Here is a 72089-nt window from a genome sequence, read left to right as displayed (position 1 = left end):
GTCTTCCCTCTAACGCACAGCGTTAAGATGACCTGCAATGACAAGCTCAGTCCAATGATGCTCTGACACACCTCCAGACCATGACGGACCCTTCACCTCCAAATCAATCCCGCTCCAGAGTACAGGCCTCGGTGTAACGCTCATTCTTTTGACGATAAACGCAAGTCAGACCATCACCCCTGGTGTGACAAAACCGCAACTCGTCAGTGAAGAGCACTTTTTGCCAATCCTGTCTGGTCCAGCGACAGTGGGTTTGTGCCCATAGGCGACGTTGTTGCCGGTGATGTCTGGTGAGGACCTGCCTTACAAAAGCCTCTCTCAGCCTATTGTGGACAGTCTGAGCACTGATGGAGGGATTGTGCGTTCCTGGTGTAACTCGGGCAGTTGTTGTTGCCGTCCTGTACCTGTCCCACAGGTGTGATGTTTGGATGTACCGATCCTGTGCAGGTGTTGTTACACGTGGTCTGCCACTGCGAGGATGATCAGCTGTCCGTCCTATCTCGCTGAAGTGCTGTCTTAGGCGTCTCACAGTACGGACAGCAATTTATTGCCCTGGCCACATCTGCAGTCCTCATGCCTCCTTGTAGCATGCCTAAGGCATGTTGACGCAGATTAGCAGAGACCCTGGGCATCTTTCAGAGTTTAGATGTTTTTTTGTTGGTGTTTTTCAGAGTCAGTAGAAAGGCCTCTTTAGTGTCCTAAGTTTTCATAACTGTGACCTTAATTGCCTACCATCTATAAGCTGTTAGTGTCTTAACGACCGATCCACAGGTGCATGTTCATTAAATGTTTATGGTTCATTGAACAAGCATGGGAAACAGTGTTTAAACCCTTTACAATGAAGATCTGTGAAGTTATTTGAATTTTTATGAATTACCTTTGAAAGACAGGATCCTGAAAAAGGTAAGTTTCTTTTTTTGTTTAGTTGACATATCTATCTAGGAAAAGCCAGTTAGGACTGGTCCCCCCACACACACACACACCACGTTTTCTTATTTTGTATAGTCTACACGTTTTCATCTTTCATTGAAGATGTTTATAAATAACCACTCTGCATTTTGGTCCTCCTCTCCTTCCCAGGAAGAAAACCGTTACACTAATCAAATTATGAACGCCAAGCATTGTCATTTTGAATTCTATCAACAATGACAAGACACCGGGGTCTGACAAATTGGATGTAAAATTACTGAGGATAATAGCGGACGATATTGCCTATTTGTATTTGGTTCAACACAGTCCCACAACTTCTAGGCCCATGGGTCGCCTTGTAGGATTCAAATTTTGCAAGGGCACTAGCATGTAGTTTGCTATTCTCTTGTTTGCAGCAAGCATTTCTTGTGAGTTTCCAGTTTTTAAATCCATCTCTTACAAATCTGAATTGGACATTTGCCCCAGGAAAGTATCTACAAAACGAACAATAAATTAGATCTTTTACTTTACTATATTCAATCCACACGAATAGGTCATGCCACCAGGAAGAAAAGCAGCGTGAGATGCCATTTATCATACTTGAAGGGAACTTTGCTAGCTTTGGTTAACAGGCTGGTTCATCAACGGCAGACAAATCTGTCGGTGGACCTACTGCAGGTTCATCCCCGCCCGCAGCATCAAGAACGAGGGGAGACGGTGGGGTAGGCAAGCATGCCTGGCTCAACGTGGCATTGGCGGTTGTGATGTGATTGCAGTTGTTTCTATCCTGGCGCCACCTGTTAATGTCTCATTCTGGAAGCTATCGGTAGATTGAGGGGCGGCAGGGTAGCCTAGTGGTTAGAGAGTTGGACTAGTAACCGGAAGGTTGCAAGTTCAAATCCCCGAGCTGACAAGGTACAAATCTGCCGTTCTGCCCCTGAACAGACAGTTAACCCACTGTTCCTAGGCATTGAAAATAAGAATTTGTTCTTAACTGACTTGCCTAGTTAAGGTAAAATAAAATTGATCCAAATTCTTTTCTGGCGCACAGTCTTTTTCCTCCAGACGTCTTTTTTTGAAAAACCTAGTCATCAACAGTTGGTTTTCCATTGCTAGAACTACTAAATTACCTTAGCTGGTGAGTCAATTCGAGTAAGCTAACAAATACAAATACAAATTACAGGAAAAATCCACTTGTTCAAGATATAGGACTTTCAAGACGGTAAGTGTCACTTGCCACATAATCACAATGATGCAAAATGCATTGCATTATCATAAGGATGTGGCAAGTGAAACTTTGCTTCTTGAAAGTCCAATATCTTCTGACATGCAAAACATTTTGGGACTGTATTAACAGTGGACTAATGGAAAAAGTACCAAAATATTGTTTTTACGTGGATTTTTCCTTTAAGTGCCAGGGAGAGAAGAAATTAAGCAGAGCGTGTAGGCCTGCAGGCCTGGAGCGTTACAACGGTTTGAGAGGCAGCCTGACACACAGTTAACTGTTATTATACATGACTGTCAGAGTTAAATATTCAACAGAGTGTGGTCAGAGGGATAAATTATAGATGGACTACAGTGAGGAATTTGATCAAGAGTGGGATTTGATGTCAAAGGGAATGATAGTAACGAAGAAAATTTGTAGAAAGGAGGGATGGTGAGGAGGGAATGGAGTTGAATGGAGAGATGGGAATGAAGATGTGTATTGTCAGTTTCCAGGCAGATGAGCTACTGGGAGACAAGCTGGTGGTCACTCTCTCTCACTCACTCACTCACTCACTCACTCACTCACTCACTCACTCACTCACTCACTCACTCACTCACTCACACACTCACACACTCACACACACACACACACACACACACACACACACACACACACACACACACACACACACACACACACACACACACACACACACACAGGTCATCCAGGGTGCTGAAAGCTCATCTCTCATTGGTGAATCACTCATTGATGTTTTACGACTGCCGTGATTGAAATGCTATGAAGCTTCTGGGATCATGTGAGTGCGTGTTAGATCTGACCCATTTAACTTTACAGGCCTCACACGGCGCACCACTGGAGCAGGGGTCAAGAGCGATATTCCACCATACAGTATGTCACCCAAACACTCACACGCACACATACACAATTTCTTTCACCAGCCTGTCCATATCACAGGGAAAAGCTCAGCTTGCAACATCTCCCTGTCTCTTTCCAAAGTTTAGATGTTGCAATACGGGAAACTTTACTACCCATCTGTTGCGAGGGAGGAGGAAAGGAGAAGTAGAGGAGGAGGACCATTTCATCACCATCTCTCCATTCGACTCACTTTCTTCGTTACCATCCGCCCCTCTTGACATCAAATCCCACTCTGGAACAAAACCCTGACTGTAGTCCATCTATAATTCATTCATATGACCATGCACTCTGTTGAATAATGTCCACTGATATTTATGTATCTGATAGTTCTCTCCCTGCCAAGCACCTACTCTAATAACCCCAGTACTTATATGAAAGGTTCAGCCCATTTCCCCCATCCTCCTGACCTCTAGTCTCACTCTGACTTAGGTCCCAACTAAAGTAGTTGCAGATAAAGGAAAACTGCACTGTGGGTTCCCCTCAGAATACTTAATCTGTATTGGAAAGATGTAATTTTGTCTGAGCCAGAACGGCCCATAGGGCAGGAGCCTATCTCCTGTTTCTGTAGTGTAAGGTAGCTTGAGGTACAATTACAAACCCTGGACAGGATGTTATTTTATCTCAGGGCCTTACCCCCAATTCATTTGAGTGTAGAGTACTAAACAGAGAGGCATCGGCCCTGTTTTCTGTCATAGGATGACTTGACCAGGGAATGGAAACCCCAACCCTCCAATCTCAGGGTGAACACTGTAACCTCAAGGACACAGGCCGACAGTGCGCTTTCCCTTAATCTGTGAATTTCCTGTTTTGGGACCTCAGTCAGTGGTCTCCCATGCTGGTCCTGGGAACTCAGGGTGTGTTGACTCCTGTTTGGGCTTTTTATGGTTATGGACTGGGGCTGGGGCTGAGACTGGAGGGTCATTGAACTGGTGGTTAGTAATAAGGGTCTGTGTGGGTTAAAGAGCAGTTCAGGTCACACGCACTGCTGACAGGCCATCTGTAAACAACGAGATAAAACTGTTTTCTGTTGTTTTTTCTTATCTTGTCTTGTGACCCACCCAATAACATCAACACAGTCTCTGTCTGGTCCTTAGCTAATACCAAACAATAATACGCCTGATCAACCTAAATCTGCATTAATCCCAGTCTTTAGTTTGGAACTTGATTAGGTGTTTTAGTGCTGGGCAAGAACAAAAACCTGCAAATTGTTTTGGATCATTGTCTTGTTGGAAGACAAATCTCCGTCCCAGTCTCAAGTCTTTTGCAGACTCCATCAGGTTTTCTTCCAGAATGGTCCTGTATTTGGCTCATCCATCTTCCCATCAATTTTAACCCTCTTCCCTATCCCTGCTGAAGAAAAGCAGGCCCAAACCATGATGCTGCCACCACCATGTTTGACAGTGGAGATGGTGTGTTCAGGGTGATGAGCTGTGTTGCTTTTACGCCAAACATAACGTTTTGCATTGTTGCCAAAAAGTTCAATTTTGGTTTCATCTGACCAGAGCACCTTCTTCCACATGTTTGGTGTGTCTCCCAGGTGGCTTGTGGCAAACTTTAAACAACACTTTTTATGGATATCTTTAAGAAATGGCTTTCTTCTTGCCACTCTTCCATAAAGTGCAATATACGACTGATTGTTGTCCTATGGACAGAGTGTCCCACCTCAGCTGTAGATCTCTGCAGTTCATCCAGAGTGATCATGGGCCTCTTGGCTGCATCTCTGATCAGTCTTCTACTTGTATGAGCTGAAAGTTTAGAGGGACGGCCAGGTCTTGGGAGATTTGCAGTGGTCTGATACTCCTTCCATTTCAATATTATCGTTTGCACAGTGCTCCTTGGGATGTTTAAAGCTTGGGAAATATTTTTGTATCCAAATCCGGCTTTAAACTTCTTCACAACAGTATCTCGGACCTGCCTGGTGTGTTCCTTGTTCTTCATGATGCTCTCTGCGCTTTTAACGGACCTCTGAGACTATCACAGTGCAGGTGCATTTATACGGAGACTTGATTACACACAGGTGGATTGTATTTATCATCATTAGTCATTTAGGTCAACATTGGATCATTTAGAGATCCTCACTTAACTTCTGGAGAGAGTTTGCTGCACTGAAAGTAAAGGGGCTGAATAATTTTGCACGCCCAATTTTTCAGTTTTTGATTTGTTAAAAAAGTTTGAAATATCCAATAAATGTCGTTCCACTTCATGATTGTGTCCCACTTGTTGTTGATTCTTCACAAAAAAATACAGTTTTATATCTTTATGTTTGAAGCCTGAAATGTGGCAAAAGGTCGCAAAGTTCAAGGGGGCCGAATACTTTCGCAAGGCACTGTATACACACACACACACACACGCACACACGCACACACGCACACACACACACACACACACACACACACACACACACACACACACACATGCACACACTGATCAAAAGTATAAACGCAACATGTAAAGTGTTGGTCCCACGTTTCATGTGGTGAAATAAAAGATCACAGCTGATGAAACTGAGGAGCATTTCTGTCTGTAATAAAGCTCTTTGTGTGGAAAAACTAATGCTGATTGGCTGGGCCTGTGTCACGTTCTGACCTTTATTTTCTGTGTTTTGTGTTTAGTTAGTATGGTCAGGGCGTGAGTTGGGTGGGCAGTCTATGTTTGTTTGTCTAGGTTTTGGGAATTTCTATGTTTCGGCATAGTATGGTTCTCAATCAGAGGCAGGTGTCATTAGTTGTCTCTGATTGAGAATCATACTTAGGTGGCCTGGGTTTCACTGTGTGTTTGTGGGTGATTGTTTCCTGTCTCTGTGTATGCACCAGATAGGACTGTAATTTGAGTTTTCACGTTTTCTTGTTTTGTTAGTTTGTTCATGTGTACCTTAAAGCATTAAAGAAGTACCATGGAAAATTACCACGCCGCGTATTGGTCCTCTGATCCGTTTCGCCTCTCCTCTTCGGAAGAAGAGGAGGAAACTCGTTACAGAATCACCCACCACAATCGGACCAAGCGGCGTGGTAAAGGACAGCGACGACAGCAGCAGCAGCAGCAACAACAGCGGCCAGCATCACAGGAGGAATGGACATGGGAGGATGTATTGGACGGCAAGGGTTGCTACACCTGGGAGGAGATCCTGGCGGGAAAGGATCGCCTTCCATGGGAACAGGTGGAGGCAGCTAGGAAAGCAGAGGCAGCCGGAGAGAGGAGCTGGCAATGTGAGGAGCCAGCACGGCAGTGCGACAGGTACGAGAGGCAGCCCCACATTTTTTTTGGGGGGCACACGAGGGGTGGTACTAAGCCAGGTAGCAGACCTGAGCTCACTCCTCGTGCTTATTATGAGCAGCGCATTACTGGTCAGGCACCGTGTTATGCGGTTGAGCGCACGGTGTCGCCAGTGCGTGTCCATAGCCCGGTGCGCTATAGGGCAGCCCCCGAGAGTGCCATGCGAGTGTGGGCATTGAGCCAGGGCGTATGGTGCCTGCTCAGCGGGTCTGGTCGCCGGTACGCAGTCTTGGTCCAGTTTATCCTGCGCCGGCTCTGCGTGCTGTGTCTCCGGGCGCTGGGAGGGTGCAGTGCGTTCTCTGCCTGCGCTCCGCTCGTACCGGGCAACTGTGGGAGTGGAGCCTAGGGGAGAGGTGCGTGTAGTAAGCACTAGATCTCCCGTGCTTACCCACAGCCCGGTTCAACCTGTGCCTGCACTCTTGAGGGTCCGGGCTCGAGTAGTTGTCCAGCCTGGGGAAGTGGTGCCAAGGTTGCGCACCAGAGCTCCAGTGCTCCCCACAGCCCGGTCTTTCAGGCTCCTCCTAACACCAAGCCTCCTGAAAGTCTCCCCAGCCTGGTAGTTCCTGTGACAGCCCCACGCACCAGGCTGTCTCTCAGTCTCCTCCCTGCAGGTGCTCCCGCCTGTCCGGCGCTGCTGCCGGAGCCTCCCGCCTGTCCGGCGCTGCTGCCGGAGCGTCCCGCCTGTCCGGGAGCCTCCCGCCTGTCCGGCGCCGCTGCCTCCTGTAGCAGCTCCACGCACCAGGCTGTCTCTCTGTCTCCTCTCTGCAGGTGCTCCCGCCTGTCCGGCGCCGTTGCCGGAGCGTCCCGCCTGTCCGGAGCCTCCCGCCTGTCCGGCGCCGCTGCCGGAGCCTCCCGCCTGTCCGGCGCCGCTGCCGGAGCCTCCCGCCTGTCCGGCGCCGCTGCCGGAGCGTCCCGCCTGTCCGGCGCCGCTGCCGGAGCCTCCCGCCTGTCCGGCGCCGCTGCCGGAGCCTCCCGCCTGTCCGGCGCCGCTGCCGGAGCCTCCCGCCTGTCCGGAGCCTCCCGCCTGTCCGGCGCCGCTGCCAGAGCGTCCCGCCTGTCCGGCGCCGCTGCCGGAGCCCCTCAGCCCAGAGGCGCCAGAGCCCCTCAGCCCAGAGGCGCCAGAGCCCCTCAGCCCAGAGGCGCCAGAGCCCCTCAGCCCAGAGGCGCCAGAGCCCCTCAGCCCAGAAGCGCCAGAGCCCCTGTCCCTCTGTCCAGAGCCCCTGTCCCTCTGTCCAGAGCTTCTGCCCCTCTGTCCCGAGCTGCCCCTCTGTCCAGTGGGGTCATTGAGAGGGGTTGCCATGGTGAGAAAGCCACGGAGGCGGACAAAGACAATGGTGAAGTGGGGTCCGCGTCCCGCGCCAGAACCGCCACCGCGGACAGATGCCCACCCAGACCCTCCCCTATAGGTCAAGGTTTTGCGGCCGGAGTCCGCACCTTTGGGGGGGGGTACTGTCACGTTCTGACCTTTATTTTCTGTGTTTTGTGTTTAGTTAGTATGGTCAGGGCGTGAGTTGGGTGGGCAGTCTATGTTTGTTTGTCTAGGTTTTGGGAATTTCTATGTTTTCGGCATAGTATGGTTCTCAATCAGAGGCAGGTGTCATTAGTTGTCTCTGATTGAGAATCATACTTAGGTGGCCTGGGTTTCACTGTGTGTTTGTGGGTGATTGTTTCCTGTCTCTGTGTATGCACCAGATAGGACTGTAATTTGAGTTTTCACGTTTTCTTGTTTTGTTAGTTTGTTCATGTGTACCTTAAAGCATTAAAGAAGTACCATGGAAAATTACCACGCCGCGTATTGGTCCTCTGATCCGTTTCGCCTCCTCTTCGGAAGAAGAGGAGGAAACTCGTTACAGCCTGGCTCCCCAGTGGGTGGGCCTGTGCCCCTGCCTAGTCCTGAAATCCATAGATTAGTGTCACGTTCTGACCTTTATTTTCTGTGTTTTGTATTTAGTTAGTATGGTCAGGGCGTGAGTTGGGTGGGCAGTCTATGTTTGTTTGTCTAGGTTTTGGGAATTTCTATGTTTCGGCCTAGTATGGTTCTCAATCAGAGGCAGGTGTCATTAGTTGTCTCTGATTGAGAATCATACTTAGGTGGCCTGGGTTTCACTGTGTGTTTGTGGGTGATTGTTCCTGTCTCTGTGTGTGCACCAGATAGGACTGTTTTTGAGTTTTCACATTTCTTGTTTTTGTTAGTTTGTTCATGTGTACCTTAATGTATTAAAAAGTACCATGGACAATTACCACGCCGCGTATTGGTCCTCTGATCCGTTTCGCCTCTCCTCTTCGGAAGAAGAGGAGGAAATTCATTACAGAATCACCCACCAAAGTCGGACCAAGCGGCGTGGTAAAGGACAGCGACGACAGCAGCAGCAGCAGCAACAACAGCGGCCAGCATCAGAGCAGAATCTGGACTACACAACTTGGGAGGAGATAGATAGGTGGGCGGTCGACCCAGGGAGAGTGCCGGAGCCCGCCTGGGATTCGATGGAGCAATGCAAGGAAGGTTACAGGAGAATGAGGTTGGCGAAGCCAGCACGGCAGTGCGACAGGTACGAGAGGCAGCCCCAAAAAATTTTTTGGGGGGGGGGCACACGAGGTGTGGTACTAAGCCAAGTAGCAGACCTGAGCTCACTCCTCGTGCTTATGATAAGCAGCGCATTACTGGTCAGGCACCGTGTTATGCGGTTGAGCGCACGGTGTCGCCAGTGCGTGTCCATAGCCCGGTGCGCTATAGGGCAGCCCCCCGAAAGTGCCATGCGAGTGTGGGCATTGAGCCAGGGCGTATGGTGCCTGCTCAGCGGGTCTGGTCGCCGGTACGCAGTCTTGGTCCAGGTTATCCTGCGCCGGCTCTGCGTGCTGTGTCTCCGGGCGCTGGGAGGGTGCAGTGCGTCCTCTGCCTGCGCTCCGCTCATACTGGGCAACTGTGGGAGTGGAGCCTAGGGGAGAGGTGCGTGTAGTAAGCACTAGATCTCCCGTGCTTACCCACAGCCCGGTTCAACCTGTGCCTGCACTCTGGAGGGTCCGGGCTCGAGTAGTTGTCCAGCCTGGGGAAGTGGTGCCAAGGTTGCGCACCAGAGCTCCAGTGCTCCCCACAGCCCGGTCTTTCAGGCTCCTCCTAACACCAAGCCTCCTGAAAGTCTCCCCAGCCTGGTGGTTCCTGTGGCAGCCCCACGCACCAGGCTGTCTCTCAGTCTCCTCCCTGCAGGTGCTCCCGCCTGTCCGGCGCCGCTGCCGGAGCGTCCCGCCTGTCCGGCGCCGCTGCCGGAGCGTCCCGCCTGTCCTGCGCCGCTGCCGGAGCGTCCCGCTTGCCCGGCGCCACTGCCGGAGCCTCCCGCCTGTCCGGCGCCGCTGCCGGAGCCTCCCGCCTGTCCGGCGCCGCTGCTGGAGCGTCCCGCCTGTCCGGCGCCGCTGCCTCCTGTGGCAGCTCCACGCACCAGGCTGTCTCTCTGTCTCCTCCCTGCAGGTGCTCCCGCCTGTCCGGCGCCGCTGCCGGAGCGTCCCCGCCTGTCCGGCGCCGCTGCCGGAGCGTCCCGCCTGTCCTGCGCCGTTGCCGGAGCGTCCCGCCTGCCCGGCGCCGCTGCCGGAGCCTCCCGCCTGTCCGGCGCCGCTGCCGGGAGCGTCCCGCCTGTCCGGCGCCGCTGCCGGAGCGTCCCGCCTGTCCGGCGCCACTGCCGGAGCCTCCCGCCTGTCCGGCGCCGCTGCCGGAGCGTCCCGCCTGTCCGGCGCCGCTGCCGGAGCCCCTCAGCCCAGAGGCGCCAGAGCCCCTCAGCCCAGAGGCGCCAGAGCCCCTCAGCCCAGAGGCGCCAGAGCCCCTGCCCCTCTGTCCAGAGCTTCTGCCCCTCTGTCCCGAGCTGCCCCTCTGTCCAGTGGGGTCATTGAGAGGGGTTGCCATGGTGAGAAAGCAACGGAGGCGGACAATAAAGCGGACTAAGACAATGGTGAAGTGGGGTCCGCGTCCCGCGCCAGAAACGCCACCGCGGACAGACGCCCACCCAGACCCTCCCCTATAGGTCAAGGTTTTGCGGCCGGAGTCCGCACCTTTGGGGGTACTGTCACGTTCTGACCTTTATTTTCTGTGTTTTGTATTTAGTTAGTATGGTCAGGGCGTGAGTTGGGTGGGCAGTCTATGTTTGTTTGTCTAGGTTTTGGGAATTTCTATGTTTCGGCCTAGTATGGTTCTCAATCAGAGGCAGGTGTCATTAGTTGTCTCTGATTGAGAATCATACTTAGGTGGCCTGGGTTTCACTGTGTGTTTGTGGGTGATTGTTCCTGTCTCTGTGTGTGCACCAGATAGGACTGTTTTTAAGTTTTCACATTTCTTGTTTTTGTTAGTTTGTTCATGTGTACCTTAATGTATTAAAAAGTACCATGGACAATTACCACGCCGCGTATTGGTCCTCTGATCCGTTTCGCCTCTCCTCTTCGGAAGAAGAGGAGGAAATTCATTACAATTAGGGCCTAATTTATTTATTTCAATTGACTGATATCCTTATATGAGCTGTAACTTAATAAAAATCTTTGAAATTGTTGCTTGTTGCATTGTATGTTAATTTATATACCAGACTACGACATTCATTCTGATATTTCTAAATTTCTTTCTGTACATTTTTGGGATTTGTGTGTATTGGTTTGTATTATTAAGTACTGTATACTGTACTGTTGAAGCTAGAAACAAGCATTTCAATGCACCTGTGATAACCTCTGCAAAATATGTGTACGCAACCATGAACATTTGATTTGAGTGCGAGTGCGTGTGCTGGTTGATCAGTCTCTGTGTGTGGGAACGACATTAACGACCCTCACATACACTGCATGAAGCACACAAAGACAGACACACATAGACACACTGCTACCCACCCACCCACAGTAAACCACAGAGAGCAATCACATGTCAGCAGTACTGTGGTTCACCTTTAACCCAAACACAGCAATTATGGAGCTTTCAGAGGTGGAATTGAGGAATGATATTAAACCTTGTCATATATAAGTCATATATAATAATAGTCTGTGTGCGTGTATATGGAGAAAGAGAGAGAGAGAAATAGCTAGAGAGAGAGAGAGAGAGAGAGAGAGACTAGGTCTTACATTAGCCTGTAATTTGTGGGTTTGCTTCTGGAACCCATATCACACCCACTCACAAGCAGTCATTATCTCATTATCTCAAGACGGGAAGGGAAGATACAGGCGCACGCACGCACGCACACAGGCATGCACGCACGCACACACACACACACACGCACACACAGATAATGGGGTACAGCGTCAGCCTAGTTACTGGCCTTCTGATTGGTCTGTCCCCTTAAGTTTCTGTTACCTGGTAACTAACAATATGTATTCACTTCCTCCCATAATAACAAGGTTCTTCAATTTTGGGTATTGGAATTTGCAGGTTTTTGTTCTTGCCCAGCACTAAAACACCTAATCAAGTTCCAAACTAAAGACTGGGATTAATGCAGATTTAGGTTGATCAGGCGTATTATTGTTTGGTATTAGCTAAGGACCAGACAGAGACTGTGTTGATGTTATTGGGTGGGTCACAAGACAAGATAAGAAAAACAACAGAAAACAGTTTTATCTCGTTGTTTACAGATGGCCTGTCAGCAGTGCGTGTGACCTGAACTGCTCTTTAACCCACACAGACCCTTATTACTAACCACCAGTTCAATGACCCTCCAGTCTCAGCCCCAGCCCCAGTCCATAACCATAAAAAGCCCAAACAGGAGTCAACACACCCTGAGTTCCCAGGACCAGCATGGGAGACCACTGACTGAGGTCCCAAAACAGGAAATTCACAGATTAAGGGAAAGCGCACTGTCGGCCTGTGTCCTTGAGGTTACAGTGTTCACCCTGAGATTGGAGGGTTGGGGTTTCCATTCCCTGGTCAAGTCATCCTATGACTGAAAACAGGGCCGATGCCTCTCTGTTTAGTACTCTACACTCAAATGAATTGGGGGTAAGGCCCTGAGATAAACTAACATCCTGTCCAGGGTTTGTAATTGTACCTCAAGCTACCTTACACTACAGAAACAGGAGATAGGCTCCTGCCCTATGGGCCGTTCTGGCTCAGACAAAATTACATCTTTCCAATACAGATTAAGTATTCTGAGGGGAACCCACAGTGCAGTTTTCCTTTATCTGCAACTACTTTAGTTGGGACCTAAGTCAGAGTGAGACTAGAGGTCAGGAGGATGGGGGAAATGGGCTGAACCTTTCATATAAGTACTGGGGTTATTAGAGTAGGTGCTTGGCAGGGAGAGAACTATCAGATACATAAATATCAGTGGACATTATTCAACAGAGTGCATGGTCATATGAATGAATTATAGATGGACTACAGTCAGGGTTTTGTTCCAGAGTGGGATTTGATGTCAAGAGGGGCGGATGGTAACGAAGAAAGTGAGTCGAATGGAGAGATGGTGATGAAATGGTCCTCCTCCTCTACTTCTCCTTTCCTCCTCCCTCGCAACAGATGGGTAGTAAAGTTTCCCGTATTGCAACATCTAAACTTTGGAAAGAGACAGGGAGATGTTGCAAGCTGAGCTTTTCCCTGTGAAATGGACAGGCTCGTGAAAGAAATTGTGTATGTGTGCGTGTGAGTGTTTGGGTGACATACTGTATGGTGGAATATCGCTCTTGACCTAAGCACACAGTCAAGACAATGCAGGAGTGGCTTCGGGACAAGTCTCTGAATGTCATTGAGTCGCCCAGCCAGAACCCGGACTTGAACCCGATCGAACATCACTGGAGAGACCTGAAAATAGCTGTGCAGCTACGATCCCTATCCAACCTGACAGGGCTTGAGAGGATCTGCAGAGAAGAATGGGAGAAACTCCCCAAATACAGGTGTGCCAAGCTTGTAGCGTCATACAGAAGAAGACGTGAGGCTGTAATCGCTGCTAAAGTGCTTCAACAAAGTACTGAGTAAAGGTCTGAATACTTATGTAAATGTGAAATTTTTATATAAAAATATAGAAAACCCCTGGAATGAGTAGGGGTGTCCAATGTTTTGACTGGTACACACACATATACTGTATATATATATATACTTACATACACATATATATATATATACAGTGCCTTGCGAAAGTATTCGGCCCCCTTGAACTTTGCAACCTTTTGCCACATTTCAGGCTTCAAACATAAAGATATAAAACTGTATTTTTTTGTGAAGAATCAACAACAAGTGGGACACAATCATGAAGTGGAACGACATTTATTGGATATTTCAAACTTTTTTAACAAATCAAAAACTGAAAAATTGGGCGTTTCATCAAGGATCTCTCTATACTTTGCTCCATTCATCTTTCCCTCGATCCTGACTAGTCTCCCAGTCTCTGGCACTGAAGAACATCCCCACAGCATGATGCCGTCACCACCATGCTTCACCGTAGGGATCGTGCTAGATTTACTCCAGACGTGACGCTTGGCATTCAAGCCAAAGAGTTTAACCTTGGTTTCGTCAGACCAGAAAATCTTGATTCTCTTGGTCTAAGAGTCTTTAGGTGTTTTTTGACACACTCCAAGTGGGCTGTCATGTTCCTTTTGCTGAAGAGTGGCTTCCACCTGGCCAATCCAAATCATGATCAATCAATTGAGTTAACCGCCGGTGGACTCCAAGTTGTAGAAACATCTCAAGGATGATCAATGGAAACAGGAGGTCAAATTAGATTTTCATAGCAAAGGGTCTGAATACTTAAGTAAAGAAGTTATGTCTGTGTTTTTATTTTGAATACATTTCACTTTGTCATTATGTGGTATCGTGTGAAGATTGATGAGGATTACATCAAATCAAATGTATTTATATAGCCCTTCTTACATCAGCTGATATCTCAAAGTGCTGTACAGAAACCCAGCCTAAAACCCCAAACAGCAAGCAATGCAGGTGTAGAAGCAATGCAGGTGTAGAAGCACTAGAGAGGAACCAGGCCATGAGGGGTGGCCAGACCTCTTCTGGCTGTGCCGGGTGGAGATTATAACAGAACATGGCCAAGATGTTCAAACGTTCATAAATGACCAGCATGGTCAAATAATAATAATCACAGTAGTTGTCAAGGGTGCAACAGGTCAGCACCTCAGGAGTAAATGTCAGTTGGCTATTCATAGCCGATCACTGAGAGTATCTCTGCCACTCCTGCTGTCTCTAGAGAGTTGAAAACAGCAGGTCTGGGACAGGTAGCATGTCCGGTGACGGTGAACAGGTCAGGGTTCCAAAGCCGCAAGCAGAACAGTTGAAACTGGAGCAGCAGTGGCGCATCCCTCGTAGGTACGGCATGGAAGAGCACCAGTAAGCCAGTGACTCAGCCCCTGTAATAGGGTTGCCAATCACATCAATATTATGATCAGTGATTAGTTCATTGACTATAACTGCCTTGGAAGTGATAGATCTAACATTAAGTAGCCCTATTTTGAGATGTGAGGTATCACAATCTCTTTCAATAATGGCATGAATGGAGGTGGTCTTAATTCCAGTGAGATTGCTAAAGCGAACACCGCCATGCTTAGTTTTGCCCAACCTCGGTCGAGGTACAGACATGCTCTCAATGGGGATAGTTGAGCTGACTACACTGACTGTGCTAGTGGCAGGCCAACAGCCTGCTGCCTGGCCTGCATCCTATTGTGGAGCTAGGGGCGTAAAATCTCTGTCTATGTTCGTTGATTAGATGAGAGCACCCCTCCAGCTAGAATGGAGTCCGTCACTCCTCAACAGGCCAGGCTTGGTCATGTTTGTGAGTGAGTCCCAGAAAGAGTGCCAATTATCTACAAATTCTATCTTTTGAATTTAATCTATTTTAGAATAAGACTGTAATGTAACAAAATGTGCAAAAGGTCAAGGGTTATGAATACTTTCCGAATGCACTCTCTCTCTCTCTCTCTCTCTCTCTCTCTCTCTCTATATATATATATATATATATATATATATATACACACAGTACATCCACTGAGTTTACAAACAGAAAGACAAAGCCTGATCAGGTGAAAGCTATGATCATTTATTGATGTCGCCTGTTAAATCTACTTTAATCAGTGTAGATGATTAAAGAAGCATTTTTAAGCCTTGAGACAATTGAGACATGGATTGTGTGTTTGTGCTATTCAGAGTGTGACTGGGCAAGATGAAAGATTTAAGCAAACTTGAAACAACTATGGGAAGCATTGGAGTTAAAATGGGCCAGCATCACAATGGATTTCTTTCAACACCTTGTCGAGTCCATGCCCTGACGAATTGAGGCTGTTCGGTGAGAAAAAGGTGTTCCTAATGTTTTGTACACTCAGTGTATGTGTATATATAATGGTGTGCATAGACATTATGTGAATAGGAAAGGTGTGTACAGCAGTAGTTGTATAAGATGAGCGAGGGGGTGGGGTGACTGTAAACTAAGCCCAGTCTAAAGCTTGGGTTCACTAATTATTCTCTGCTCTGATCCACCTCAAGCATTTAGATTGCTCTTGCTGTGATGAAACCAGTATTTAAAGAAACATTTGAGCTCAAGGTCACCAACTGCTGTATTTGGGAAACACTGTTCATGGTGATGTGACACAGTTCTTCTGGTATTTCACATTCTGTGATTTTTGGATTTACAAGCTTATTGTTGCACACAATGGAATGTTGTCACATCTTTGAACAAAAGCTATCTGAGGTAAGGTAGTATTACAACAAACCAAAGTGCATCAGCTGTTGTGTTATTGTCCTGAACTGTGAAAGGACCTGTGCTCGTATGCCATTTAGTAAACTCTTGTTGCAAAGTACATACTGTTTTGAATGTGTATTTAATGTTAATATTTCCGCATGATAGAGCACAGACATGATAGAGCACAGACTATTCCACTATTATGTAAACTTCTTACTTCCCAGAAACCACTGGCCTCTCCTCAGAGACACTACAGAGTGAGTGCCATGGGCTGTCATGCACACACACACACACACACACACACACACACACACACACACACACACACACACACACACACACACTCACACACACACACACACACACACACACACACACACACACACACACACACACACACACACACACACACACACACACACACACACACACACACACACACACACACACACACAAAACACACACAAGCAAAAACACACCGCTCCTCTTCCAACAAAGTTTCCAGCTTGGCAGAGAGACTAATCCCTTCCCTCCTCAGACCAGGAGCGCAGACACAAATAGAGACTCAGTCTGTAGTATCTCAGTCAGTCAGTCAGGACTTTAATCTGGATAACTCAGAGGATCTGCTCCAACTCTGAAGACTATTGTTTTGGGACATGTAATGCAGAAAACATTTCATTGCAGGATTTCAACTACAGTAAGCTGTCCTAGCATTGATTGACAGTGCTCTGTCTGGACAGTACTGTAAACTCCATCTAGAGGTGTCTGCTGAAGAACTTAGCGAAGTGAAAAGAACGTTCATCCTGCGAGCTCCATTTATGTGAATGTACTTTTTTCTGTGATTGAAACTTCAGGAAGGTATTTTAAACTCTTTGGTCTTTTTGACACTTTCTGTTGATTCTATCTACAACTCGAGGAGGTCTTTGCCTGTCTCTGTTCAGGCATGACGGGTCAGGAGAGGAGTGAGGAGAAGAGTGAGTGTATGTCCCTGTCTCCAATGATGGAGGCTGTCCCTGCCCCACCTGAGAGTGAGAGGGTGTGTGTGTTTGGGACGGGGGACATGGGGCGCTCTCTGGGCCTGCGTCTGCTGCAGGCGGGGTACGGTGTGGTGTTCGGCAGCCGACGGCCCCACAGCAGCAGCAGCCTCCTACCCCACGGAGCACAGGTACAAAATAAAGTAGATCTGGTTTTATGTGGTGACATGTTAAATGTGGATATGTGTTTTTACTTTGTTGAAAATGTATTTCAATACATACTTTTTTATGTTTGAGGGAGTATATGTTAATATACTGTATTTGTGTTTAAGTGTGTATCAATATGTTGATGATGTATATGCAGGTCCTGGGTCATGCTGCAGCTGCTCAGTCAGCCCATCTGATCTTCATCGCTGTCCAGAGAGAACACTACGACTTCCTGGTACCACTGGCCAATCAGCTGAAGGGAAAGGTAGCATATATGTTTTATTACTTCTGCTATATGTATGAATATCTGTTTTGTCAGTATGTAACTGTATATTTGGCTAACATAATGTATGTCCCAGCGTATTTAGACAATAGAATGTATATTCCAGTGTATTTAGCAAAGATATTGTATGAATCAGTGCCATGTTGAATTGCAGGTGTTGGTGGACCTCAGTAACAACCTGAGGAAGAATCAGTACCCAGAGGCCAACGCAGAGTACCTGCAAAGGTGAGAGCTATACAGTACAGGTTGTTATTATGTATATGTTATTTTGTTAATTAGGGATGTTTTCTATGTTGATATAATGTAAATGTGGTTATATGTACCTGAACAGTCTGGTTCCTGGAGCTGAGGTGGTTAAAGGCTTCAACACCCTGTCTGCCTGGAGTCTGCAGAATGGACCTTCAGATGCCAACAGACAGGTACACACAGAGGTTTAAGCCATGCCCATGAAACCAATTGGCTACTCGTTTCAAGTCTATATACTGTACACTACATGACCAAATGTATGTGGACACCTGCTCATCGAACATCTCATTCCAAAATAATGGGCATTTATATGGAGTTGGTTGCTGCTATACCAGCCTCCACTCGTCTGGGAAGGCTTTCCACTAGATGCTGGAACATTGCTACTGGGACTTACTTTCATTCAGCCGCAATAGCATTAGTGAGGTTGAGCACTGATGTTGGGATATTAGGCTTGGCTTGCAGTTGGCATTCCAAATTATCCCAAAGGTGTTCCATGGGGTTGAGGTCAGGGCTCTGTGCAGGCCAGTCAAGTTCTTTCACACAGATCTTCGACAAACCATTTCTTTATGGACCTTGCTTTGTGCACAGGGGCATTGTCAAACTTTTGCCATAATGTTGGAAGCACAGAATCATCTAGAATGTCATTGTATGCTGAAAGCATTAGCCCGAACCATGAAAACATCCGCAGACCATTATTCCTCCTCTACCGAACTTGACTGAGGGACCTTACAGATAGTTGTATGTGTGGGGTACAGAGATGAGGTAGTCATACAAAAATCATGTTAAACATTATTATTGCACAGAGAGTGAGTTCATGCAACTTATTATGTGACTTGTTAAGCACACATTTACTCCTAAACTTGTTAGGGCTTGCCATAATTTATTGACTCAACACAATTTAGGTTTTCATTTTGTATACATTTTTTTACATTTCTAAAAACATAATTCCACTTTGACATTATGGGGTATTGTGTGTAGGCCAGTGACACATAATCTCAATTTAATCCATAACAAATGCAGGTTGTAACATAACAAAATGGGGAGAAAGTCAAGGGGTGGAACACTTTTTGAAGGCACTGTACATTTTGACTCCTCTGTGCAAAATAAGAACATCTTAATTCTGGAGCTAGAAACCGGTATTGTGCATCCTCTGTAAAGAGAAGCTTGCGCACACACACACACACACACACACACACACACACACACACACACACACACACACACACACACACACACACACACACACACACACACACACACACACACACACACACACACACACACACACACACACCAGACCTGGGAATATTATTTTGTATTTTATTTGAAAATACCAGCTTTTCAAATTCTTTGGGTAGTTAAATATAGTTTTCAAAGGCAATACTTTTATTTTATATTCAAATTCAGCTCTCAGAAAACCAAATAATATTTGAGTTATTTGAAAATAAAAAATATTTATTTGTTTTGCTGCCGAATATAAACCACAACAGTTAGTTGAATTAGTACAAATACCAACAGGTATCCCAAAGGTATCCCAATTTATTGGGACCCTTGAGCAAAAATAATTGCAAAAAAGACTGTTGAAAATAAATAATTCAATTACTGAGCTATCGTCAATGCAAATTTTCTTGGGAAATGATATTATTTCATACTAATACAATTGCTCAGAGAAATTAATAATAAAACTATTTTATTGGCACCTCTGTTTTTAATACTCTAGCACCTTCCCCTTGTGAGGATAAAGACACTGAGCCTTTTTGTAACGTGTTTAATGAGTTGGAGAACACATTCAGAGCAATTCTTTTGGGCCAATTAACAATTTCTTTGTGGATTTTTATTAGTGTTTGGGGTCATTGTCTCGTTGGAAGATCCACTTGATGACATCCTGGCAGAGGCAACCAGGTATTTCGCTAATGTAAGGGTTTTCGTCCTCCTTCTGACGAAGAGGAGTAGTATGAAGGATTGGAGGACCAACCGTGTGTTTTTAGTTTTTTAATGAATAACGAACACTGACCAAAACAATAAACGTGAAGTAATTAAAACCGAAACAGTCCCGTGTGGCACAAACACTAACACGGAAAAATAAACACCCACGAAACACAGGTGGAAAAAGGCTACCTAAGTATGAATCTCAATCAGAGACAACTAGCGACACCTACCTGATTTTTCTCCGCCTCTTTCTCCGCCTCCGTGGCCTCTTAAAAACGGCGACCCTCGTCGCCGACCTCGGACTGGGGACCCAAGCCACGGGTCCCGAATGGACGGGAGATTCCGGCAGCGCCGGACAGGTGGGAGAATCCGGCAGCCGGGCAGGCGGGAGACTCCGGCAGCGCGGGGCAGGCGGGAGGCTCAGGCAGCGAGACTCCGGCAGCGCCGGACAGGCGGGAGCACCTGCAGGGAGGAGACAGAGACAGCCTGGTGCGTGGGGCTGCCACAGGGCCCACCAGGCTGGGGAGACCTACAGGAGGCCTGGTGCATGGAAGAGGCATCGGATGGACCGGGCTGTGGGGGAGCACTGGAGCTCTGGTGCGCAGCCTTGGCACCTCTCCTCCAGGCTGGGGAGACCTACAGGAGGCCTGGTGCATGGAGGAGGCATCGGATGGACCGGGCTGTGGGGGAGCACTGGAGCGCTGGTGCGCAGCCTTGGCACCTCTCCTCCAGGCTGGGGAGACCTACAGGAGGCCTGGTGCATGGAAGAGGCATCGGATGGACCGGGCTGTGGGGGAGCACTGGAGCTCTGGTGCGCAGCCTTGGCACCTCTCCTCCAGGCTGGGGAGACCTACAGGAGGCCTGGTGCATGGAAGAGGCATCGGATGGACCGGGCTGTGGGGGAGCACTGGAGCTCTGGTGCGCAGCCTTGGCACCTCTCCTCCAGGCTGGATGCCCCTTCTGTTTTTCAACACCAAATCCACAACTGTCATGCTCGGTCAAGGAGCTCTGTCATGTCATCTGACAAAAGCACCTGTCTCAATCCAAGTGCCAATGCCGTTAAACAAACTCCAGTCATTTGCATTTTTATATCATTTTAGAAAAAGACTCAGTGTTGTTATCCTCGCAAAGTGAGCTATTGAAAAGTATTGATAACAGGGTTGTCAATAATTTTGACCCATACCTTTTTGAGATTTTTTGGAGCATACAATGTAGCTCAGTGTTTGAATGATTTATATTGTACAGGCATTTTTGTTCATCTTTATCAAGGGTGTCAATGATTTTGGACCCCACTGTATGTGCATAAATATATGTTAGGTGTATATCTGCGGGGAAAGTGTGGAGGCCAAGCAGGCGGTGATAGCGGTAGCCACCAAGCTGGGTTTCAGTGCCCTGGACCAGGGATTTCTCTCAGTGGCCCGGGAGCTGGAGGACTTCCCCCTACAGCTGTTCCCCCAGTGGAGGCTCCCCCTGCACATCGCCATTGGCCTCAGTGCTGCCTTCTTCTTCTACCTACTGATCAGATACGTCATCTATGCATACGTCACCCAGGGCGAAGACATCTCCTTCAGAATCATGGTCTCACTGGCCAACCAGGTACTGGCCCACAGGCCCTCTGAGTGGTTGTGTTTGTGTTTGTGTTTCTCTGTGTGTTACCAGCTGTTCAAGGTGTGTGTTCTCCCCAGGTGTGTCCCATCGTGTCTCTGATCATGCTGTCTCTCTGTTACCTGCCTGGTGTCCTGGCTTCCTTCCTGCAGCTCTACAGAGGCACCAAGTACAGGTCAGACCTCTGTGTGTATGTGAGTGTGTTTGCATGCATGTATGTTCACACAAGGTTGCATATGTATTTATGTTGATTATTAGTGTTTATGTATGTTTAACATCAGGCGCTTCCCTGATTGGCTGGATCGCTGGATGCTGTGCAGGAAACAGCTGGGTCTACTGTCGTTGGGGTTCGCCTTTCTGCACGTGCTCTACACACTGATCATACCCATACGGTCAGTGGAGCAAACACACACACACACAGTGGCATGTATCTTCCTTTAGTTTTTAATAAAGAAAGTATTGATTTTGTTCTCAGGTACTCTGTGATGTTCTGGGTCACTGAACACACTGTCTCTCTGGTAAGAACATCTACCTAGCTGTAAACGCCAAATTAAACACTTTCAAAACAGTGAACATTGAATAGACAAAATATATACAAAGTATACTTTTTAGCTAGTAGTCCTGAAAGTAGCACTCACGAGCCAAAAGTGGTCCCCAAAAACGTGTTACATTTGTGCAGATATGTGCACCACGTCATTGGTTTCTCTCTCTCTCTACTGTGGGCACAGAGCCGTTGGGCCCACCCTGCAACCTAATTGGATGATGCTGGGCAAGCCTCTTGCTAGCTGTCACTCAAATGTGAGGGGCTGAAGCTCTTTGGCTAAAACTTGAATTGCTAAGGGACTGGCCCATATGGGGGAAATGTAGGGAAAATGGCGTTGTACAGCTTCAAGAAAACAGTCGCTTTCAAACTAAGTATTTTGTGGCTAATTGTGGGAAGAAAGTAATTTTGCTCATTGATTATGAATGTATGAACTACACATTGAGACATCCAGCCCAAAGCAGGAGGTTTTAAAAACACCTAAGTTCCGGAGCATATCTTAACAGTGTTGCACTTTTCAGGTAGCCTAATTTTGGCCAGCTAATAGCCTAGCCACCAATCAATTAACATTACATTGGCGGAAAAGTGTAAATGGACAAGACATAAAAATCCTGTTGCTGCAGGATTATTTTGCTGTGACACAATACTGGTCATATTAAGATCCTACATCTGTACATTGAACACACACCTACAGTATATAGCAGGATTCAGGCACTGGTTTTGATTATACTGGATTTACGCCTCTCCCTTGCTCTCACGCTTCCTCCTTCTCACATTCTTTCTCTTCTCTCTCTTGCTCTCTCTCTCGTTCTCTCTCCCCCAGATCAGAGAGAACAGGACCACAATGTTTGATACTACAACGGCCTGGCATGACGACTCCTACTTGTCCCTGGGAATTCTGGGATTTGGCCTGTACGTCCTGTTAGGAATCACATCTCTTCCCTCCGTCATTAATGCTCTCAGCTGGAGGGAGTTCAGCTTCGTACAGGTGAGATCACCAGGACTGGTCACACTGAATGTTTCGGCCAGACACACTTGCGAGGCACTCATTTTCTGCCCATTTTTACTAGCGGTGGAGTTATCGATACAGTTAAATATCGCAATATTATTTTGGACTATAGTATATTGATACTTTGACTCCAAGTATTGATTTGTAACCATGCCCCCCCCCCTTTTCTTGTTGCTAGGTAGCGTTAGCTAGCGCTAGTCGGCTGTACCGCTAGTATTTGTAATCCTATAGATTGTTCTCATCTTCTTTTGAAATAGTGAGACAATGTTCAGCCCTTTTATTTCCATGACTGCTAAAAAAACGTTTTCTCATGCTCTCTCTTGTCTCTCTGCAGCAGACATATAGTGAACAATATGTCAACATCAAATCGCAATAAAATCAATGTATCGAATCATAATATACATAGAATCGTGAGAATTGCAATATCTATTGTATCGCACCTAAGTATCGTGATAATATCGTATTGTGAGGTCCCTGGCAATTACCAGCCCTAATTAGTACACTAATCTCCTTCGGTGTTTCCCCTATTGAAGTATTCATGCGGGGTGCAGGGCCAACATCCAGGTCAGAATGCAATAGACCTCCAGGAAAGTAATCTGATTTTCAGCAGACAAGCCAGAGGTTATGTGCTGGGGATAATAAGGAGAAACTCCGGATCATTCTCTAATTCATTAATTCCCCTCAAATTGGTGCAGTGATTTAAATGTTAAGTTATTCATCAGATATAATTTAGGAGGAATATATTAGAACAGGCCAGGAGAACTCACCTAGAGATGTATGTGCAGGGGCATATTCTGTCCCCAAATTTTGAGGGGGCACAAATTACAGTGTCTGAGGATGGCTTGGTGATGGTCCGGACTGGGGGTCTGAAGTTGGAGAATTTAGCATTTTTCAAACATCTGAAACAGATGTTTCCTGTAATCTGGAACCATAATCATTATACTTAATTATATGTAAAAGATATCTAAGCATACCTCTTGAGCTGTCTGACTGGTGAGTCTTTTTTTAAAGAAACAACATGTTTCTCTGCATCTCTGCTCAAATCCGGGTGAAACCTTGCCAGCAGGTGTGCCAGCTAAGATAGCTAGCTACACTAACTTGATTGATAGCCTGAAATAACTTATTGGTGGCTAGAAATGAGGTTGTGAGATTGGGAACCTAAAATTGCTAGGAGGCACTGTAGTATTACAGAGAACCTATATTATTAAAAATGGTTAAACAGGACAAATCTGTGGTGCGCATATTGGCCCGACGCCTGTCTGTGTGTGTGTGTGTGTGTATACACGTGTGTGTATGTGTGTGTCTGTTAAGGTAGGCCAGAGGTCAGCAGAGGTGTGGACTCGAGTCACATGACTTGGACTCGAGTCAGACTCGAGTCACAAATATGATGACTTGCAACTCGACTTTGACTTTAACACCAATGACTCGTGACTTGACTTGGACTTGAGCCTTTTGACTCAAACTGACTTGATACCATGCCCAAGCCCAAATATTAAACATTATGCTATTTAAAAAAGTGTGCAGTGCATCAACTCTTCACTTAACAGATTAAAGTTTGTATCGGACAGCAGCCAATCAAATTGTGCCAGTTGATAAAAAGTTGCGCGTGGCAGTGCAGAGGAATGTTGGCGGGTGAATTCAGATGGAGCCCCTGGAAAGATGATACCCCAAATGATTCGTTTTTGGATATAAAGACTTTGCTGTATCAACAAAAAACAGATTTCAACTTGCAAAACATGCAGGAAGAAAATTACAGACGGAGGCGCAACAACTTTGTTCAACATTTGAAGTTGCACAAAGAACGGTAAGTCGTGGCTAATATAGCCGACAGCTATATAATTTATAACTTTGCTCGTGTAGCATGTAGGCTAACGTAACGTTAAATCAATGAGCCTCCACACAGTCAGTCAGTGTGGGAACATGTTCATTGCACCCAAGATTGAGCACCAACTTGGCAGTTGGTAGCCTAAATCCTGCCTGATGTTACCGCTGTTCCTAAAACCATTGACATATGTTAGCCACACACAGAGAGGGTGTGTGTGTGTGTGTGTGTGTGTGTGTGTGTGTGTGTGTGTGTGTGTGTGTGTGTGTGTGTGTGTGTGTGTGTGTGTGTGTGTGTGTGTGTGTGTGTGTGTGTGTGTGTGTGTGTGTGTGGTAAGGTTGTGTCCCATAGTGATCCTCGATAGTTGATCGCAATGTGGGGGGGGACTTTCTAATGGCAACCCATGTATTTCCATGGAAAGTAATACATATATATATTTTTTAAAGCATTCATAATTTGTGTATTGTAATATACTACTATTACTCTTGTTAAAAATATGAAATGGTATTACATTTGGTGAAGAGCACATTATGACTTGTTTAGGACTCGAAACTCAAAGTTTAGGACTTGAGCCTTGTCGTTCTTGACTTGGGACTTGACTTGGGACTTGAGTGCTAAGACTTGAGACTTACTTGTGACTTGTTAAACAATGACTTGGTCCCACCTCTGGAGGTCTGTCTCTGTGAAGGTCAGTTCCATATTTGATCATAGTTAAATTATACAACGATTGCCCCTTCGCTAAGCCACGTCCCCTTCATTACTTAGCAAACTTGGGCACTAATTTTCCAGGAGGTCCAACACCCTGTTCATACCACCATTGGAGAAAACCACTTAGGATGATCTTAAATTGTGTTTTAAAGTAACTGTCCAGTGAAAATCTCACTTTTAAAAAGTTGATGTCCTGTTAACTCTTAACTGCCGTAATTTCCGGACTATAAGCCGCTACTTTATTCCCACGCTTTGAACCTCGCGGTGTATACAATAAAGCGGCTAATTTATGGATTTTTCCCGCTTTCACAAGATTCATACCGCCAAAAAACTGAGCACCGTCACATAATGTGACGTAAATCGAGCGCGCTCAAACTTCCCATCATTCTGATTACGGTAGTAATTTTGTCACCCTCATCATGGCAAAGACACGGAGAAATGCATATGATGCAGCTTTCAAGTTGAAGGCGATCGATCTGGCTGTTGGAAAAGGAAATAGAGCTGCTGCACGGGAGCTTGGCCTTAATGAGTCGATGATAAGACGTTGGAAAGCAGCATGAGGAACTGACTCAGTGCAAAAAGACAACAACAGCTTTCAGAGGGAAGAAAAGCAGATGGCCCAAAGTATTTGCAGCCACTCGACATCAGTGTAAATTGTGCATTTTAGGTGGCGCTCCTTGTTCAGTGGGAGGCTTGGATGACAAGTGGGGAGAAATCCTTCACTAAAACGGGCCGCATGCGAAGAGCAACTTATGGTCAAGTTTGCCAGTGGGTCCTGACAGCGTGGAGCATTGTCAAAAAATCCACTATCATCAACGGGTTTCGAAAGGCTGGACTGCTGCGTGTTGAAGGGGCAGCATGAGCTCAGCGGGGTATTTGCCTCCGGATGAAAGTGACGAGAGCGACAATGAAAACGATCCAACATCGGATGAAGCAATTCTGAGGCTATTCAACTCCGACACCGAAGGAGATGGCTTCAGTGGTTTCAGTGCACAGGAGGAGGAAGATAGTGACCAATGACTTTCTTGGTAGGCCACTGTTTAATTTTTGTTATAAGCCGTGTTTCGTTTAAGGGCTGTGTAAAGTTCATTTGTTTCAATGTACCGGTAGGCACCTGCGGCTTATAGACATGTACGGCTTATTTATGTACAAAATACATATTTTTAAATAACTCAGTGGGTGCGGTTTATATTCAGGTGCGCTTAATAGTCCAGCAATTACGGTAGATAAGGTTGTTGACTCATCCTATGCCAGTATTTGTGGCCAAAGCATACATTGGAGAAAAAACACTATCCAACGGAGCACTGCGATTGGTTGCCTAATATTCTGGGGTGAAGCTTAGCTAAGGGTCAATTAAGGGAGATGTATCTGGCCAGCCTGTTTCCGAGGTTTCACCAGGCTTCTCCTTGCACAGCTCCAATACCCAGAGTGTTATTAGCCCTATCTGGGATAAACGTGTGCATGTCCAATAGGCTATCCTAAAGCTAAACTATATATTTAAGATAATTGTCAAAAGTGTGTGAGTTTGGGTGTGCTTGTGCGTGTGTCAGGGCCATGCACAGACCTTTGGATGGGACGTGCTCAAAGTGAAAAAATCCCCCCATAGAAAAGCATAGAGTAGACCTTTATTTTATGCAAATCCCACTAACGCCACTGTAAGCAAGGTTATAGCCTACTGCTTAGAGAGAGGGCAATGAGGGGTGGGCTATCAGCTGATCATAGTGAATGTAGAAGGAGCTAGTTAGCTAGCTAGTTAGTTAGTTATTCTGTTGAAACAATCTAACTAGACTTTACCTGTGATTGGAGTATGTTCTGCTGCTAACATCAGCCTCAGGCCTACTGGGGGCAGAATGGTAGGGAGGGGACATTTTCCAAAATAAAAAAAGGAGAAATTAGCTAGTTTGATGGGCAACTAATTTAAATAGCAACAGAGAAAATAGACATATGCTTTCTTAAATAGACATTTGCTTTCCTATTTTCTCATAGGAAAGCAAAAAGGCAGGTGCTCAAACTTCCTTAGACCTCTATCTGTGCACGTACCTGGCACGTGTGTGTGTGGTTCATGTGTTTATGTGTTCTTTTCTCCCCCACCAGTCCAAGCTGGGTCACCTGACTCTGCTGTTGTGTACGGCGCACACCTACCTGTACGGCTGGAACAGATTCCTGAGTTCCTCCACCTACAAGTGGTACACCCCACCGGGCTACATGCTGTGTCTGGTGCTTCCCTCTGTGGTGCTGCTACTCAAGCTGCTGCTCATAACCCCCTGTGTGGACCGAACCATCACCCGCATACGACAGGGCTGGGAGAGGGGGGCAGATCAGAGGAACCCTAAAGACAGCCAACCACTGATACCTTAGAGGACACACACACAGACACACACAAAATAACACCCTCAGTGATGACAGCTTTGTCTTTGAGGCATGAACTCTAATTTCTTTGCTATTGTACCCTCAGAGGTTGGCTACCATTCAATCATCGTTTGCCATGTTTCTGGGATCAAAAACCAACAATAACATTTAATTGATATGCAGTCATATTTCTTTTTGTATTACACTGTAAACATTGTTGCATTTAATGCATATATTTTCAGCCGTTTGTTAACCATACATGAGTTCTCTCTTACGTAAAGAGAATGGTGAAAGCTCTTTCTCTCTTATATCCTCTCTCTTACTGTACATCCTCTCTCTTACTGTACATCCTCTCTCTTACTGTACATCCTCTCTCTTACTGTACATCCTCTCTCTTACTGTACATCCTCTCTCTTACTGTATATCCTCTCTCTTACTGTACATCCTCTCTCTTCTTTGATTGACTGTACAGTTATCCCCAGATGAAACACAGGTTTCAGAGACATATAAACGTTTTTAAATATATATTTTGTGTCTGTCTCATACATCTCCAGGGGCAGGTCAGACACATAAAAACACATCTATCAGTGTGATCCTCTCTGGGGCAGAGTGTTATTATTTCCTCCAGAAAACAGACTCTCTGAAACCCAGCAACAGGCTTCCCTTTCATCACTAGATAGACAGAGTGGCCCACAGTGTCTTCTGTTATGGGGAGCACTTCCATTTGTGGTGGATATAGCTGGCTGTTTGTGTAGATGCCAAATACCTAAATACATAGATTCACTTTTAGGTGCACGCAGAAAGACATATTCCCAGAAACAGCTTGTACCAACATTAAAAACACAGGAACAATGTGGAAACAATGTTGATTCAACCAGTGTCTGACAAGTGGGATCTTTTGGAATAATTATTTGTATTTAAATCAATAAGAAAATGGGTATATATTTTCCTTCACTCACTTACTTCATAAAATACTACACAAACAAAACATTGTATGAAATTCCATTAGCCTGTGTGCCTTCCTGGAAGAACAGTTTGTGAGGCAAAAGTGACACACCATGACTGGTTACAGAGTAATTGTCTTCTTTCCTGTAGTTTTTGCCAGTGGAATTTCACCAAACCAGATCAGTAGCTAGGTTTACATCCAATTGTTGACAGGTTTTCCTGCAAATATTCCAAAATGCACATAAAAACAAAATGTGCATTTTCCCACCAGAGATGTTTCCATCAAATTGACTTGTGGGTAAAATGTTGTGCTTGATGATCTAGTCCACATAACACAACTTCTGTGGTTAAATTCCTATGCACCAAATAAAAAATCATTTAAATGTGTTTCCATTCCATTTTCAACTCCGATTTAACAGCTCGCAGGTATAGCCTAGGGTATAGCCTACATGATGAGATTATTATGGACAGAAGAGTATTTGTATTTGTCAAACGGCAACCAAGCGCATCAATCATCATATTACCAGAATAAGACCATTAATATTTCTTGGAAATGAGCATCGAGCTCATCACCATGCACTTTCACCGCCCTGTGAAGTTTGTCATAATTTATTTCATCTGTAGACGAATAAACTGCATGCTTTCCCTTAGTCGTAATGGGACGACCACACACTATATCATTGTGTGACTGTAACGGCTGTCTTGGGAAGAAAGTGATGAACAATGCGCAGTGTGGTACGTGTTCATCTTTTTTAATGTAAACTGAACACTGAATAACAAAACAACAAAGAAAACAACCGAAACAGTTCTGTCTGGTGTAGACACACAAAGACAGAAAACAACCACCCACAAAACACAAAGGAAAACAGGCTACCTAAATATGGTTCTCAATCAGGGACAACGAAAGACAGCTGCCTCTGATTGAGAACCATATCAGGCCAAACACAGGAATAGAAAATATAGAAAAACGAACATAGACTGCCCACCCCAACTCACGCCCTGACCATACTAAATAAAGACAAAACAAAGGAATAAAGGTCAGAACGTGACAGTACCCCCCTCAAAGGTGCGGACTCCGGCCCTTGCTGCCGACCTTGGACTGGGGAATCTCGCCACGGGTCCTGAATGGACGGGAGATTCCGGCAGCGCCGGACAGGCGGGAGACTCCGGCAGCTCCGGAGTAAAGGACGGCTCTGGCAGCTCCTGGCTGACTGACGGCTCTGGCAGCTCCTGGCTGACTGACGGCTCTGGCAGCTCCTGGCTGGCTGACGGCTCTGGTGGCTCCTGGCTGGCTAACGGCTCTGGCAGCTCCTGGCTGACTGACGGCTCTGGCAGCTCCTGGCTGGCTGACGGCTCTGGCAGCTCCTGGCTGACTGACGGCTCTGGCAGCTCCTGGCTGGCTGACGGCTCTGGCAGCTCCTGGCTGACTGACGGCTCTGGCAGCTCCTGGCTGACTGACGGCTCTGGCAGCTCCTGGCTGGCTGACGGCTCTGGTGGCTCCTGGCTGGCTGACGGCTCTGGCGGCTCCTGGCTGGCTGACGGCTCTGGGGGCTCCTGGCTGAATGACGGCTCTGGCGGCTCCTGGCTGACTGGCGGCTCAAACCAAGCTGCTTACCTATTGCAGATTCTTCCCAGCCTGGTGCAGATCTACAATTTTGTTTCTGGTGTCCTTTGACAGCTCTTTGGTCTTGGCCATAGTGGAGTTTAGAGTGTGACTGTTTGAGGTTGTGGACAGGTGTCTTTTATACTGATAACAAGTTCAAACAGGTGCCATTAGTACAGGTAACGAGTGGAGGACAGAGGAGCCTCTTAAAGAACAAGTTACAGGTCTGTGAGAGCCAGAAATCTTGCTTGTTTGTAGGTGACCAAATACAAATTTTCCACCATAATTTGCAAATTAATTAATTTAAAATCCTACAATGTTATTTTCTGGATTTTCTTTTCTCATTTTGTCTGTCATAGTTGAAGTGTACCTATGATGACAATTACAGGCCTCTCTCATCTTTTTAAGTGGGAGAACTTGCACAATTGGTGGCTGAATAAATATTTTGCCCCAGTGTATATACAGTATTAATGAAAACCATGATGTTAAATTCCCAGTTTAGGAATCATTTCTTGATTAAATAAATGATTTTTAAAGATATATTCAAGTTCTAGTTGTTTATTATGCTGATGTTTCCTCTTGTGTGACTGAGTCAATGTTCCTATGAGTAAGGAAACTGGTGAATAATAATACCTGTTTAGGTCAATAATGCCTGTCATGTTTGCATAATAAACCTGTTTCCTTTTTGTGTCATACAGTGGCTTGCGAAATTATTCACCCCTTGATATTTTTTTATTTTGTTGCCTTTACAACCTGAAAATAAAAGAGATTTTTTTTTTTGGGGGGGGAGGTTATATCATTTTATTTACACAACATGCCTACCACTTTGAAGATGCAAAATATTTTTTATTGTGAAACAAACAAGAAATAAGACAAATAAACTGAAAACTTGAGCTTGCATAACTATTCACCCCCCCAATGTCAATACTTTGTAGCCACCTTTTGCAGCAATTATAGCTGCAAGTCTCTTGGGATATGTCTCCATAAGCTTGACACATCTAGCCACTGGGATTGTTTCCCATTCTTCAAGACAAAACTGCTCCAGCTCCTTCAAGTTGGATGGATTCCGCTGGTGTACCGCAATCTTTAAGTCATACCACATATTCTCAATTGGATTGAGGTCTGGGTGTTGGCCTTTCCAAGACATTTAAATGTTTCCCCTTAAACCACTCAAGTGTTGCTTTAGCAGTATGCTTAGGGTCATTGGAAGGTGAACCTCCGTTCCAGTCTCAAATCTCTGGAAGACTGAAACAGGTTTCCCTCAAGAATTTCCCTGTATTTAGCGCCATCCATCATTCCTTCAATTCTGACCAGTTTCCCAGTCCCTGCCGATGGAAAAACATCCCTACAGCATGATGCTGCCACCACCATGCTTCACTGTAGGGATGATGTTCTCGGGGTGATGAGAGATGACAATTTTCCTTGATGGCCAAAAAGCTACATTTTAGTCTCATCTGACCAGTGTACCTTCTTCCATATGTTTGGGGAGTCTCCCACATGCCTTTTGGAGAGCTCATTGGTCTTCATGGTGCTGCTTGCTTGGTGATGCCCCTTGCTTAGTGCTGTTACAGACTCTGGGGCTTTTCAGAACAGGTGTATATATACACTCAGATCATGTGACACTTAGATTGCACACAGGTTGACTTTATTTAACTAATTATGTGACTTCTGAAGGTAATTGGTTGCACTATATCTTATTTAGGGGCTTCATAGCAAAGGGGGTGAATACATATGCACAAACCACCTTTCTGTTTTTTATTTCTTTAATAATTTATTGAAACAAGTTATTTTTTTCATTTCACTTCACCAATATGGACTATTTTGTGTATGTCCATTACATGAAATCCAAATTAAAATTCAATTTAAATTACAGGTTGTATTGCAACAAAATAGGAAAAACACCAAGAGGGATGAATACTTTTGCAAGGCGCTGTAACCGCTGATGATATAAATGAATGAGGAAACTAGTAGAAGATAAGTATTCAGCTCTCTCCCTCACACACACCAACAAGGCACTCTGACAACCCACAAGGTAAGATCATGTGTTTTACACATGTATTTTAAACCTGTTGCAATGCTAGTACTAGCACCTTGAATCTAACTAAAATGGTCTGCTTTTTAGCATACACGGCAAATGTTTTTCATCACAGCTATGATAAATTGTATACTAACGTTCTGCTCAGTAGCATAAAGGGCAGATGTTTTTCATATGCATTAAAAAAGTTAATTAATTAAGACAAAATAACCCTTTTTGAATTCTTTCCAGATGGAGAAATTCCTACTAGTACTTGAGGTGATTACAACATGCTGTGCTGTAACTCAAAGTAAGATAGTCACTGCGATAACTGCAATGAAATATGACAGTAAATAGTAGAGAGTAAAACTTATTCTGTTTTGACATGTTTAGCGGTTTTGGTTTTGCTCACTACTATTTAAACTTTTGCTACAGTGCACAATTAGCACCTGTTTATTTTCCGAATGAAATGTAAGCTGAAAAATGCACATAGTCTTTTCTGCTTGAAAATAAAGCATCCAACATTGAAAAGAACAAGAAAGCATTCCAACATGTTGTTGTTTCCTGTTTCAGGATCAGGATTCGTTCAGCGGGTGTTTCAACTAGCATTAGTCATTTGTTGGTCTGCTGACAAATGTCCACATTTGGGACTACGTGTTGTCTCCCTGTGAGATCCAGAGGTACACCAACCAGATGAACTTGACCAACTTGGACAACCATTAACACTCAAACAAATAATAATCAAGTGTCTATTATGCTATCTGGTAACTTTCCAGATAGTATACCATAAGAAACTGACAATGTAAATAAACGGTGTCGGTTGCGTAAATTAGCTGTCAGTGGTTCTTTCATGCTAGGATAAATATAACCTTGCTACGGATGTAAGAGCTGCTCTAAGGCGTGAAATTAAACATTATTGCAAAGGCAGGATGTAAGCCTGTGTGTTTCACAATGTTACTGCTGTTGTTACAACTTAATACCGTCCTGAAGATATGCACTGATATCTAATTTTGTAGATCAGCATTCATTCATGCACTATACACACACACACACACACACAAATCAGAACCAATGACAGCCACATCATATTTAGCTTCCATTGATTGGACTAAATTGTTTTTGGTATCTTTTAGTTGTCACTGTATTAGACTAAGCATAGTTGATTTGATGATGTTGATGTTGAAATGGTGCTGGAATAGCGGAGGAAGCTCCTGTTTTCTTTGGTTCTAAATCCATGATTGTTTAGTCATCTGAAAATGTCATTAACATTAACTTGCTTGACCATACTGTAGGTCACGTAACTGTTGTTACATGCAATATGCTTTGTGGACTTCACCGAACAGAGCTCGCTCTCCGGCTTTGTGATGAAAGAAATGTGTGGTTGAATTTATTCTGCCACTGTGTCTTCATATTGTCTCAGACATAGGCCTATATATCAAGGTCCCAAGGCATATGAACTAACAGGTTATAAAGCAAACAACGTAATTATCATAACATAGGTTGTAATATGGCAATTTTTTACTGGCTTCCCCGGTGATTTTACCGCTACTGGTTTACTGTAAACTAAGCCCAGTCTAAAGCTTGGGTTCACTAATTATTCTCTGCTCTGATCCACCTCAAGCATTTAGATTGCTCTTGCTGTGATGAAACCAGTGTTTAAAGAAACATTGGAACTCAAGGTCACCAACTGCTGTATTTGGGAAACACTGTTCATGGTGATGTGACACAATTCTTCTGGTATTTCACATTCTGTGATTTTTGGAGTTACAAGCTTATTGTTGCACACAATGGAATGTTGTCACATCTTAGAACAAAAGCTATCTGAGGTAAGGTACAATTACAACAAACCAAAGTGCATCAGCTGTTGTGTTATTGTCATCAACTGCAGACCTGTGCTTGTGTGAACCCAGAAAGACAACAGTGATCTGGCGTCGTTCCAGGTCTGGAATTCCACTATTATGTAACATCCCTGCTTCCCAGAAACCACTGGCCTGTCCTCAGAGACAACACAGAGTTAGTACCATGGGCTTTCCTGCCCACACACACACACACACACACACACACACAAACACACAAAAACCTTCCTCTAACAGAATTTCCACCTTGGCAGAGAGACTACTCCCTTTCCTCCTCCCTCCAGGAGCACGTCCAGACACAAATAGAGACTCAGTCAGTCGAGTCTGGATAACTCAGAGGAGCTGCTCCAACTCTGAAGACTATTGTTTTGGAACATGTAATGCAGAAAACATTTCATTGCAGGATTTCAACTACAGTAAGCTGTCCTAGCATTGATTGACAGTGCTCTGTCTGGACAGTACTGTAAACTCCATCTAGAGGTGTCTGCTGAAGAACTTAGCGAAGTGAAAAGAACGTTCATCCTGCGAGCTCCATTTATGTGAATGTACTTTTTCTGTGATTGAAACTTCAGGAAGGTATTTTAAACTCTTTGGTCTTTTTGACACTTTCTGTTGATTCTATCTACGACTCGAGGAGATCTTTGCCTGTCTCTGTTCAGGCATGACGGGTCAGGAGAGGAGTGAGGAGAAGAGTGAGTGTGTGTCCCTGTCTCCAATGATGGAGGCTGTCCCTGCCCCACCTGAGAGTGAGAGGGTGTGTGTGTTTGGGACGGGGGACATGGGGCGCTCTCTGGGCCTGCGTCTGCTGCAGGCGGGGTACGGTGTGGTGTTCGGCAGCCGACGGCCCCACAGCAGCAGCAGCCTCCTACCCCACGGAGCACAGGTACAAAATAAAGTAGATCTGGTTTTATGTGGTGATATGTTAAATGTGGATATGTGTTTTTACTTTGTTGAAAATGTATTTCAATACATACTTTTTTATGTTCGAGGGAGTATATGTTAATATACTGTATTTGTGTTTAAGTGTGTATCAATATGTTGATGATGTATATGCAGGTCCTGGGTCATGCTGCAGCTGCTCAGTCAGCCCATCTGATCTTCATCGCTGTCCAGAGAGAACACTACGACTTCCTGGTACCACTGGCCAATCAGCTGAAGGGAAAGGTAGCATATATGTTTTATTACTTCTGCTATATGTATGAATATCTGTTTTGTCAGCATGCAACTGTAAAGTTGTCCCAGCGTATTTAGCCAATATATTATATGTTCCAGTGTATTTCAAATCAAATGTTAATGGTCACATACACATGGTTAGCAGATGTTATTGCGAGTGCAGCGAAATGCTTGTGTATTTAGCAAATATATTGTACGTACCATTGCATTCAGCCAATAGAATGTATATTCCAGTGTTTTTGGCAAATATAAAGTATGAACCAGTGTATATGATGCCATGTTGAATTGCAGGTGTTGGTGGACCTCAGTAACAACCTGAGGAAGAATCAGTACCCAGAGGCCAACGCAGAGTACCTGCAAAGGTGAGAGCTATACAGTATAGGTTGTTATTATGTGTATGTTTTTTTGTTAATTATGGATGTTTTTCTATGTTGATATAATGTAAATGTGGTTATATGTACCTGAACAGTCTGGTTCCTGGAGCTGAGGTGGTTAAAGGCTTCAACACCCTGTCTGCCTGGAGTCTGCAGAATGGACCTTCAGATGCCAACAGACAGGTACACACCGAGGTTTAAACCATGCCCATGAAACCAATTGGCTACTAGATTCAACTCTATATACACTACATGACCAAATGTACGTGGTAGTATGTTGTCATGTCTCTGACTCTGATTAAATTATATGACATGCTATTTTATTTCATTGATTACCTAATGTTTAATTGATTACGTGATTGAATTAAACCATGCAACAATTAAACCATTAATATCCTGGGGTACAACAGAAGCATTCATTATGTAGAGCATTTATCTCCCGAATCCACTCTCTTAAAAATCTGAAGATCTTTTATATCAATAGCAGTCAATTATTAATAATCTCGATTGGTCTCCTTCTGATTGTTGTAAGTATTTGGTTGTCTGCACAAACCCTAGCTAATAAGTTCAGCAATACACAAATTGGCTTATTTTTTTATTATTTATTTACTAATGTCGTGTCTTTACTATCACTAACTGAAGACTGATCGTTTTTATCAAAGATTCTCTGTAATTAGTTACTACACGATCAACTGCTTAATCACGGAACTAATTAACTAGGAAGTCGGGGCACCAAGGAAAAATATTCAGATTAAAAAGTTATCATTTCCTAAAATAACTTTTCAGATATTTTATCTGATCAATTACTCTTTGAATTAATTATTTATTTACTTTACCTCACATTAGTCTCATTCCAAACATCGTAAATGGTTGGTTATCTGCACGAACCCAGTCTTCACTATGAGTCATCCATACATCAATTGTCTTAAATCATTTACTTATTACTAACTAAGTAATTCACAAAAATGCATGAACAAACAAACAAACAAGGTAAATGTAATCGGAGAATGTGCTCTAGTGGGCTAAACCGGCATGGCTTAGACAAAAGGGGAAGTGGGGGTTGACTAAGAAGTCACTCCAGAGTGATAATTATAACAATTGAAATGCTAATCCTTTACACATGAACACTCACTCATTCGGGAACAATTGCAATCAATATATATATTTACGCTCAGTCTTGATCGCTGGTGAAAAGTTTGTGTCTTTCGTAGAATTGTCCGTCTCTCTCCCTCTCTCTCTCTATCTTGGTTAGAGGGGATAGTTCAAAGTGACATTAGTTATAGAATGAATGTTTCGGCGGTTGCCGTTCTTCGCGTTCAATGATACCAAATTCCTAGCTGCAGATTAGTAATTAGCATCAAAGACTTGTTCTTATTCTGTTGGTATCGATAGTCTAAGAGTTTAACCACGTGGTATGGTTAAAAGATTCAGCTATGGTCTACAACCTTTGTCCTCCTAATGGAGAAAAACATGGTCTCTCATAATTGAGGTAAGCTTGGTCTGCTGATCGAAAACCCGAGTGGATTTTTTATTGGGAATGGCAGAAAAGGCTGTCCCAGGATGTCTGACCCTAACTGGGCTCAGGGGCTGTCCCCTGATTTAGTTCAAATCAAAAGGGAATTGTATTTTTCTTCATTAAACAGTCCAAAATCATATTACACAATTATACAAACAGTATCATACTCACTCATTCATCTTATACAACACTTAGATGTAAACCTCATATGAGGCTATTATATAAACAGCGTTAAGGTAATGTGGCCACACCGTCTCCCATGAGCTTTCCCAAGTTGTGACAAACGGACCAGTTCGTAGCTGGATTCTTCACCGATCATTTATACATTCTCCGGAACATGAAATTGGTTCGTACCTCAAGTTCTGTGAGGTGGAAGGATTTCCTTTGTCCTTCTATGAAAGTTTACTCTCTCTCTACTATGTGGCCATGTGGCAGGGTCTTCTCAGGAATTTACGACCTCTGACCACAGCAGCCTAGTTGAAGGAGGCAAGGGGGAGTAGAAAGTTTGCAGCCACCCACTTCCTTATGTCTGAAACACAGGCTTCTAGCAAGGGCGATTTTTGGGCTTCACCATGTTTCATTGAAATGTACAGCTGTGTGTCATCCGCATAGCAGTGGAAGTTAACATGGTTTCCGAATGACATCACCAAGAGGTAAAATATATAGTGAAAACAAAAGTGGTCCTAAAACAGAACCTTGAGGAACATTGAAATTTACAGTTGATTTGTCAGAGGACAAACCATTCACAGAGACAAACTGATATCTTTCCGACAGATAAGATCTCAACCAGACCAGAACTTGTCCGTGTAGACCAATTTGGGTTTCCAATCTCTCCAAAAGGATGTGGTGATCGATGGTATCAAAAGCAACTCGAGGACAGATGCAGAGCCTCGGTCTGATGCCATTAAAAGGTCATTTACCACCTTCACAAGTGCAGTCTCAGTGCTATGAGGGGGTCTAAAACCAGACTGAAGCATTTCTTATACATTGTTTGTCTTCAGGAAGGCAGTGAGTTGCTGCGCAACAGCCTTTTCTAAAATGTTTGAGAGGAATGGAAGATTCGATATAGGCCGATAGTTTTTTTATATTTTCTGGGTCAAGGTTTGGCTTTTTCAAGAGAGGCTTTATTACTGTCACCTTTAGTGAGTTTGGTACACATCCGGTGGATAGAGAGTAGTTTATTATGTTCAACATAGGAGGGCCAAGCACAGGAAGCAGCTCTTTCAGTAGTTTAGTTGGAATAGGGTCCAGTATGCAGCTTGAAGGTTTAGAGGCCATGATTATTTTCATTGTTGTGTCAAGAGAAATAATACTAAAACACTTGAGTGTCTCACTTGATCCTAGATCCTGGCAGAGTTGTGAAGACTCAGGACAACTGAGATTTGAAGGTATATGCAGATTTAAAGAGGAGTCCGTAATTTGCTTTCTAATATTTTCCTCAAAGAAGTTCATGAATTTATTACTGCTGAAGTGAAAGCCATCCTCACTTGGGGAATGCTGCTTTTTAGTTAGCTTTGCGACAGTATCAAAAATAAATGTCGGATTGTTCTTATTTTCTCAATTAAGTTGGAATAATAGGATTATCGAGCAGCAGTAAGGGCTTTCCAAGTTAGTCGGAAGACTTCCAGTTCGGTGTGGCGCCATTTCCGTTCCAATTTTCTGGAAGCTTGCTTCAGTGCTCGGGTATATTTCTGTATACCAGGGAGCTAGTTTCTTATGAGAAATGTTTTTAGTTTTTGGGGGTGCAACTGCATCTAGGGTATTGTGCAAGGTTAAATTGAGTTCCTCAGTTAGGTGGTTAACTGATTTTTGTCCTCTGATGTCCTTGGGTAGGCAGAGGGAGTCTGGAAGGGCATCAAGGAATCTTTGTTGTCTGTGAATTTATAGCACAACGTTTGGTTGGGGTCTGAGCAGATTATTTGTTGCAATTGCAAATGTAATAAAATGGTGGTCCGATAGTCCAGGATTATGAGGAAAAACATTAAGATCCACAACATTTATTCCATGGGACAAAACTCCGAAAGCCTTTTGGAGTGGGTCTGTGGACTTTTCCATGTGAATATTAAAGTCAACAAAAATTTGAATATTATCTGCTATGACTACAAGGTCCGATAGGAATTCAGGGAACTCAATGAGGAACGCTGTATATGGCCCAGGAGGCCTGTAAACAGTAGCTATAAAAAAGTGATTGAGTAGGCTGCATAGATTTCATGACTAGAAGCTCAAGATGAAAACTTCTTTTTTTTGTAAATTGAAATTTGCTATCGTAAATGTTAGCAACACCTTTGCGGGTTGCACGGGGATATGTTACTAGTGTAACCAGGAGGTGAGGCCTCATTTAACACAGTAAATTCATCATGTTTCAGTCAGGCCAATCACATCAAGATTATGATCAGTGATTAGTTAATTGACTATAATTGCCTTTGAAGTAAAGGATCTAACATTAAGTAGCCCTATTTTGAGATGTGAGTTATCATGATCTCTTTCAATAATGACAGGAATGGAGGTGGTCTTTATCCTAGTGAGATTGCTAAGGCAAACACAGCCATGTTTAGTTGTGCCCAACCCAGGTCGAGGCACAGACACGGTCTCAATGGGGATAGCTGAGCTGACTACACTGACTGTGCTAGTGGCAGACTCCACGAAGCTGGCAGGCTAGGCTAGGCTGGCTAACAGCCTGCTCCCTGGCCTGCACCCTATTTCATTGTGGAGCTAGAGGAGTTAGAGCCCTGTCTATGTTGGTAGATAAGATGAGAGCACCCCTCCAGCTAGGATGGAGTCCGTCACTCCTCAGCAGGCCAGGCTTGGTCCTGTTTGTGGGTGAGTCCCAGAAAGAGGGCCAATTATCTACAAATTCTATCTTTTGGGAGGGGAAGAAAACAGTTTTCAACCAGCGATTGAGTTGTGAGACTGCTGTAGAGCTCATCACTCCCCCTAACTGGGAGGGGGCCAGAAACAATTACTCGATGCCGACACATCTTTCTAGCTGATTTACACGCTGAAGCTATGTTGCGCTTGGTGACCTCTGACTGTTTCATCCTAACATCGTTAGTGCCGACGTAGATATCAATATCTCTATACTCTCTACACTCGCCAGTTTTAGCTTTAGCCAGCACCATCTTCAACCGTGTATGATCGCTGGATGATTCGTTTTAAGTCTAATACTGCGGGTAATGGAGTCGCCAATGACTAGGGTTTTCAATTTGTCAGAGCGAATGGTAGGAAGCTTCGGCGTCTCAGACCCCGTAACGGGAGGAGTAGAGACAAGAGAAGGCTCGGTCTCAGACTCCGACTCGCTGCTTAACCTGTTATGGCTGCAATCCCGATACCGGGATCGATATGACAACTACCAGTGAAAATAGAGGGCGCCAAAATTCAAACCACAGAAATCTCATAATTACAATTCCTAAAACATACATGTATCGTATATAATTTTAAATCTATTTTCGTTGTTAATCTCACAAAAGTGTCCGATTTCAAATAGACTTTTCAGCGAAAGCACTACAAACGATTATGTTAGGTCTCCACCAAACCACAAAAAGCACAGCCATTTTACAGCAAAATATAGCCTTCACAAAAAACAGAAATAAAGATTAAATGAATCACTAACTTTGAATTATCTTCATCAGATGACACTCATAGGACTTCATGTTACACAATACATGCATGTTTTGTTTGATAAAGTTCATATTTGTATTTTAAAAAATCAGAGTTTACATTGGCGTGTTAGATTCACTAGTTCCAAAAACATCAAGTGATTTTGCATAGCCACATCATTCAACAGAAATACTCATCATAAATGTAGATGATAATATACACATGGAATTATAGATATACCTCTCCTTGATGCAACCACTGTGTCAGATTTATTTTAAACTTTACGGAAAAAGAAATGCATGCATTAATCTGAGACGGCGCTCAATTTAAAAACACCACAGCCGCAAAGATGGCGTCAACATGAACAAGAAATTACATGAGAAATATTCCCTTACTTTTGATGATCTACATCAGAAAGCACTCCAGGAATCCCAGGTCCACAATAAATGTTTGTTTTGTTCGATAATGTCCGTTAATTATGTCCAAATACCTTTTTTTGCTTGAGCGTTTAGTATACATATCCAAACGCTAATTCTGGTCAGCATTATATCGGACAAAAACTTAAAAAAGTGATATTACCGGTCGAAGAAACATTTCAAACTAAGTACAGAATCAATCATTAGGATGTTTTTAACATATAGCTTCAATAAAGTTCCAACCGGAGTATTCTTTCTTGTCTTCATGAGCAATGGAACGCAAGTGACTACCATGAGGAAAAAGTGGGATCACAAAATGGCTGGGAAAACAGGTTGAAAGTTTCTGTCGGCTGAATGAGCGACACCGGCTGAGCATTCCTACAGCATTTCCCTCCAGAAACCATGAGAAAGTTGTCCGGCTGCGGGGACCGTGCGAGGGGATTTATACTAACATTACCATATGTACTTACTGGTGGCACAGACGCTGTTTCATCCGTTCCTACACTGAAATGACCCTTGCCTAACGATTGCGTCTGAAGCTGGGCTTGCAGCACAGCTATCATCGCCGTAAGGCGATCGTTCTCCTGTATATTATGAGTACAACGACTGCAATTAGAAGGCATCATGTTAATGTTACTACTTAGCTTCGGCTGTTGGAGGTCCTGACGAACCACGTCCAGATAAATCGCACGGAGTGAAAAAGTTGAATGAAAAAAAGTTGAGTAAGGGAAAAACCAAATATATAAACGGTAATTAAAGAGTAAAAAACGTAAAGTTGTCAGGTAGCAAAGTAAGGTTGGCAACAAAACGCACAGCAACGTGTAAACAAGTCTGCAAGTTGTACCCCCTGCCTCGCTATTGTTATTTTACTGCTGCTCTTTCATTATTTATTACTTTTATTTCGTACTTTTTTTGTTGTATTTTTCTTAAAGCTGCATTGGTGGTTAAGGTCTTGTAAGTAAGTATTTCACTGTAAGGCCTACTACACCTGTTGCATTCGGCGCATGTGACAAATAAAATGTAATTTGATTTCCAATATCTCGCAAAGAAGGGCACCTATTGGTTAGATGGGTAAAAAAAGCCAATATTGAATATCCCTTTGATCATGGTTAAGTTATTCATTACACTTTGTATGGTGTGTCAATACACACAGTCAATACAAAGATACAGGCGTCTGTACAGCTTTTAATGGCTATGATATGGGAAAATTGAGGATAGATGAACAACATTGTTGTTGAGTGAAAAGAAGGAAGCCTGTACAGAATAAAAAATATTCAAAAACGTGCATCCTGTTTGTATCAAGACACTAAAGTAATATGCAAAATGTGGCAAACCAATTAACTTTTTATCCTGAATAGAAAGTGTTATATTTTGGGGGCAAATCCAATGCAACACATTGCTGAGTACCACTCTCCCTATTTTTCAAGCATAGTGGTGGCTTCATCATGTTATGAATATGCTTGTAATCGTTAAGGACTGGAATGTTTTTCAGGATAAACAATTCATGGAATAGAGAGAAGCATAAGAAAAATCCTACAGGAAAACCTGGTTCAGTCTGCTTTCCACCAGCCACTGGTAGATGAATTCACCTTTTCAGCAGAACAATAACCTAAAACATAAGACCTAATCTACACTGGTGCTTTTCACCATGAAGACAGTGAATGTTCCTGAGTGGCTGAGTTATAGTTTTGACTTAAATCTGCTTGAAAATGTATGGCAAGACCTGAAAATGGTTGTCTAGCAATGATCAACAACCAATTTCACAGAGCATAATGTTCAAATTATGCACTATGCAGGTGTGGAAAGCTCTTAGAGACTTACCAAGAAAGTTTTGAAAGTACTTACTCAAGGGCGTGAATATATACAGTGGCTTGCGAAAGTATTCGCCCCCCTTGAACTTAGCGACCTTTCAAACATAACGATATAAAACTGTATTTTTTTGTGAAGAATCAACAACAAGTGGGACACAATCATGAAGTGGAACGACATTTATTGAATATTTCAAACTTTTTTAACAAATCAAAAACTGAAAAATTGGGCGTGCAAAATTATTCAGCCCCTTTACTTTCAGTGCAGCAAACTCTCTCCAGAAGTTCAGTGAGGATCTCTGAATGATCCAATGTTGACCTAAATGACTAATGATGATAAATACAATCCACCTGTGTGTAATCAATTCTCCGTATAAATGCACCTGCACTGTGATAGTCTCAGAGGTCCGTTAAAAGCGCAGCAAGCATCATGAAGAACAAGGAACACACCAGGCAGGTCCGAGATACTGTTGTGAAGAAGTTTATAGCCGGATTTGGATACAAAAATATTTCCCAAGCTTTAAACATCCCAAGGAGCACTGTGCAAGCGATAATATTGAAATGGAAGGAGTATCAGACCACTGCAAATCTACCAAGACCTGGCCGTCCCTCTAAACTTTCAGCTCATACAAGGTGAAGACTGATCAGAGATGCAGCCAAGAGGCCCATGATCACTCTGGATGAACTGCAGAGATCTACAGCTGAGGTGGGAGACTCTGTCCATAGGACAACAATCAGTCGTATATTGCACAAATCTGGCCTTTATGGAAGAGTGGCAAGGAGAAAGCCATTTCTTAAAGATATCCATAAAAAAGTGTTGTTTAAAGTTTGCCACAGGCCACCTGGGAGACCAAACATGTGGAAGAAGGTGCTCTGGTCAGATGAAACCAAAATTGCACTTTTTGGCAACAATGCAAAACGTTATGTTTGGTGTAAAAGCAACGAAGATAATCACCCTGAACACACCATCCCCACTGTCAAACATGGTGGTGGCAGCATCATGGTTTGGGCCTGCTTTTCTTCAGCAGGGACAGGGGAGATGGTTAAAATTGATGGGAAGATGGATGGAGCCAAATACAGGACCATTCTGGAAGAAAACCTGATGGAGTCTGCAAAAGACCTGAGACTGGGACGGAGATTTGTCTTCCAACAAGACAATGATCCAAAACATAAAGCAAAATCTACAATGGAATAGTTCAAAAATAAACATATCCAGGTGTTAGAATGGCCAAGTCAAAGTCCAGACCTGAATCCAATCGAGAATCTGTGGAAAGAACTGAAAACTGCTGTTCACAAATGCTCTCCATCCAACCTCACTGAGCTCGAGCTGTTTTGCAAGGAGGAATGGGAAAAAATGTCAGTCTCTCGATGTGCAAAACTGATAGAGACACCCCAAGCGACTTACAGCTGTAATCGCAGCAAAAGGTGGCGCTACAAAGTATTAACTTAAGGGTGCTGAATAATTTTGCACGCCCAATTTTTCAGTTTTTGATTTGTTAAAAAAGTTTGAAATATCCAATAAATGTCGTTCCACTTCATGATTGTGTCCCACTTGTTGTTGATTCTTCACAAAAAAATACAGTTTTATATCTTTATGTTTGAAGCCTGAAATGTGGCAAAAGGCCGCAAAGTTCAAGGGGACCGAATACTTTAGCAAGGCACTGTATATAAATTAGATATTTAGATATGCCATGGTTGCCCTTAGTTTTAGGATGTAATCCAGAGACAGGTGTCTTGTACGTCTTCTGCGTGTTCTCTTTTCGACTCCCTCAGCATATTTGCAATCAAACGGCAGAATTTTCTCCATCTCCTTAACTATCATAATTTAATTCCACCGGGCATGCCACTGATTTCAAAACTTGGTCCTCCAGAAAGTGGTGAACAACACTTTTGCAGTTTTACATGTACTACGTGATATCTTTTTTTTTAAAACACGTTAGAAAGGATTACCTACATAAACTGACCAGCTCATGTTATAGACAGTGCTACATGGCAACCAATCCGAATATTATATGGGCATGTCTAGCCCATCCATTATCTCAGCCAATCATGGCGAGCGGGAAGGTTCCCATCTTTTTTCCGTAGATAAATCAACTAGGCAATTCTATTCATATTTACAGATGGCATACAAATTTGTTATTAAGGCACATGAAAGTTCACATGTTCCAGAAGGTATTTCCTCTCCTGTAAAGTAGTGACGCGCGACACACGCCTAGTGTCCTGAAACGAGTCAAATATTTAAGAGTGGGTTTGAAGTATTTTTCTGCATATGCTTGTATTTTTCAATGGCAAATCCACAACTGGCATGCTCTGCCTTGATACGTGCTTTGTAGCAACATTTGAAATTGTGTTTTTTACATTGGATAAAAACAGAGACACAGAGCTACACAATGGTATATAATATGTAATGCATTTGAGGAACAATGGGTAAGTAATTCTGCTTTGAAAGTTAATACACTTGAAACCTAATTTTTGAGAAATTGGCCTTTGAAGGTTTTGGTACAGACTGGAGAGCTCTAGTTGAGGTTTGCCTAGTTAAGTATGCCATCTGTAAATACTAATACATTTTTAAAATGACCAGTCTAGTTGTTTTAGCCACTGAAAAAGTCAGCAACCTTTCCGCTAGCCATGATTGTCTGTGATAATGATTGGGATGGACTTGTCGAGAGATTAATTCGGATTGGACTGCCATATTGCACGCTTCTGTCTATTTGAGCTGGTTAGTATGTGTAGGTAATCCCATCTTTAAAAATATATATATTGCTTAGTAGAACTGCTCAAGTTCCTCTCTAACGTTAATCATCAGCTGTCAGAGCAGGCGATCACTGTACCACAGCCAATCTGTAAATAGCACACCCAACTACCTCATCCCCATGTTGTTTTTTATCTTCGTGCTCTTTTGCACCCCAGTATCTCTGCTTGCACAGCATCGGCACATCTATCACTCCAGTGTTAATGCTAAATTGTAATTATTTCACCTCTATGACCTGTTTATTTCCTTACCTCCCTACTGTTCTACATTTGCACACACTGTACATAGATTTTTTCTATTGTGTTATTGACTACGTTTGTTTATGTGTCACTTTTTTGTTGCAGTGCTTTGCTTTATATTGGCCAGTTCGCAGTTGTAAATGAGAACTTGTTCTCAACTGGCCTACCTGGTGAAAAGGTGAAACAAAAAAAAGAAGAAAATAAGTGTTGCTGTCCACTTTCTGGAGGACCGAGTTTGAAATCAGTTTAATTCAAGTATGATAGCTAAGGAGATGGAGAAAACACTTGTCTTCGAATTACATCTTTAGGCATCCGTTCAACCATGATCTATATGGGTAAGATAGTCTAGCCTTAACAAAATACTCCACTACACAAGTCTCCATTTCAATAGAATGTCACTGCGACAACTGTTGACGTAGCTGGTAAATTCGCTCTGGCTATCTACTCAGATCTTAGACCACGGGTAAGATAGTATAGCTAGCTACATTTTCAGAAATTACACGTTTCTAATTTATTTTCATTTCAAGTATACCGTTAGTTAGCTAACATTAGCGACCTGGCTCGCTAGCTAACGTTACATGTATGATCTTATTATTCGTATCTCAGAGCCATTTGCTTTGCTTGCTATAGCCCAATGTTAGCTAGCTAACATTGAACCTGGTTGGTTAGCTAGCTAGCTACATGTCTTCACAAAAGATTCCACTATGCAAGTGTCCATTTTATTAGAATGCTGTTGTTAGGACAGAATCCTCAGATCAACCCTTAAATACATTGGTGGAGCTAAAGCTTGAGAGGGTGTGAAAGATGCTGAATGGGTGTAGACAAAGAAGAGTCCTCCAGTATTTTATTTATTTATTTGTTAAGCCTATGGGTTCCCCTACAGGAACTACAGCCCCCCGTTCAGCTGAAACGGTGGTGCAGGGAATGCAAAAATATTCTTAGAAATATTTAACCTCCACACGTTAACAAGTCCAATACCTCAAATGAAAGATAAACACCTTGTTCATCTACCCAGCGTGTCAGATTTTTTAAATGTTTTACGGCGAAAACACAGCATGTATTTATGTTAGACCACCACCAAAACAAAGAAAAAACGTAGCCATTTTGTACCACAAAAGATAAAATCACAAAAGCAGGATTTAAAAAATAATAATTCACTAACCTCTTGAAAATCTTAATCAGATGACAGTCATATGACATGTTACACAGTACATGTATGTTTTGTTCGATAATATGCATTTTATATCCATAAATCTCGGTTTACATTGACGCCATGTTCATAAAATTCTTCAAAATGTCCGGAGGAATTATAGAAAGCTACGCCAGATAACAGAAATACTCATCATAAACTTTGACTAAAGATACACGTTCTACGTATAATTAAAAAGATACACTGGTTCTTAGTGCAACCGCTTGGTCACATTTCTTTTAACGTTACGGAAAAAGCCCACCATGCAATAATCTGAGACGGCGCTCAGACGTAACAATATTTCTCCGCTATGTTGGAGTCAACAGAAATACAAAATTACAACATAAATATTCCCTTACCTTTGATGGTCTTCGATCAGAATGTAGTGCAAGGAGTCCTAGTTCAACAATAAATCGTTTTGTTTCATAATGTTCAATTCTAGTGTCCATGTAGCAGCATTTGCTACCACTTTCAGCTCAAATGCCCAAAAAATGACTTCTGGTCCAGAATAATTTTGCATCAAATCTTCCAAATTACATATTACAGGTCGACGAAACTGGTCAAACTAAGTGCAGAATCAATCTTCAGGATGTTATAATCATACAGATCGAATATCATTCCAACCGGGCAATCCTAGTTCATCTGGGGCTGACTGGAACAGACAAAGCACTCTAACGCATACGCGCCTTCAAGCACATGGAAATCTTTGCCACAGTTAGTACTTTTACTTCCCATTGGGTCAAAGTTCACAGCAAATGCTCCATTACACTTTCTACTGAATGAGGACATCTAGTGGAAGACATAGGAAGTGTTTCCAGATCCATAACTTGTAGGGAAGGAAGAGGGAGGGGGCGATGACGTCAAAGTTGCCCCAACTTTCAGGATTCCAAAACTAGTTTGGAAGATTGCCTGCCCTGTGAGTTCTGTTATACTCACAGACATAATTCAAACGGTTTTAGAAGCTTCAGAGTGTTTTCTATCCAATAATAATAATAATATGCATGAATTAGCAAATTAGTACAGATTTTGATGCAGTTCACTATGGGCACGCAATTCAGCCAAAGGGGAAATACCGCCCCCTATCCTTAACAAGTTTTAAGGCACATAAAAGGTAACATGTTCCAGAAGGCATTTCTGCCAAAAAAACGCATTTTGCGACAAAAAAAAGAAGATTATGTTGAAATGGCTCTCGTGTGAAGTAGTGACCCACGACATACACCTAGTTTCCTGAAATGGGTATATTTCAGAAAAAGGCTCAGTGTCGTTATCCTCACAAAGTGGGGTATTGAAAACAGTGGTGTCAATACCTTTCTAAGATTTGTTTTATTACTTGTTAAACATATCTTTCACTGAGCACTTATTAGTATAAAATAATATAATTTTCCGCATTTGTGGAGCACCAATGTAGCTGAGTATTTGAATGATTTATTTTATGCAGGCATTTTTGCTCATATTTATCAAGGGTGTCAATTTCAGGACCCCACTGTATGTGTATAAATATATGTCAGGTGTATATCTGCGGGGAAAGTGTGGAGGCCAAGCAGGCGGTGATAGCGGTAGCCATCAAGCTGGGTTTCAGTGCCCTGGACCGGGGATTTCTCTCAGTGGCCCGGGAGCTGGAGGACTTCCCCCTACAGCTGTTCCCCCAGTGGAGGCTCCCCCTGCACATCGCCATTGGCCTCAGTGCTGCCTTCTTCTTCTACCTGCTGATCAGAGACATCATCTATGCATACGTCACCCAGAGCAAAGACATCTCCTTCAGAATCATGGTCTCACTGGCCAACAAGGTACTGGCCACAGGCCCTCTGAGTGGTTGTGTTTGTGTTTCTCTGTGTGTTACCAGCTGTTCAAGGTGTGTGTGTTCTCCCCAGGTGTGTCCCATCGTGTCTCTGATCATGCTGTCTCTCTGTTACCTGCCTGGTGTCCTGGCTTCCTTCCTGCAGCTCTACAGAGGCACCAAGTACAGGTCAGACCTCTGTGTGTATGTGAGTGTGTTTGCATGCATGTATGTTTAATCAATGTTGTGTACGTACAGTTGAAGTCAGAAGTTTACATGCACTTAGTTTGGAGTCATTAAAACTCGTTTTTCAACCACTCCACAAATTTCTTGTAAACAATCTATAGTTTTGGCAAGTCGGTTAGGACATCTACTTTCTGTATGACAAGTAATTTTTTCAACAATTGTTTAAGACAGATTATTTCACTGTATCACAATTCCAGTGAGTCAGAAGTTTACATATACTTGATTGTGCAATGATTGTGCCTTTAAAACTTCTTGTGACTAGCAATCCCGGATCCGGGAGCGTAATCATAGCCTCAAACGAATTAGCATAACGCAGTGGACATAAATACCACTAGAAAATGTTCCTATTCATGAAAATCACAAATGAAATATATTGAGACACAGCTTAGCCTTTTTTTAATCACACTGTCATCTCAGATTTTCAAAATATGCGTTACAGCCAATGCTAGACAAGCATTTGGGTAAGTTTATCATGGCATAATGCTATGCTAGGCTCTGCTGGCAGCAGGCAACATTTTCACAAAAATAAGAAAAGCAATCAAATTAAATCATTTACCTTTGAAGAACTTCGGATGTTTTCACTCAGGAGACTCCCAGTTAGATAGCAAATGTTCCTTTTTTCCAAAAAGAATATTTTTGTAGGCGAAATAGCTCTCGTTTGTTCATCATGCTTGGCTGAGAAATCAACCGGAAAATGCTATCACTACAATGGCAAACTTTTTTCCAAATTAGCTCCATAATATCGACAGAAACATGGCAAACGCTGTTTAGAATCAATCCTCAAGGTGTTTTTAACATATATATTCAATAATATATCCGTTGAGGCAATTGGTTTCTCATAAGAAGCGATTGGAAAAATGGCTACCTCAGTATTTTACGCAAGATTTTCTGCGGGAGACATCAGGTGACCACTTGTTAAATGTGGTCCCTTATGGCTATTCTTCAACAGAAATCCGTAAAAAGACGTCACAATGCTGTAGACAACTTGGGGACTACGTAGAAAACTTAAGCTCATTCGTAGCTCATTCACAGCCATTTAAGGAGTCATTGGCAAGAGGTGGTTTCAAAAAATGCGGCACTTCCTGATTGGATTTTTATCTGGGTTTCGCCTGTAGCATCAGTTCTGTTGCACTCACAGACAATATCTTTGCAGTTCTGGAAACATCAGAGTGTTTTCTATCCAAAGCTGTCAATTATATGCATAGTCGAGCATCTTTTCATGACAAAATATCTTGTTTAAAACGGGAACGTTTTTCAACCAAAAATTAAAATATCGCCCCCTAGTCGTAAAAAAAATGATGACAGAAAATGATGTCATGGCTTTAGAAGCTTCTGATAGGCTAACTGACAACATTTGAGTCATTTGGAGGTGTACCTGTGGATGTATTTCAAGGCCTACCTTCAAACTCAGTGCCTCTGACTCAATTTAAAGTCACTGAGATCTTCAGTAAGGCCATTCTACTGTCAATGTTTGTCTACATAGATTGCATAGCTGTGTGCTCGATTTTATACACCTGTTAGCAAAGGGTGTGTCTGAAATAGCCGAATCCACTAATTTTTAAGTGGTGTCCACATACACTACCTGCCAAATGTTTTAAAACACCTACTCATTCAAGGGTTTTTCTTTATTTTTGCTATTTTCTACATTGTAGAATAATAGTGAAGACATCACAACTATGAAATAACACATATGGAATAATGTAGTAACCAAAAAACTGTTCAACAAATCAAAATGTATTTAATATTTGAGATTTGAGCTGTTGACAGCTTTGCACACTCTTGGAATTCTCTCTTAGAATGTTTTTCCAACAGTCTTGAAGGAGTTCCCACATATCCTGAGCACTTGTTGGCTCCTTTTCCTTCACACTGCGGTCCAACTCAGACCAAACTATCTCAATTTGGTTGTGGTCGAGGGATTGTGGAGGCCAGGTCATCTGAGACAGGACTCCATCACTCTCATTCTTGGTAAAATAGCCCTTACACAGCCTGGAGGTGTGTTGGGTCATTGTCCTGCTCCTTTGCACCCCAGTATCTCTACTTGCACATTCATCTTCTGCACATCTATCACTCCAGTGTTTAATTGCTAAATTATAATTACTTCATTATGGCCTATTTATTGCCTTACCTCCCTAATCCTACCTCATTTGACTGTACATTTGTTTATTCCATGTGTAACTCCGTGTTGTTGTTTCTGTCGCACTGCTTTGTGCTATCTTGGCCAGGTCGCAGTTGTAAATGAGAACTTGTTCTCAACTGGTCTACCTGGTTAAATAAAGGTGAAAATTAAATTGATAAAAATGACAGTCCCACTAAACCCATACCAGATGGGATTGTGTATCGCTGCAGATAGCTGTGGTAGCCGTGTTTGTTAAGTGTGCCATGAATTCTAAATAATTCGCAGACAGTGTCACCAGCAAAACACCCCCACACTATATCACCTCCTCCTCCATGCTTTACGGTGAGAAACACACATGCATTCTAGGTGACTACCTCATGAAGCTGGTTGAGAAATGCCAAGTGTGCAAAGCTGTCATCAAGGCAAAGGGTGGCTATTTGAAAATGTATTGAACACTTTTTTGGTTATGACATGAATCCAAATGTGTTATTTCATAGTTTTGATGTCTTCACTATTATTCTACAATGTAGAAAATAGTAATAATGAAAAACCCTTGAATGAGTGTACTTTTGTATATATGTACTGTATTTATGTTGATTATTAGTGTTTATGTATGTTTAACATCAGGCGCTTCCCTGATTGGCTGGACCGCTGGATGCTGTGCAGGAAACAGCTGGGTCTTCTGGCACTGGGATTCGCCTTTCTGCACGTGCTCTACACACTGATCATACCCATACGGTCAGTGGAACACACACACACACACACACACACACACACACACACACACACACACACACACACACACACACACACACACACACACACACACACACACACACACACACACACACACACACACACACACACACACACACACACACACACACAGTGAAATGTGTCTTCCATTGGATTTTAGTAAAGAAAGTATTGATTTTCTTCCCAGGTACTATGTGAGGTTCAAGGCCACTGAACGCACTGTCTCTATGGTAAGAACACCTACCTAGCTTTAAGGCCAAATTAAGCTCTGTCAAAACAGTGAACATTGGATAGACAAAATTGTGTACAGATTTAAGACCTTAATTTGAACACTCTGTTGACGCTGAGAATTTTCCTGTGCTGCAGCATTTATATAACCATGTATTAGTGTGAATTTACTTTAAAGAGATACTCTGGAACTTTTGTATACTTTTTGGCCAGTAGTTCTGAAAGCAGCACTCACGAGCCAAAAGTGGTGAAAACGAGTACTACGTGACACCAAGTCCTTGCTTTCTCTGGATCTGCTGTGGCCACTGAGCTGTTGGGCCAGCCCTGCAACCCCATTGGTTAATGCTGGGCGGGACTCTTGCTAGCTGTCACTCAAATGTGAGGGGCTGAAGCTCTTTTGCTCGAACTCAAATTGCTAAGTGGCTGGCCCATATGGGGGAAATGTAGGGAAAATGGCGATGCACAGCTTCAAGAAAACGGTCACTTTTCAAGTATTTCATGAATAATTGAGGTACGAAAGTAATTCTGCTCATAGAAAATGAATGTATGAACTACATATTGAGACATCTAGCCTAAAGAAGGAGGTTTAAAAAATATTTTCTTAGTCGCCATGGAACTGGAGCATTTCTTAACAGTGTTGCACTTTTCAGGTAGCTTAATTTTGGCCAGCTAATAGCCTAACCACCAATCAAGTAACATTACATTGGCAGAAAAGTGGGAATGGAGTAAATGTTTGAATGCTGTTGCTGCAGGATTATTTTTCTGAGACAATACTGGTCATATTAAGATCCTACATCTGTACAATGGAAACACACCCACACTATATAGCAATATGCAGGCACTAGTTTTGATTATAAACACGCCTCTCTCTCTCAGATCAGAGAGAACAGGACCACTCAGTTTGATACGACGACGGCCTGGCGTGGTGACTCCTACTTATCCCTGGGAATTCTGGGATTTGGCCTGTACGTCCTGTTAGGAATCACATCTCTTCCCTCCGTCATTAACACTCTCAGCTGGAGGGAGTTCAGCTTCATACAGGTGGGATCACCAGGACTGGTCACACTGAATGTTTAGGCCAGACACACTTGTGAGGCACTCATTTTCTGCCCATTTTTACTAGCAGTGGGGGAATAAAATCGATACAGTCATACAGTGGGGGAAAAAAGTATTTAGTCAGCCACCCATTGTGCAAGTTCTCCCACTTAAAAGGATGAGAGAGGCCTGTAATTTTCATCATAGTTACACTTCAACTATGACAGACAAAATGAGAAAAAAAATCCAGAAAATCACATTGAAGGATATTTAATGAATTTATTTGCAAATTATGGTAGAAAATAAGTATTTGGTCAACAACAAAAGTTTATCTCAATACTTTGTTATATACCCTTTGTTGGCAATGACAGAGGTCAAACAAGTCTTCACAAGGTTTTCACACACTGTTGCTGGTATTTTGGCCCATTCTTCCATGCAGATCTCCTCTAGAGAAGTCATGTTTTGGGGCTGTTGCTGGGCAACACGGACTTTCAACTCCCTCCAAAGATTTTCTATTGGGTTGAGGTCTGGAGACTGGTTAGGCCACTTCAGGACCTTGAAATGCTTCTTACGAAGCCACTCCTTCGTTGCCCGGGCGGTGTGTTTGGGATCATTGTCATGCTGAAAGACCCAGCCACGTTTCATCTTCAATGCCCTTGCTGATGGAAGGAGTATTTCACTCAAAATCTCACGATACATGGCCCCATTCATTCTTTCCTTTACACGGATCAGTCATCCTGGTCCTTTTGCAGAAAAACAGCCCCAAAGCATGATGTTTCCACCCCCATGCTTCACAGTACGTATGGTGTTCTTTGGATGCAACTCAGCATTCTTTGTCCTCCAAACACGACGAGTTGAGTTTTTACCAAAAAGTTATATTTTGGTATCATCTGACCATATGACATTCTCCCAATCTTCTTCTGGATCATCCAAATGCTCTCTAGCCAACTTCAGACGGGCCTGGACATGTACTGGCTTAAGCAGGGGGACACGTCTGGCACTGCAGGATTTGAGTCCCTGGCGGCGTAGTGTGTTACTGATGGAAGGCTTTGTTACTTTGGTGTCAGCTCTCTGCTGGTCATTCACTAGATCCCCCTGTGTGGTTCTGGGATTTTTGCTCACCGTTCTTGTGATCATTTTGACCCTACGGGGTGAGATCTTGCGTGGAGCCCCAGATCGAGGGAGATTATCAGTGGTCTTGTATGTCTTCCATTTCCTAATAATTGCTCCCACAGTTGATTTCTTCAAACCGAGCTGCTTACCTATTGCAGATACAGTTTTCCCAGCCTGGTGCAGGTCTACAATTTTATTTCTGGTGTCCTTTGACAGCTCTTTGGTCTTGGCCATAGTGGAGTTTGGAGTGTGACTGTTTGAGGTTGTGGACAGGTGTCTTTTATACTGATAACAAGTTCAAACAGGTGCCATTAATACAGGTAAAGAGTGGAGGACAGAGGAGCCTCTTAAAGAACAAGTTACAGGTCTGTGAGAGCCAGAAATCTTGCTTGTTTGTAGGTGAACAAATACTTATTTTCCACCAAATACGTTCATAAAAAATCCTACGATGTGATTTTCTGGATTTATTTTCTAATTTTGTCTGTCATAGTTGAAGTGTACCTATGATGAAAATTACAGGCCTCTCATCTTTTTAAGTGGGAGAACTTGCACAATTGGTGGCTGACTAAATACTTTTTTGGACAATATTATGTTGATACTTTGACTCCAAGTATCGATTTGCCTAGGTAGCGTTATTTTTCATCCTATAGTTTGTTCTCCATCTTCTTTTGAAATAGTGAGACAATGTTTTCTTATTTCCATGACTGATAAAAAAAACTATTTTTCTCATGCTCGCTCTTGTCTTTCTGCAGCAGACATATAATGAGCAATATGTTTGGAACATCAAATCGCAATAAAATCTAAGTATCGAATCACAATAGTCATACAATTGTGAAAATTGTAATACATACCGTATCTCACCTAAGTATTGTGATAATGTTGTGTCGTGAGGTCCCTTGCAATTCCCAGCCCTAATTTGTACACTTACCCCCTTCAGTATTTCCCCTATTAGCTTATTCATGCGGGGTGCAGAGCCAACATCCAGGCCAGAATGCAATAAAACTCCAGGAAAGTAATCTAATTTTCAGCAGACAAGCCAGAGGTTATGTGCTGGGGATATGAAGCTGTATTCCCATCACTACAGGGAACACACACACTCATTCATAATGTAACTGGGTCACGAGAAACTCCGGCTCATTCTCTAATTCATTAATTTCCCTCAAATTGAAGCAGTGATTTAAATGTTAAGTTATTCATCAAATGTAATTTAGGAAGAATATATTACAACAGGCCAGGAGAATTCACGTGTGTGTGCGCTCGCAGGGGCGGCATGCACCCCAAAACATTTGAAAGGGCAGAAGATGCGTGAGGATAGCTGGGTTACGGCTAGGCCCCGCATCCGGACGTTGGAGCATTTTGCGTTTGTCAAACACCAGAGGCAGACTTTTACTGTAATCTAGAGCCATAATCATTATGCTTAATTCCAGGGGTCCTCCTGACTGGTGGTTCTTTTTTTAAAGAAACAAAATATTCTTCTCTGCATCTATGCTAAAATTTGGGTAAAAGCTTGAAAGGAATGTGAGTCTTATTCAGTACATTTAGTAATGCTTGCTTTTTTCAAGTCTACCAACCTTGCCAGCAGGCATGCCAGCTAAGATAGCTAGCTACTTTAACTTGATTGATAGCCGGAAATGGCTTCTTCGCAGCTAGGGAGGGGAAACTTTCCAAAATGAAAACAATTAGAAATTAGCTAGTTTGATTGGCAATATACTAAAATGTAAACAAAGTTTAATTTATCATGGGAGGTCAAAAGGGCAGGTGCTCATGCTCCCTTAGACCTCTATCTGTGCACGTACCTGGCACGTGTGTGTGTGGTTCATGTGTTTATGTGTTCTTTTCTCCCCCACCAGTCCAAGCTGGGTCACCTGACTCTGCTGTTGTGTACGGCGCACACCTACCTGTACGGCTGGAACAGATTCCTGAGTTCCTCCACCTACAAGTGGTACACCCCACCGGGCTACATGCTGTGTCTGGTGCTTCCCTCTGTGGTGCTGCTACTCAAGCTGCTGCTCATAACCCCCTGTGTGGACCGAACCATCACCCGCATACGACAGGGCTGGGAGAGGGGGGCAGATCAGAGGAACCCTAAAGACAGCCAACCACTGATACCTTAGAGGACACACACACAATAACACCCTCAGTGTGATGACAGCTTTGTCTTTGAGGCATGAACTCTTGTTTCTTTGCTATTGTACCCTCAGAGGTTGGCTACCATTCAATCATCGTTTGCCATGTTTCTGGGATCAAAAACCAACAATAACATTTAATTGATATGCAGTCGTATTTATTTTTATATTACACTGTAAACATTGTAGCATTTTAATACATATATTTGCAATAGTACACAAACCAGACACTAGTTTTCACTGATGAAAGCTCTCTCTATCACTCTCTCATATTCTCTCTTACAGTACATCCTCTCTCTTCTTTGATTGACTGTACAGTTATCCCCAGATGAAACACAGGTTTCAGAGACATATAAACGTTTTTAAATATATATTTTGTGTCTGTCTCATACCTCTCCAGGGGCAGGTCAGACACATAAAAACACATCTATCAGTGTGATCCTCTCTGGGGCAGAGTGTTATTATTTCCTCCAGAAAACAGACTCTCTGAAACCCAGCAACAGGCTTCCCTTTCATCACTAGATAGACAGAGTGGCCCACAGTGTCTTCTGTTATGGGGAGCACTTCCATTTGTGGTGGATATAGCTGGCTGTTTGTGTACAGTGCCTTGCAAAAGCATTCATCCCCTTTGGCGTTTTTCCAATTTGTTGAATTACTACCTGTAATTTCAATAGATTTTTTTAAAGATTTCATGTAATTGACATACCCAAAATAGTCAAATTTGGTGAAGTGAAAAAAATAACTTGTTTAAAACTTAGGGCTGAAATCCCGTTAACGGGATCGATATGACAACAGCCAGTGAAAGTGCAGGGCGCCAAATTCAAAACAACAAAAATCTCATTATACAAGTATTTTACACCATTTTAAAGATACAATTCTCGTTAATCCAGCCACAGTGTCTGATTTAAAAAAAGGCTTTACAGTGAAAGCACCACAAACAATTATGTTAAGGTCACCACCAAGTCACAGAAAAACACAGCCATTTTTCCAGCCAAAGATAGGAGTCACAAAAAGCACAAATAGAGATCAAATGAATCACTAACCTTTGATGATCTTCATCGGATGACACTCATAGGACTTCATGTTACACAATACATGTGTGTTTTGTTTGATAAAGTTCATATTTATCTTTTTAAAAATCTGAGTTTCCATTGGCGCATTATGTTCAGTAGTTCCAAAAACATCCAGTGATTTTGCATAGCCACATCAATTTACAGAAATACTCAAACATTGATAAGAGTTATAAGTGTTATGTGTGAAATTATAGTTCCACTTCTCCTTAATGCAACCGCTGTGTCAGATTACAAAAAAGCTTTACGGAAAAAGCAAACCATGCAATAATCTGAGAATGGCGCCCAGAAAACATTTACATATATCCACCATGTTGGAGTCAACAGAAGTTAGAAATAACATTATAAATATTCACTTACCTTTGATGATCTTCATCAGAATGCACTCCCAGGAATCCTAGTTCCACAATAAATGTTTGATTTGTTCAATAATGTCCGTCATTTATGTCCAAATAGCTACTTTTGTTAGCGTGTTTGGTAAACAAATCAAAACTCACGAAGCGCAATCACTAGTTGCAGAGGAAATGTCAAAACGTTCCGTTACAGTCCTTTAGAAACAGGTCAAACGATGTATGGAATCAATCTTTAGGATGTTTAACATAAATCATCAATAAAGTTCCAACCGGAGAATTCCTTTGTCTTCAGACATGCAAAGAAACGCAGCTACTTCTCATGTGAAATGCGCGTGACCAGCCTGTGGCACTCTGCCAGAGACCTGACTCATTCAGCTCTCATTCGGCCCCACTTCACAGTAGAAGCATCAAACAAGTTTCTAAAGACGGTTGATATCTAGTGGAAGCCTTAGGAAGTGCAACTTGACCAACATCCCACTGTTTGTTCGATAGGGGCAGAGTTGAAAATCGACCAACCTCAGATTTCCCACTTCCTGTTTGGATTTTTTCTCAGGTTTTTCCCTGCCATATGAGTTCTGTTATACTCACAGACATCATTCAAACAGTTTGAGAAATGTCAGAGTGTTTTCTATCCAAATGCACTAATAATATGCATATATTAGCAACTGGGACTGAGTTTACTCTGGGCACCTTAATCATCCAAGCTACTCAATACTGCCCCCGGCCATTAGAAGTTTTTTTTAAATGCACAAAATAAAAAAAGGAAAGGTGGTGCGTGCATATGTATTCACCCCCTTTGCTATGAAGTCCCTAAATAGGATGTGGTGCAACCAATTAACTTAAGAAGTCACATAATTAGTTAAATAAAGTTCAACTGTGTGCAATCTAAGTGTCACGTGATCTCAGTATATAGACACCTGTTCTGAAAAGCCCCAGAGTCTGCAACGCCACTAAGCAAGGGGTACCACCAAGCAAGCAGCAGCATGATGACCAAAGAGCTCTGCAAACAGGTCAGGGACAAAGTTGTGGAGAAGTACAGATCAGGGTTGGGTTATAAAAAAATATCTGAAACTTTGAAGAGCCCACGGAGCACCATTAAATCCATTATTAAAAAAATGGAAAGAATATCGCGCCACAAGAAATCTGCCAAGAGAGGGCCGCCCACCAAACTCACAGACCAGGCAAGGAGGGCATTAATCAGAGAGGCAACAAAGAGACCAAAGATAACACTAAAGGAGCTGCAATGCTCCACAGCGGAGATTGGAGTATCTGTCCATAGGACCACTTTAAGCCGTACACTCCACAGAGCTGGTCTTTATGGAAGAGTGGCCAGAAAAAAAGCCATTGCTTAACCTTTTTGGGATAGGGGGCAGCATTTTCACTTTTGGATGAATAGCGTGCCCAGAGTGAACTGCCTCCTACTCTGTTCCAGATGCTAATATATGCATATTATTATTATAATTGGATAGAAAACACTCTGAAGTCTCCAAAACTGTTTGAATGATGTCTGTGAGTATAACAGAACTCACAGAACTGCCGGGGCGGCAGCGTAGCCTAGTGGTTAGAGCGTTGGACTAGTGACTGGAAGGTTGCGAGTTCAAACCCCAGAGCTGACAAGGTACAAATCTGTCGTTCTGCCCCTGAACAGGCAGTTAACCCACTGGCTGTCATTGAAAATAAGAATGTGTTCTTAACTGACTTGCCTGGTTAAATGAAGGTAAAATTCAAATTAAAACATGGCAGGCAAAATCCAACCAGGAAGTGGGTAATCTGAGTTTGTAGTTTTTCAACTCATTGCCATTCCAATATACAGTGCCTGTGGGGTCACTAGATGTCAACAGTCTTTAGAACCTTGTTTCACGCTTCTACTGTGAAGTGGGGCTGAATGAGAGGGGATTGAGAGTGCCATGGCTGGAAGAGTGCCATGGCCTCGTGACACGCGTTCATGTGAGAGTTACCTCACATTCCATTGCTTTTCTACAGACAAAGGAATTCTCCGGTTGGAACATTATGACATTTATGATAAAAACATCCTAAAGATTTGTTTGACATGTTTCTACGGACTGTAACGGAACTTTTTGGACTTTTCGTCCGACCTTTCCGCTGGACTTGCACGCGCGTCGTGTGTTTGGATTCGTTTACCAAACGCGCTAACAAAAGGAGGTGTTTGGACATAAATTATGAACTTTAGCAAACAAATCAAACATTTATTGTGGAACTGGGGTTCCTGGGAGTGCATTCTGATGAAGGTCATCAAAGGTACATGTTACGATAATTATTTTCTCAATTTTCTCATAAACCACTTCAATTAAACTACTCAGTCTGCATCCCAGAATTCGTAAGATTCTGGTTGAATGAAACAGATGGAGGCCCAGCTACGATAGTCAAAATGTTTATTCACGAGAGTGCTCGTCCGTTGTACAAAACCATTCATTTTATACAGGCTCCTTATGCACTTACATGTGTGAAAACAAACAGTAGGTATCCTACGCACATACTTGCACACACAAACAGTAGGTATCCTACGCACTTACTGTATCACTACCCAGCCGACAAAGATTAGGGATACCTTGAGACCTTGAGAAGTACTCCCTGTCCTCTCCCAAATCTCTAGCCAGGTCTGCACCGAATTTTGCTCAGACAGTCTGTGTTTGAGATACTATAAAGACATTATTGTACAGATATGTTGTTTTAACCCAATTCTGACTAAAACTACAGTCACATATATATACTTTTGCTGACTAAAACTACACAAAACCATCAGATAATAATTGTATGATTCTAATCAATTTCATACAGTTATAAGGTTTCAGAGTGGAATTATTTCATCATTATCTTTCAACATTTAACAACACTGTCATCTCAGATTTTCAAAATATGCATTACAGCCAACGCTAGACAAGCATTGCATAATGCTATGCTAGGCTCTGCTGGCAGCAGGCAACATTTTCACAAAAATAAGAAAAGCAACCAAATTAAATAATTTACCTTTGAAGAACTTCGGATGCTTTCACTCAGGAGACTCCCAGTTAGATAGCAAATGTTCCTTTTTTCCAAAAATATTATTTTTGTAGGCGAAATAGCTCCCGTTTGGTCATCATGCTTGGCTGAGAAATCGACCTGAAAATGCTACCAAAATTAGCTCCATAATATCGCAGAAACACGGCAAACGTTGTTTAGGATCCATCGTCAAGGTGTTTTTAACATATATATTCGATAATATATCCGTCGAGGCAATTGGTTTCTCATAAGAAGCGATTGGAAAAATGGCTACCTCAGTATTTTACGCAAGATTTTCTGCGGGAGACACCATGTGACCACTTGCTAAATATGCTCCCTTACGGCTATTCTTCAATGGAAATGCATAAAAAGACGTCACAATGCTGTAGACACCTTGGGAAATACGTGGAAAATGTAAGCTCATTCGTAGCTCATTCACAGCCATTTAAGGAGTCATTGGCATGAAGCGGTTTCAAAAAATGTGGCACTTCCTGGTTGGATTTTTATCTGGGTTTCGCCTGTAACATCAGTTATGTGGCACTCACAGACAATATCTTTGCAGTTTTGGAAACGTCAGAGTGTTTTCTTTCCAAAGCTGTCAATTATATGCATAGTCGAGAATATTTTTGTGACAAAATATATGGTTTAAAACGGGAACGTTTTTCATCCTAAATGTTTTATAGCACCCCCTAATGCTTAACTTTAACAATCAATCCTTAAAACCTCTTGAAGCTAGGTGGCACAATTTTTTTTTTTTAAATAACGTTCCCAAAGTAAACTGCCTATTTCTTAGGACCAGATGCTATAATATGCATATAATTGACAGATTAGGATAAAAAACACTCTAAAGTTTCCAAAACTGTAAAAATATTGTCTGTGAGTATAACACAACTGATATTACAGGCGAAATCCTGAGTAAAATCCAATCATTTTGAAACCCCGGTCTTTCAATGCATCCCTATTGCCCATTGAAAGGGATATCAACCAGATTGCTTTTTCTGTAGCTTCCCTAAGGTGTCTACAGCCTTTAGATGTAGTTCCAGGTCTTTATTTTGAAGAATGAGTGTAAACGTCCACATTGCGTAAGTGGTCAGTTGTTGGCTCTCAGTGTGATTTTTGTGCAAAACAGAGAGGTAGCCATTTTTCTTCCCGGTCCTAGTGAAAAGCCAACTGTCCCGGTTGATATATTATCGAATAGATATTTGAAAAACACCTTGAGGATTGATTATAAAAAACGTCTGACATGTTTCTGTCGATATTATGGATATAATTTGGAATTTTTGTCTGCGTTGTCGTGATCGCTATTTCCGGTGGATTCCTAGGCATAACGCATCAAACTAACGGAGGTATTTGGATATAAAAAAATATATTTTTGGAACAAAAGGAACATTTGCTGTCTAACTGGGAGTCTCGTGAGTGAAAACATCCGAAGCTCATCAAATGTAAACGATTAATTTGATTGCTTTTCTGATTTTTGTGACCAAGTTACCTGCCGCTAGGTGTATATAATGTTTTGTTGATATATCGATAAACTTACACAAACGCTTGTATTGTTTTTGCTGTAAAGCATAATTTCTAAATCTGAGACGACAGGGTGATTAACAAAAGGCTAAGCTGTGTTTCATTATATTTCACTTGTGATTTCATGAATATGAATATTTTCTAGTAAGATTATTTGACCGTTGCACTATGCTATTTAGCATAGTTGATGACAATTATCTCGGATCTGGGATGGGTGGTTCCAAGAGGTTGACTAAATAATACACACTAATACACAAGAATATTTCTTGGTTGTCTCATCCAACATCCAACATTGGCTCCTCGTAGTTAAAAGAAATGGAGCCATCTCCTAGGCCTGGAGGCCTGTATTCGTCATCCTGCTGACCAGATCAAACCTCTCATACATGGAATCAAACAACATCCACAAAGAACCAAAACACTCATACAGGTGAAAGTTGCCCACAACACAGTGATTATGACATTTTTCCATTTCCAAAACACACTGTCAAACCAATTTGTTAGAGCGTTATCCACCCCAGAGTTCTCTGCTAATTCGTGAGCTAATGTGGTTAAACCAGCCAGGGCCTTGGTCACTGATCCGTCTGGAGCTGTGTTATCATAAAATAAACGTACAGCAATGAACCCCAATCATTCTACCTACCCCACACTTTTCTGCCAATTAACATATCGAGAGTCAGTCTATTTTACCAGGTCATGAGGGAGGTGGCGGATAATTGGTCAGAGAACCCCTTTACTGCATCCCCAGTATCATTCACAAATCTCTGTTGATTATAATATAGATGTCATTAATCCAATCCACATTTTTATATATTGTCAACCACCAAAATAATGTAGTGGTAAAGTCTTCACCTATTTGATTCATAGCTTTGTATTAATCTGTAACTTCCCTGAGGATGCCAATAGCATCCATCTAGACAAAGCTACTCCCATCCTGGTCAAAACTCCTCCTGTGCCTACTTTAGCCTCCTATAACTGGCCTCTGATGACTAACTCGAACTGATTGGACCAATGCAAGTTCCTAACCACCCTTTTTGGTAGTTTCTGTCGTAAGCGTCCTTTGCTGGTATGAGCCCACCCTACATCAGATATAGGTGCTGTGAGGTTAACCTCTCTATGGTATGTGGGACGCTAGCGTCCCCATCTGGCCAACATCCAGTGAGGTTGCAGAGCGCCAAATTCAATTACAGAAATGCTGATTATAAAAATTCTGAAAACAAAACATATTTTACATAGGTTTAAAGATTAACTGCTTGTTAAACCAACCACAGTGTCATATTTATAAAATGCTTTTCGGCAAAAGCATACCTAGCCCAGAACATAGCCCAGTTGACAAATTATTACAAACAGTAACCAGCCAAGCAGAAGCATTACAAAACTCAGAAGTAGAGATCAAATTAATCCCTTACCTTTGATGATCTTCATATGGTGACAATCAGAAGACATTCATTTACTCAATAAATGTTCCTTTTGTTCGATGAAGTCTCTTTATATCCTAAAACCTCTGTTTTGTTAACGCGTTTTCTTCAGAAATCCACAGTCTCAAACTCAGTCAAAACAATCAGACAAAAAAATCCAAATTGTATCTGTAAATTTCATAGAAACATGTCAAACAATGTTTATATTCAATCCTCAGGTTGCTTTTTTTTTAGTCTAAATGATCTATAATATTTCAACCGGACAATAACGTTGTCAATATAAAAGGTAAGCAAGAAATGCACATGCGCCTGAAAAAACTCTGCGTCACGTTAGGGTCCACTAGTTCAGATTAAGAATATAAGCCTGAAACGATTTCTAAAGACGGTTGACATCTAGTGGAAGGCATAGGAACTGCAAATGGAGTCCTAAGTCAATGGATACGGTAATGGCATTGAATAGAAAACTACAAAAACTACTTCCTGAATGGATTTTTCTCAGGTTTTCGCCTGCTAAATCAGTTCTGTTATACTCACAGACACTATTTAACAGTTTTGGAAACCTTAGAGTGTTTTCTATCCAAATCTATTAGTTATATGCATATCATATCTTCTGGGCCCGAGTAGCAGGCAGTTTAATTTGGGCATGCTTTTCATCCAAAATTCCGAATGCTGCCCCCTACTACCCTAGAGAGGTTAAGAATTGTCTCCTGTACTTCCAAACCTAATATCTTGACCTAATATTTTAGTTACCATAATCGTGTCCGCCAAGTAAGTTGGGAACGCTTCTACCCATTTGCTATATTTATCAATTATAAAAATAAATACAAAATTAGTAGTTCATTATCACATAGGCCACAACTTCTTTCATAACCTGCAGTATTTCCTAACCTGCTCTACCATCCTTCCTCTAACCTGCTTTCTGTCTACCCTGGTGCTTATTCTGTGCACAAATATTTCCGTATGCTCCGTATGCTCCAAAGTGTTGTCTAATTACCTGTACCCTCCATCCGGTTGATACCTGGCTCTGCCCATGTATCAATATGCTGCATATCTAAACAATGACAGGTAAGATTAGTCAATTATCCTTATGTCTGACATTATCTAGTAGGATCGCCCCTTTCATTTTCCACATGTCCAATTCTCCCTGGGGCGTTCGTTCATGGCTATCCTGTAACAAATCTCTGTCAAGTGTCTTATCTTCTTTAAGATTTATCTCTGCTGCTTTTTATGGTTTTAAATGCCTATGTGCTTGCCTGTGTAAATAGTAACCTTTCTCTTCTTTGTTATTTCGCAGGCACTAGTCAATGCTACAATTTCGGCCTGTTGTGCCGAATAATTTCTAGGCAATGGTTCAGTGTCTAACACCTTATTTCCTGAAACTAACTAAGCTTTCATTCCCCTTTTGTCTCCTCTCAGTAACTGTTATCTACCCTTTCTGTGTCACTTCTATCTTCTCTCCTCAGGCTACTCCCCAACCATCAAGGTCTCAGCAGTGCGGGGAGGGCTTCTCCGTCTGCCCTTCCTTCTATCTGTCTGTCGTTCTTTCTAATAACAGTCCGTATCAAATATGGGTTGTTTCCAAATATTAACTAAATGTCTCACTGTCACCCTGTCTGAATTAATGGATTTTTAGAAAAAGCAACTGTCTATGGTGGCAATCTCTAATGTTATTACATAGTTTGATTAAGGTTATCTCAATGCTCTCAATGATCCTGAATCACCACAGATGTCATATATCCCTGTCCTGTTGGCTTGGATTAGGTTATAAATACGTAACACAAGTCTACCATTAATCTAAGGCTATGCCATTTCTTTTTTCTCATCGGGCCAAATTAGAAATATGTCAAAGAACTATAAACTCATTCATTCATTAACAATTACACAAATTACCTTAAAATCAGTATCACAAATTACCTTAAATTCATTATCCAAATGGCCCTCCCATGAGGCTGATCAGACCAAAAAGGAAAGCCACGACAGAGGTCAAAAGTCATACCACCCTTTCACAGTAGTGTTTCTTACTATATAATACAAATTAAAGAAAAACCATCAAACATTTTCTACATGTTGTATCCCAGATTCCCAGAACATTCCCTTTATCAAAATAATTCACGTGTTTAATTAAAACTCTAATTTAAACTTCTAATATTCCATATGTGTGTGTACCCCTTTAAGGTATTGTGTCTCTAGGAAAAAATGGAAATCTCCTCAAACCAAAAGGCTAAAAACAAACAAAACATTTCCAGGCCTTTTCAATTTGGTAGAAACACGTCTGTTGAAGGAGAGTCGGACCAAAATGCAGCGTGGGGGTTACTCATGTTCTTTAATGAAGAATTGCGATACATGAAATAACTTATAAATATACAAAAACAACAAACGGAACGTGAAAACCTATACAGCCTGTCTGGTGAACAACTACACAGAGACAGGAACAATCACCCACAAAATACACAGTGAAACCCAGGCTACCTAAATATGGTTCCCAATCAGAGACAACGAGAATCACCTGACTCTGATTGAGAACCGCCTCAGGCAGCCTACACACCCCCAATCAGCCACAATCCCAATGCCTACAAAAAAAAACAATACGACAACACAATAAACCCATGTCACACCCTGGCATTTTAAAAATCTGACTTGTTGGCTGGATTCACAACGAGTGTAGCTTTAATTCAGTACCCTGCATGTGTATTTTAATGAATGTTTGAGTTTTAACGAGTGCTATTAGCATTTAGCGTCTCCGACCGGATATTTTGGTTGAGATTTACCCGGACATTATTTCCAGACGTACAGCTATAGAATATACATCGCCTCGTGATCAATTTGATCGATTACTAACGTTTACTAATACCTAAAGTTGCATTACAAAAGTATTTCGAAGTGTTTTGTGAAAGTTTATCGTCGACTTTTTTAATTTTAAAAAATGACGTTGCGTTAAAAAAATATGTTTTTTTCCTTGATCACACAGTCTTCATAGATCGATATCTAGGCTATATATGGACCGATTTAAACAAAAAAAGACCCAATAGTGATGTTTATGGGACATCTAGGAGTGCCAACAAAGAAGATTGTCAAAGGTAATGAATGTTTTATATTTTATTTGTGCGTTTTGTGTAGCGCCGACTATGCTAATTATTTTGTTTACGTCCCCTGCGGGTCTTTTGGGGTGTTACATGCTATCAGATAATAGCTTCTCATGCTTTTGCCGAAAAGCATTTTAAAAATCTGACTTGTTGGCTGGATTCACAACGAGTGTAGCTTTAATTCAGTACCCTGCATGTGTATTTTAATGAACGTTTGAGTTTTAACGTGTGCTATTAGCATTTAGCATAGCGCATTTGCATTTCCAGATGTCTAGATGGGACGCCTGCGTGTCGGGTAGGAGGAGTAAGAGGCTAGACACACCCCTAATCAGCCACAATCCCAATGCCTACAAAAAAAACAATAGGACAACACAATAAACCCATGTCACACCCTGGCCTGAACAAATAATTAAAGAAAACCCAAAATACTAAGACCAAGGCGTGACACATGCCTCTAGCTAAACTCGCTCCCTTCAATATTACAGCCCCCAGAAAACATTTCCGAAGAGAGACAATGAAGCACTCCTTCTCCCAGAAAAAAACACTTGTTCAGCCTTCATTATACTACCCCGATTCAGAAACCCAAACGTTGACTACAAATAAAACATAATAATAATGATAATCCCATTGTACTCCCTCCAATCATTAGTTTTAAATATCCTCAATAGTTATATGTACTTAATTGAACATGCGCTACCCTTGGTTACAATACTGTACTTTAAATCTATGAAATTCCCCTACTACTTGACTAGTTTAGCCCAAGCTTGCTTTGCAACATTAAAACCCATTCAGTCTGTCTCCAAACAGTTTCTCAAAATTCTTGATAGGAATAACCTGCCATTAGACCCACACAACTGTGATCAATGTGCACTGTAAAATCAAATGAACTCAACCTGCAATCCCCTTTACTGACCTGACGTTGTTCCACGTAATGGAAACAGATTATAATGTTAGAATACCTTAACTTCCTGTTCCAATTCACTGGTGTTACCTAAACAATCAAACCAAAAAAACAATAACCAGAAACTATCACAACACTTTTATCCGACATCAGTGTCACGTCCTGACCTTAGTTCCTATTTAATGTCTCTATTTTTGGTTTGGTCAGGGCGTGAGTTGGGTTAGGCATTCTATGTTTTTGTTCTATGTTTTGTATTTCTGTGTTTGGCCTGGTATGGTTCCCAATCAGAGGCAGCTGTCAATCGTTGTCTCTGATTGAGAAACATACTTAGGTAGCCTGTTCCCACCTGTGTTTGTGGGTCGTGGTTTTCTGTTTTGTGTGTCTTCACCTTACAGAACTGTTTTGTTTAGTTCACTCTCTCTTTGTTGTTTTTTGGTTATTGCAGTGTTCAGTTTATTTATTAAAATTAACATGGACACTTACCACGCTGGTTTTGGTCTGATCCTTCCTATTCCTCATCCGAGAAGGACGACGATCGTGACAATCGGTCAATCCATAAGAATAAAAAACACATTTCGATGGGCACAACTCTATCGCAATTATCTCTCTGCTATTATTTAGAATTCATTAGATTTAGGTAACTGTCTCTTCTCTGATTCAGTCATTTAAATACGACTCCATTCTCAATAGGTTATTCCAACAGACCATTTAGGCAAGACACCGTCTTGCATCGAAATTAGCTTCGCTATTATTTTGAATGAATTAGTCTCTCAATTTAACCTAAACAAGCTATTAAAACCTTCAATTTATATCTTAAACAAACACTAACTGTAACCTTCTAGGCAAAACATATCAATAGTTGTATTACAATCACAATGTCTATTGGTGCATAGGCTGGGATTCAAACCCGATTCTCCCACGTTGTAGGCAAGAATTCAACCGCTGGACCACCAACACTACTGAAATGATGGAGATGCAGATAACCCTATTATTATAATTGTCTGTAGTCGTTAACTCCGGCACGTACTACCGAGACAATTCCCAGAAAATAACCCTAATTTAAAGGTCCAAGCGTTTTCCCAGCGAGCATTCACATTAATCTCGCTCTCGTGTCTCTGCCTCTCTCTTTCTCCCCCGATTGTCATGCCTGTCCTTCCCCTTATGTTTGCAATTTTGGTGGTTGTGTCCTACTCGGTCACAATGTTTACAGGGAGCCTTACACTCCCGGGCGAAATGCCCTGTCTCATCACAATTGAAAAATGTTCTATCGTCTGATCCTGTCCATTTTTCCCTTCTCTCTTAGGTCCCTTCCCCTTAAGGCCTCCTTTATGTTTGTCTTCAATTACCCCGATAGTTACTGTCAGATGCTCTGACTCAACCTGTTCTATCTGTTTACAATCTCGGTGATTATGGCCTACTTTATTGCAGTGTTTGAGCGGTGCCTCACAATCTCTAGAAAAATGACCCGGTTTGTGACAGTTAATGTATCATATAGTGTGTGTGGCAGGCTTACAATGATGGCAAAAAATAACATTTGAGAGTGCGCTGACCCTGGAGGTACGCAGCTGGAGGTTGAATGTTTGAAGGGGGTACGAGACTAGAAAAAGTTTGGGATCCACTGTTCTACTGTATCAAAAGATTTGGCCAAGTCAATAAAAATAGGAGCACAAAGTTGCTTAGATTCAAGGGCAATGGTGACATCATTTAGGACATTTAAGGTTGCAGGGACACATCCATAAACTGAGCGGAAACCATATTGCATACCAGAGAGAATACTATAGACATCAAGTCAGTTGATTATTGACAAGTTTTTTCAAACACTTTTGATTAACAGGGCAAAATAGAAATTGGCGTATAAAATTTAGGATCAGCTTGATCTCCCCCTTTTAATAAAGCACGCACCGTGGCTGCCTTCCAAGCAATTGGGACCTCCCCAGAGAGGAGAGACAGGTTAAAAAGGTCAGAGATAGGCTTGGTGATGATAGGGGCCACAACCCTAAATAAGAAAGGATCTAAACCATCTGACCCAGATGTTTTTGGGGGGTCAAGTTTAAGGAGCTCCTTTAGCACCTCAGTGACTGCCTGCAGGGAGAAACTTTGTAGCAGGGCATGGGAAAAGAGGGAGGAGCATCGGGACTGGTCGTATTAGAAGGAGTAGGAGATGAGGAAATGTTGGACAGGAAAGGAGGCATGGCTGAGTAAAATAGGCATCCTGACTTAATGAAGTGGTGATTTAAAGAGCTCAGCCATGTGCTCCTTGTCAGTAACAACCACACCATCAACATTAAGGTTAATGGGCAGCTGTGAGGAGGAGGGTTTATTCTCCAGGTCTTAACCATTTTCTTGGGTTTGACCCACAGAAAGAGAACTGTTCCTTAAATTAAAGTAGCTAACTTTGGCCTTCTGTATAGCCGGAGTGCCCTTATTTCTCATTTGCCTGAACGAAAACCAGTCAGCCTGAGTATGCTTGTGCCAAGCTTTTCGCCAAATGTAATTCTTGAGGTGGAGTAACTTTGCCAAATCACTGTCGAACCAGGGGCTGAACCTCCTTTTAATTCTCATTTTCTTTATGGGGGCGTGTTTGACAGAGGGGATCAAGCTGATTCTATACCAATTTACAGAGACCAGGTCATGAAGGAAGGCTCTATGACAAATCAGGACAGGTCGTTTCACTGAGCACCTATTACAAACACAGGATGTAAAACAGTGATCGCTAAGGTCATTACAGAATACACCAGACTGATACCTATCAGGATTATTTGTGAGGATAACATCAAGGAGCGTAGCCTTTTCTGGGTGTTTGGAGTCATACCTTGTGGGATTGGTAATAATCTGAGAAAGATTTAGGTAGTCGCATTGCTTTAGAACTTGGTCAGGTGGTTTAAGCATGTCCCAGTTTAGGTCACCTAGCAGGACAAATTCAGACTTAGTGTAAGGGGCCAGGAGAGAACTTAGGGCATTTAGGGTACAGGCCGGTGCTGATGGTGGACGATAACACCCAGCAACAGTAAAATAAAATAGCTATTTGAACATTTTATGCTTAAAACCAGCAAATGAAATTGTTTGGGGACAGACATGGTGGAGACAAACGAGCACTGAAGGTGTTCCTTGGTTAAGATTGCTACTCCACCAGCTTTGGAAGATCTGTCTAGCCGAAAATGATTTTAACCAGAAAGGTTAACATCAGTGTTCAAAACACTCTTTCGTGACCACGTCTCAGTAAAGACCAACACATCTGGATTGGAGCTGTGAACCCACACTTTCAATTGATCAATTTTAGGTAATAAGCTTCTAGTGTTAACGTGCTGAAAACCTAGGCTTTTACGAAAACAAAAATCACCAAAACAGATATCAGAGCACAAGTCAGAATTGTGGGTCAGAATTGGGTTAGCAACAATAGATGGGCCAGGGTGTACATGCACATTTCCAGATATCATCAGCAGTAATACAATCAGGGTACGACAGAGGACAGGGAGAGCTCTGCAGTGTTGATTTATGACAACTGAATGTGCATCAGATGGCAACAAGATCATATTTTACAACAATTTCAACAGGTAACATGAATACAGAGCTGGCGAGAGGTGGTTAGAATTTGATGGGAGGCCAAGAGTCTGTGTTGCCAATAGAGAGTCAGAGCCCTGAGTGTGGGAACAAACTTATTCTGTCCCACGGTTGGGTAAACAAGTAAGTTCATAGTCAACAAAGCACACAGGAGCCATGAGGCAAATAGCATAAAGCACAAAAAAATATATGTAACGTCTTGGGGCTAACAGTGCGTTTGTGCTGGAGGCGAGAGAAAACTCGGGGGGGAGAGCGTGGCGGGGGTACCTGTACCAGACAGGGGGAGACAGGCCAGGGCAGACTGTGAACAGATCGCCAGGTGGAATCCAAGTAGCAGTGCAACAGGCAATGGGAGTAGATGACACACCCACTTGGGAGAAGATTTTTTTCAGGAGGCAAATTCCTTGTAGAAAATCCCAGCTGGGGTATAACCTACATGATGAGATTATCATGGACAAAAGAGTCAAACGGCAGCCAAACACATCGAACATCATATTACCAGAATAAGATCTTCAATACTTCATGGAAAGGAGCATCAAGCTCATCACCATGCACTTTCACCACCAGTTAGTTCATCATAACATATTTCATCTGTAGCCTAATAAACTGCATGCTTTTCCCTAGTCGTAATGAGAGGACCACACACCATTGCGATGGTTATTGTATCGATATTTGCACA

The 72089-nt window shown here is 42.7% G+C and overlaps 2 protein-coding genes across 5 annotated transcripts; both read left to right on the top strand.

The window, feature by feature from the left end:
• Window positions 1-16524: 16524 nt before the first annotated feature.
• Window positions 16525-56877, top strand: LOC118373971 (metalloreductase STEAP4-like). Of its 2 annotated transcripts, XM_052489678.1 has the most exons (12): window positions 16525-16715; window positions 34526-34621; window positions 34705-34928; window positions 35102-35209; window positions 35510-35580; window positions 35688-35775; window positions 48618-48896; window positions 48981-49075; window positions 51876-51986; window positions 52192-52234; window positions 53109-53273; window positions 56231-56877. In XM_052489678.1, the coding sequence occupies exons 3-12, from the start codon at window positions 34707-34709 to the stop codon at window positions 56492-56494; spliced, it is 1446 nt and encodes a 481-aa protein (XP_052345638.1). In that variant the 5' UTR covers window positions 16525-16715; window positions 34526-34621; window positions 34705-34706; the 3' UTR covers window positions 56495-56877. The 2 variants fall into 2 exon arrangements, with proteins under 2 accessions (XP_052345638.1, XP_052345637.1); XM_052489677.1 differs by having other exon boundaries at window positions 34526-34928.
• Window positions 16666-28152, top strand: LOC118373970 (metalloreductase STEAP4-like). 3 transcript variants are annotated; one of them, XM_052489680.1, is made up of 11 exons: window positions 16666-16812; window positions 16896-17119; window positions 17293-17400; window positions 17573-17643; window positions 17750-17837; window positions 20911-21189; window positions 21279-21373; window positions 21480-21590; window positions 21674-21716; window positions 22563-22727; window positions 27373-28152. In XM_052489680.1, the coding sequence occupies exons 2-11, from the start codon at window positions 16898-16900 to the stop codon at window positions 27634-27636; spliced, it is 1446 nt and encodes a 481-aa protein (XP_052345640.1). In that variant the 5' UTR covers window positions 16666-16812; window positions 16896-16897; the 3' UTR covers window positions 27637-28152. The 3 variants fall into 3 exon arrangements, with proteins under 3 accessions (XP_052345640.1, XP_052345639.1, XP_052345641.1); XM_052489679.1 differs by having other exon boundaries at window positions 16711-17119; XM_052489681.1 differs by lacking the exon at window positions 20911-21189 and having other exon boundaries at window positions 16711-17119.
• Window positions 56878-72089: the final 15212 nt, after the last annotated feature.

The sequence above is a fragment of the Oncorhynchus keta genome, chromosome 31, assembly GCF_023373465.1.
Source record: "Oncorhynchus keta strain PuntledgeMale-10-30-2019 chromosome 31, Oket_V2, whole genome shotgun sequence".
Taxonomy (NCBI): Eukaryota; Metazoa; Chordata; class Actinopteri; order Salmoniformes; family Salmonidae; genus Oncorhynchus; species Oncorhynchus keta.
This window is presented reverse-complemented; position numbering and strand designations above follow the sequence as displayed.

Excerpts from the sequence above, each read along its gene's own strand:
- LOC118373971 (XM_052489678.1), top strand. The coding sequence starts at position 34,707 with ATGACGGGTCAGGAGAGGAGTGAGGAGAAGAGTGAGTGTGTGTCCCTG. Across the intron at positions 35,581-35,687 it reads AACGCAGAGTACCTGCAAAG|TCTGGTTCCTGGAGCTGAGG; the intron begins GTGAGAGCTATA and ends GTACCTGAACAG. Across the intron at positions 52,235-53,108 it reads CTGAACGCACTGTCTCTATG|ATCAGAGAGAACAGGACCAC; the intron begins GTAAGAACACCT and ends TCTCTCTCTCAG.
- LOC118373970 (XM_052489680.1), top strand. The coding sequence starts at position 16,898 with ATGACGGGTCAGGAGAGGAGTGAGGAGAAGAGTGAGTGTATGTCCCTG. Across the intron at positions 17,838-20,910 it reads CTTCAGATGCCAACAGACAG|GTGTATATCTGCGGGGAAAG; the intron begins GTACACACAGAG and ends AATATATGTTAG. Across the intron at positions 21,591-21,673 it reads ACACTGATCATACCCATACG|GTACTCTGTGATGTTCTGGG; the intron begins GTCAGTGGAGCA and ends TTTTGTTCTCAG.